The sequence below is a fragment of the Pinus tabuliformis genome, chromosome J (assembly GCF_031772625.1).
Source record: "Pinus tabuliformis cultivar Carrire ecotype Pingquan chromosome J, CPIR1, whole genome shotgun sequence".
Lineage (NCBI taxonomy): Eukaryota > Viridiplantae > Streptophyta > Pinopsida > Pinales > Pinaceae > Pinus > Pinus tabuliformis.
In genome coordinates this window covers 1328220420-1328292508 of record NC_142295.1, presented here as the reverse complement: position 1 = coordinate 1328292508, position 72089 = coordinate 1328220420, and the positions used below count along the sequence as shown (strand labels likewise).

Below are 72089 nucleotides of genomic sequence, written 5' to 3'. Positions count from 1 at the left end.
CATGACGATGGGGCCAAGTAAATCTCCTACTTATAGTACACCCTTGGTTCCACCGGGTTATAAGTCTCTCGACAATGCTTTTTTACAAAATTCTGGTGCCACTTCACTGTTTCACAATCTCATTTGGTCCTCTAGTGTTACTCCTACTACCAGCTCATTTGTTCCAAACATGCCGGTAATTGGACATACCCCTACCAAACCTATAATGTCAGTAAGTGAAACACATGTTCCTCTTAATCTTTCTGCTCCTCCTACTATAGCCACGATAACTGCGGCCCCAATGTGAGTGGACAACCTACAAATTCATCTATTCCAATGTCTAGGGGGCAACTTCCTCCACCCTACATACCTCCTGCGTCTGGTGGAAACTATCCACCCCCTCCTCCCATATAAGGGGAAGTCAACATATTGGTGCTATTTCTAACCCAGGTGGAACGCTAATTCTATCTATATCACATGTAATGTTATAGGGACCGCTTTACAAGGTCATCAAGTCCCTTTGACTCAACCTTACTGCCAGCAGCCTTATATTCCTATGGGCTCTCAACAACTCTAAACTACTTATCAGCAGGAATGTCCTGAAATGAAATATACTTATGGGAGTGGTAATCCTCCTCTAAAGCCACAAATTCCTATTCAACTGCAACAGGGACCCTACCTATAGCCACAACCATAGGTTTCCTATTCACAACCACAACCGTAGGTTTCTTACCCGCAACTACAACTGCAGGTTTCCTACCAATCCCAACAGGGACCTTACCAGCAACCACGATAACAAGTTCCTATTCAATCCCAGCAGGGACCTTACTCACAACCGCAACAAGAGATTTCCTACCAATCTGTTGTAGCGGCTACAACCATCCTCCAAAATTTTTCCTTAGCCTATTTTGGAGCCTCCCTACCAACCTTTCACAACACTTTGTCTTGCTTCGTCAAGTACTCAAGCTTCATTGTTTTCCTCACACAAAGGAAGCCTGTCGATCACAATCGATCCATTCCCCCCACAAGCTGTTCAACTAAACTTGATCAAGCTGCATGCTAAGCAACTTCCCCTTGAAAATTGCACATTTCTGGAGGGAAACCAGCCTTCTCTCCAGAAATTGCACAATCCTCTCTGGCAGCCTGCTGGACTCCAGGATTGCGCAATCCTACCAGCAACACTCCCAGCAGGATTTGCGCAAATTTCCCCAGTAGCGCTGCTTATCCCAGGATTTGTGCAAATTTGGGTAGTATTCAGTTTCTCTATCCATAAATTGCACAATCCTCCTCGGCAGTCAACCCATCTCCCAACCAGGAATGCACATTTTTCCCAAGCAGTCGAGCAACTACATGCATGAACAGTTTGGTTGACTAGTTCCATCCAGGACTGAGGAAACTTGACTTGCATACATGCACAACTTGCTCTTCTCAGAATAGCAAGAGACAACATGCAAAAGGCATCCCATGATTCAGGGAGCTATTTTTAGCTACTGGCAGTTACATGCAAAGTTGTTTTAGAAGTTTCCCTCCAAGTGTCACTTTTTCCTAGATTTGTGGTATGCACGTCATGAGACCAAACTTATTTATTTGATGCATCAGAGCTCATTCATTCACATCGATCTTGGAGCTCTGACATCCCACAGCACATCTAGGAATCTTCAATGCATTTGACTCAGATATTTATGGGTAAGTGGCCTCCACTTGTCTTTTTCAACATTTTTGTCACTTTTTGTGTATTTTCTTATGTGAGTATTGTTTGCTTGATTTCTTTGAACACTTCCTGTCGTTTACATATATACTAGCTTGTCCTAGCTCTGTTTCAGTTTTCGTTGCTATCTCACTGTTGTCGCATGCATGAAACTGTTTTGCACGGACGTTCGCTGAACTGACGAACTGCCTTACCCACATGCATGTTGATATGTTTGCTGAATCTTTCATTCATGTTTTGCATGCACTGTCAATCACTTCTACTATCGCTTAGTGTCGCCATGCATTCACAATCTTATTTTCTTTCAGTTTCCCATCGGCAAGTCGGGTCAACCTTAGCCTAGGCTCTTCCTTCACCAAGACTGTATTGCGCAATCTGTGGAAGGAAGACTCACTTTCCTCTACAAAAATGCACATTCTTGCCCAACACTAGCCTCCAAGACTGTTTTGCACATTTTCGGAGGAAAGTGGTTACTTGGCCCAAGAATTTGGCAAATCTGTCCATGGGCCAGCAGTCCTTCCTAGTTGGAATTGTGCATTGCGCAATCCCAGCAGCCAACTGCCTAACTAGATTGCACATTTCGCAGATCCAGTAGCCAGTCCTACCTCCCAGACAACCCAGACTACCTTTTGCACAGTTCTAGTAGCCATTCACCCAACCTCCTAGTAAAATTTGCGCAATCTTGCTCATCATTTTCCTAGGTATGTGTTGTGTCCTTCCCCAGATTTTCTTTGTTTCCACTGACATATTTCTTGCCATGCATGCTGCTTGTTTCCAAATCTTTCAGGTGTTCATCTGTCTCAATGGCTTCCAAGAGAATAGGATCACAAGACACTGATGGAGTTGCAACTGGAGTAGCTGTTGAGCAAGTGTTCTCTGCCGATCTATGAAGATACAAAGTTGTATCTAGACAAGGACATCAAACTGAAGTGGAAAGAGGTTAATGAAACATTCGCAAGCACTTTTAGGGAAGACCTCGAAGACCGTCAGGTGTACATGAACATTCACAAGTCCATCTGTACCGAATTTCATGTAGATACCTCGCGTTCCCATGTGCGAACATAATTCACTGGATCGTCTCTCACACTGATCCCGAGACAATGACCTTGAGCAGTGTCAGTGGGCCAAAGCTTGCAACCTTATGGGCATAAGATTATGATGATATGTATCAGCTGTCAGAGCCCGTGACTGTCATGAGTCCTCCATTTAGCTTGCCCATTAGTAGAGGGAACTCCAGAGACATTCTGAAGGATTGGGTAAAGGAGCCAACTCGTTTCAGGATGACACCCAACTAGATATGCAAGACATAGATATTGAGGAAGGCGTACCAATACTTGGTCATATTTGCATGTCGACTGAGTGGCCAAAAGATCACTAAAACCTTTCCTCAGAGTTGGGTGATCACATTGGACCAACTGGCTAGAGAAGGAATACCATGCAACTGGTCTGACATATTGGCTCATCAGCTGAAGGAACAAGTCATGAAGGCTCGACAGTCACTCGAGGGTATGCATGCAGAGATTTACATGTCTACCTACATCCTAGATGTAGTTTGTGCCCGACATGAGTTCTGGACTTGGAGTGGGCATGGTCACCAGCGAAGACTGTTGTGAACACATATTTTAAGTTGTTGTCCGAATTCAGCTTCAGGGGAGTAATCATATGGCTATCTGACCATTTTTTCACCATAGAATACATGATGATATTCGAAAAGGATCCACCCTGCATGTCAAAGGAATCAATGGAGGCGTTGTTAGGAATTGCAGATTGGTATGCCTCACTGTCCGACACATTCATTCGAACGTTCAGTGTGGAGAAGCCTCTGCATGTTCTACCAAAGTTTTCCTTGGACGTACTTGTCATGCAGGAAGTAGCATATCACATCTCAACAAGATTGATAGCTAGACTGCAACGGAAGAAGAAGGCACCTTGGCCCACTCTTCCGTTGCAGATTGTGTTATATGAGATCTGGAGGATCAAGCAAGCGGATGTCGAAGCAGAATAGATGAAGTACCCATTCAACCTCTGAAGCTTCAACTCGTATGACCTACATTGCATTGTGAAGGATCACTACATGAAATTTCAGTTCAATTGGATCCATGGGGCATTTCATTGGGCTGAGGAGACTCATGGAGGTATTGCTACAATTCCTCTAGACCCAATGAACAGGTCGACGTCACCGTAGAGTGGTTAGCAAAGTAGCATCACGAAGAGCACTAGCAGTAGCAGCAACAACAAAGGCAGTGGAGCCCAACATACCTTTGCGCGACAAATGGAAGAGGAAGATTGTTGATCGCATGGAGGAGGAGCAAAACTGCAAGTTTTGAGCAGATCCACTTGTAGAACAAGCAACTATGGCTATTCAGGCAAAGAGACAGTAGCGCGACAAGCGAATCATGCGAACGCAGACAGATAAGAAGAGAATGGAAGAAGCAGAGAAGGAGTTTCATGAGCTGAGGGAGAAACTCCGGAAAGAACAAGAGTTGCGCCAACAGGAGAAGGAAGCACAATAGCAATAGATATAGTAGTGGGCACATCATGTGCAGATAGACAAAGTAGCACCCATACAAGTAGTTTATTCATCAGAACAGTTGGCATTAGGCAAACAGGGTGAACCATCGCAGGGGCAAGACTTTGCTCATGAGATAGAACAGGCACTTGAACAGTTGGATGCAGACATGGAGTAGTAGGAGTTGGAACAAGACACCGACCTCATGCCTCACCACAAAGAGGTCGACTCAACCGCTTCATTGCATCTAAAAGATGAGAAAGTCTCAAATGACCAAGGAGACACTGAGATCCTTAACGGTAAGCCAAAAGCAGAGATGCACAACATCTCCTTTGACAAATCTCATCACAGAGTTGTGCAGTCTTAGAGAGTACCAACCCCAGAGGAATAAACATCCCATGTGCAAGTTGAAGAACAAGTGATCGTGATTGATGTGCAAAAGCATCCAGCCACTTTGGCCAATGCAACTAGAGTGTATGACGAAACCAATAGCTCAAATGTTCGTTTCCTCATAGCTGAGAATGAGTGAATGGTGAAGGAACTACAAGTGGCCAAGCAAGGAGGAGACTTAGTGACAATGTCCACCCAAGCTAAACTAAAGAAGGCAATACTAGATGAAGTATTGTCCCTTGACATAGTTATGTGAGCATTATACTCCAAGTTTGGTACTTGCACCAAGCAGTCGTCCATCTCCACAGATGGTAGCAGTGATGTAAGAGAAGAGCACACATCTTGAAGAACATACATGCTGTTGTCAATAACATGTAAGCATGGACAATGAAGTACAAGGGAGCCCCGCTTCACTTGCCAAAGATGATGAGGGCCAATGCAGTCAAGCTGTAAGCATGTATTCGAAGTCAGATACAGAACTATGAAGATCTACTGCAACTCATCACCAGTATACAGGCTTCCCATGCACGAGTATTCAAGAGCATGGATGTTATAGTGCACACACATGCGATCCCATCACTTGGGACTCTCACCCAGGCAAAGACAAAGAAGTAGGTCCGACAAGAGGTTGACTCGTAATTCGACGAGTTGATATGCACCACCACAGCCTAGACTTGCCTATCAGTACAGACATCATACGAAGTATGTCACTGGTTCGGCCACATTGAAGACAATGATGTGCATGATTTCAGACGAGTTGGACAGAGGAGCCCGAGCAGTGTACCCAGATTTTATGGAGGCAAGGTTCAGGTTTCAGACAGATGTCACAGCAGAACACACAGACACTATCAAGGACTACCAATCTTTGCATCAATTTGTTACTGTTGATCGGCATGAGGATGTCAAGCAGTTTGACTTCTATAGTTGTATAAGTCAAAACAATGTCTAGTTTGGCTTGTTCAAGCCATTGTTCACATGGGTACATGTGCATTGTAATGTTGAGTCATGTCAAGTGTAAGTCAAGTCTCAATAGTGGATGTAACAGTCATAGAGTAGGTGAAGAGTCATGAGGGTAGTTGAATGGTCACAAAGGGGAATGTTAAGGGTCACCCCACCCTTTGCTATAAATAGTCCCTCATAACTCATTGTATAGGCTTTTGGTCAGCCAAGATTTTATTAAGACTACCTTGAAGAAAGCTTGGATAGTATTGTAACGCGCCTTGGCTTCTCCACTGCACGGAGCTAGTACATCTCTTTGGAGGAGCAGACGGATGTGGTTGTAACATTTCACTGATGGGGCTAGCAGGTTTACATGGATGTATTGTATGATTGGAACTTACACTTATTTATATAATAAGAGCCAACACATTTTCATGCATATGTTGTTATTGTAGTTGGACTGTTCTGATTGCCTTAATGATATATGTTGTTTAACTTATGTATTTGTGTATGAAATAATTCGTATGCAATTATAAGAATCTTGTTGCAAATGTGTTGTTGCTTTAACCATCACTTTGGATTGTCGACTATTCTGCTTTCCAGCTTGTGATGCATCTTCGTTCGTGTGTTCCCTTCCCAGCTGAGTACTAATACAGGTTGTTAAGGGGCGCACTCATCTCACCCCCTTTGTGTTAGAACCTTTCATGCATATTCCCTGACTCACTGCAACGGTCACACCCTTTCTACTGACAGAGTTATCTTACTTGCCTCTATGCGACATTGCAGTCTAAGCATTACGTTACGACCCACTGTTGGGACTCCTAAACCAAATGATCTAAGCTCTAATTGCGACTTCTTACCGGGGAGATCCCCTTCACATGTTGGTGGGTCCAATGCCGTCAACACAATCCTAACAAGGACCTTACCAGCAACCACAACAACAAGTTCCTATTCAACCCCAGCAAGGACCTTACTCACAACCGAAGCAAACAATTTCCTACCAATCTTAACAGGGACCTTACCAACACCAGTATGGTTAGTTTGCTTCACAAACTTCATACATCAAATATGGTCACCAAACTCAATATAGTCAACCTCTTTATGGTCAACCTCCTTATGGTCAACCTCCATATGGTCAACCTCCATATGGTCAACCTCCTTATGGAAAAAACCCACCATGTTTGGGGTAAAACCAAACTAAACAAGGTTGAAATACTCAGTTTGGTACATACCAGAGACCCTATACCCCATACAATCCACAACTGCCATTTTTGGCAACGTTGGAATTACTGGATGTGTCAAGGCTTACAAATGACCCAATACTTCACTCACTGTATTGGCCTCCGATACCAACTCAAATACCTAGTGATTGCCCCAAATTCGAAGGTAAATCTAGAGAAGACCCCCAAGGGCACGTTATGACTTACCACCTTTGGTGTTTCTCTAACTCTTGCATAGATGATTCTATCTGATTACGTCTTTTCCAACGCACTTTAAAGGGAACTGCCTCTAAATGGTACATCAAGCTCCCTTGTGGTTCTTTTCAATATTTCAATACTTTGGACAAGGCTTTCCTCACCCATTTCCAATTACTTGTTTGGTATGAGACTGGAACCCATCTCTTAACGTCTTTGCAACAAACGAATTCTACTCATATCTCTGATCATATCCATGAATGGAGTGTAGGCATTGTCTCATCAAATTCGATATCCTAGATAAGCTGTTGAATGAATGGTTTACTAAATAATTCATCCCTCCTATCACTAAAGACATAGCCATGGGTGGCTGTGTGACTGAGGAACAAGCCATCGCCCGTGCCCCATATTTGGATTTGGTTTACTCACAATCTGGCACATTATATGAACTCTTACCTGGTGCCCAATGACCTTCCACTGACCCTGCATCTTCCAAATCCACAGATTCACCACCTATTGATGGCATCATTGGATCTATGGCTCACCATTCTAGGAGTACTCCGGCTACTTCTTCGAAACCTAAATCTACTCTGTCTGCTGCAACTTCCAATACTATTAATAATTATAAGAATCTTGATAAAGACTCAGAGGTAAATGTTGTCCAGTCTACCGCAACAGATAAATCCTCAAAAGGAAAGAAGAAGGGTAAAGGAAAAGCTAAACAAGATACCCCTAAATAGGATTCTCGAAAACCATCAGCTGATGATTCATCTAAGCCAACGCCTAAATATCCTTGACTTATCTGTGATGAATATCATTACACTAAGGATTGCCCCTGACATGCCGAAGTAAGTCATCTTCTGAAAGGAACCACAGGGATACCAGTTGTGCTGAAGGAACCTTTCTCATCTCAACAGACGCAATTGGTAGACCAACCCCATGCTCAAACCTCTAGAAGTTCTCAAGTGTTCATGAATGGCTTAGAACAAATTTTCATAGCCACGAGGTCAAAAGATTATCCACCTCTTGAGAAACCTGTGGGGGTGAAAGATACCACTGATGTATCCTCTTCCTCCACTTTACCTAGTTCCGTTCCTCTCCATATTGACAAACCTAACATTGATTCCATAATACGACCACCCCCTAAAAGCATTCTTCAGAAATCGTCCTATAATTTGAATGCGCGAGCTGCCCAACACTACAGCATTGTAGAAGACTTGGCTCAAGAAACCTCAATGATGTCAGCCTTGGAAGTCCTTCAAATGTGTCCATCACAACAGAAGGCTTTGATATCCGCTATTGTAGGAATTTATCCCACAGATTCCAATTTGAATACTTTTGATCTAGAAAACCATGTTCCTCACCTACGACCTCAAATTTATTTTCTCATACAAGTTGTTGTTATTAGCAAGACTATCCACCAGAATTTTGTTGATGAAGGAGCCTCCACATGCATCATGTCCATATCATGTTGGAAAGCCATTGGTTCCCCTCCTCTCAACCAGTCTTTGAACACTCGATGATCGAGGTTTCCGCCCATATGGTATTCTCAACTCCTTACCCATTTAGTTGGGAGGAAAGACTGTCAATTTAGAAGTAGAGGTTGTTGATGCTAATCTCAATTACAACCTTCTACTTGGTTGGAGATGGAATCATGCAATGTTTAGTGTGGTTTCTTCCCTTTTACCTGTGCTTCGTTTTCCCCACCAAGGGAAAATTTTCATAGTTGATTAGTTGGCCTTCTTTTCCTCTGAATCTTCAATGGGTAATGTGCCTTATGTTGGGAAAACCAACATTCGTTATGAAAATGTTGGAACAAGTCTTTTCAAAGACTCTACCTTAATGGGAACTTTTTCCCTTACTCCTCCCTCCAATGTTTCCTCAATTAACATGACCTCATCTATTATTGACCCATACCATCATCCCTCGTCTTGACCAGATCGATAATTTTGGCTACACCATGTCACTTAGCCCAGTTGAGAAAGAATATCAAACTATCATTTTGGCTTCTGTGACTGCATCTACAACTCATGATTGATTGAGATTTGTTCTAGACTCATATCTACAAACTCCTTGGCTTAGTTCTTCTGATTTAGAAGATCCTTTGAATGAGATATTCCTTACTGATGAAAGCATCACTAACGTCATGTCTATTGAAGAAACCCCTTTGAATGATATTCATAATTTTTCCTCTTTTCTTCTTAGACTTGGATGAATTCCTACTTGTCTAGGTACTTTACTTTCACTAGAAACAACTACTCCGTTTCAGATATCCATCTTGGTTCATGAGCTGTTCTATGAAGGCAATTTAGGGAACATTTCAGCAACCATGCCCATTGACATTGTTGGGAAAAATACTGGGGGGGGGTGAATTATTATTTTTCAAAACCACAATAATAATTTTCTTTTCTGAAATGTATACGCGAATTAACTGAACCCAAATAGCGTATATACGCAACTATTGTAAAAGAAACTAGCGTATGCTCAGTAAACTTATAAAACAACTAATTCTTTATCTATTAAACTTTGAACCAAAATGTAGGAGATTTATCAGGCATTTGGTAAGAAGTAAACAGGTGCAGTAAGAATAGAATAAAGTATCACACATAAGTAAACACACATGAACGCCAAGATTTAAGGTGGAAACCCAATGAGGGATAAAACCATTGTTGTTTTCGTCTCAATCTTTGAAACTTATTAATATCAGAAAACTTCTTAAATTATTGTACTATTGTAGACTCATATTAGTACGCAGGGACCCACCTGCTAAAGGCTACAACCTTCACTCGTTCTCTAGCTCCTACTGGAAGGGAGCTCCAACCCCTGATTTGATCACCAGCTACTACTAACAAGAAGCTTCGACTTCCTCACTGAAGGCTCCAACCCTCAGCAACATCCATGGACCACATTTCATCAAATTTTCATATTGGACCCAAAATCAACATTTATGCTCAATCATCATTGAAATACAATCATCAATCTCTGACACATAGAATCAACCAATCACTCAAATCCAAACAAATGATACATAATCAAAACTTAACCAATCAACTTGTGCAATCAGATCATTGTAACCAGTACACAGAACTGGACTCATAATGCTGCACCAACACACAGAATCAACTGTAACTCTGATAATTCATTTGCCAAAATGTATACGTTACTTCACTTAAGACAAGCTGCATGCATACACACTTTTTTGGAGATAAACCTATGTATAGACCTTAATATACTGAAAACCGAAAACTTGACCACTGCAATTTTTGAAAAGAACACTGAATCATACTCAGATCTACTGCAACACTCTGAACCAATCACATAACTGTCTATGATTTTCAATCATAATCAGCAAGTAATATTAACATTCTTCAATCAATTAATACCCAAATTCAACTTCATCATTCAATCAGATCTACTTCAGACATTATCACTCAAACAAGATCAACATGAGGACATCATTGACAGAAAACAGAGAAACTACAACACTGATCAGGTTGATCAATCATTTGTGAACTTAAACTCCTTACTTTATATATGTGACTTTGTAGAAGTGAACTCACGTGTATACGTGCTTTTCCTAAAACCAACCAGCGTATAAATCTGCAAATTTTGACCTAAAATTGCGCATCTCTTCAGAACTTTAGAAAGACCCAGATCATAATAATTAGAGATAAAAACATGCTTCAATACTTAGATCTAGTCAATCCATGAGCAGATCATACAATGAAAAGTCATTTAAGGTCTCATGATCCCGATCCATCATTGTATTCATCGGTGCATAATTATTTCAGATCAATGTGACATTTATGGCCCTTACAATGCTAATATACTTCAGATTGAAGTATCCATAAAAAAACCCTTTCACTTGCACACCTTAACACTTTGATATTCACCTATTTATATAGTTTAGCCCTTATCCAATACCACGGGTCAAACTACATTAGTGTTGGCGGTAATCTTTGACAGGATCAATATTCATTGTCACTCTCATTACTATGGGCCAATACCATGGTAAGGACCCTTGGTATTTAGAATACCATGGTGTAAAAAACATACGCTACTTTTCTTCATTGAACTCACGTGCATATGCGACTTGGATTAACAAAACCCACGTATAGTTCTTGAACTTCCGATTTTACTGAACTGAATATTCTGAACTGTCATGCATTCTGTCACATCTGTATTCATTCTGGTATTCTATTGTATTCATTCAGTCAGCTCTGAAATGATCTTTAAATTCAGGTACAAGTGAGTTGCCATCAAGGACAACACATGCATCACAATGCCAACAAACATCTCGATCAAACCTAGGATTGTCAAAAAATTCACATGGGGGCTTCTTGTTCTCCTAATGAGATTAAGATCTATACAACCCTGTTCAAATAATTTCGTGATGTCTTTGCCTGGACTTATGAAGAGATGCCTAACATTGATCCAAGTATTGTGGTGCATGAGATCACTACCTACCTGGATGCGAAACATATATGACAATGTATTCGTCTGATGCACCCAAGGAAGGCATCTTCCATTAAGGCTGTAGTTGAAAAACTTCTCAAATCTGGCTTTATTTACCCTATACCACTGACAGATTGGGTTTCCAACATCATTCCAGTAACTAAAAAATATGGAATCATACGAGTATGTGTTGACTATCGAGATATTAATCGATCATGTCCTAAGGATAATTACCCTACTCCTTTTATCGACCAGATTATCATTGAATGTGCGGGGAGTGAAATTTTCTCCTTTATGGATGTTTTCTATGGATATACTCATATTAATATCCTTCCTGCTGATCAACAAAAGACTGCCTTTATCTGTCCTTGGGGGACTTTCGCCTACAAAAAGCTTCCTTTTGGCCTGAAAAATGCTGGTGAAACCTTCCAACGGGCCATGTCTTATGCTTTCTATAATATTAAAAATATCTCTCAGCCATATCTTAACCATTTACCCACACACTCGCTTAAATTTCAAGACCATCCAGCTGACCTTCAAGCGATTTTTCTTCATTGCCAACACTGCAATATTCGGTTGAATCCTCATAAGCGTGTCTTTTGCGTTGAATTTGGTCATATCCTAGGCTTCCTAGTATCCAAAGAAGGCCTCCACATTGATTCTCTCAAAGTGGAGGCCTTTGTCAATTTAACACCTCCATCTTCCTTACACCAACTTCAAAGTTTGCAGAAAAAGGAAAAATTTATTTGTCGCTTCGTCCAAAATTATGTCGAGCTTGCTAAGGGTTTTAATCACCTTCTAATGAAAGGAGTCCCATTCATTTGGGATGACATTGCTCAGAAGTCCTTTGATGATTTAAATGCCGCACTCATTAGCACACCTTTGTTGCGTCCTCCGAATTACCATCGCGATTATATGCTAAACTTGGCCGCCGCTAACAATACCATTGGTATGGTGTTGGTTCAGGATGATGATGGCAAAAATGAGCATGTTATATACTGCTTGAACTGTAACCTCTTTGATGTTGAAACTAGGTATGCTCATGTAGAGAAGTTAGCATTGGTAGTAGTTAATGTTGTCCAACATTTTCGCCACTATATTCTTTTACGCAAAACTGTAGTGATATCTAATTACAACCCCATGACTTATATTTTATCTCGTCAGTTTCTTGGGGGGAAATAATCCAAATGGATTGTCAGGATTTTCATCTTGCAGGGGTTTTACTTAGAGTTCACTAAAGCTAAGTCAAAGAAATCACTTGTCTTTTCTGAATTAATTTGTGACCTTCCCTCTACAAACACCACTGTTGTATCTAATGAGCTAATTCCTAATGAATCTCTCTTCCTTATTAGCACCCACGATCCATGGTATGGAGATATCATCATATATCTCCAAACTCAAACCTTTATATTAGAGCTATCTCGCTCTGAGCGACGTTGAATTCAGTTCCAATACCAACCCTATCACATTATTAGGGATACCTTATACCACCTTGGTGTGGATTCAGTGCTTCGACGATGTCTGACACATGATGAAGATGAGAAAGATTTAAATGACTACCACTCTGGAGTTTGTGGCGATCATATGTTAGAATATGCCACCGCTCAAAATATCCTTCGTGCCGGTTATTTTTAGCCCTCTATTTTCAAATATTGCATTCTTGTAGTCCAAAAGTGTCATGCTTGCTAGATATACAACTGGAAACAATGAACCCCACTTGCTCCTTTACACCCAGTTATCGCCGTTGACTGATTTTCCAATGGGACATTGATTTTATGACTTGTAACCCTCACTTGATCGAGATCATAATTGCTATTGATTATTTCACAAAATGGCCAAGGCGATGCCTATCTATAATGCTGATGGTGAAACTGCAGCTTGTTTTTATTCAACCATGTTATACCTTAGTTCGGTGTACTGCAAGCCATAGTCACTGACCATGGCTTCCATTTCCGAAATCACATGATGGTAGAACTCACTGCTAAGTTGGGCTTATGTCACGATAGCTCAACTCCATATTACCCACGGGCCAATGGCCAACTTGAAGCTGTTAACAAAGTTTTGGTCAAAATGCTTCAATGAACCATTGGGATGCACAAAAATAACTGGCATCTCATGATTTTTTTGGAATTTTGGACATATCTAACTTCTGCCAAAACGGAAACGAGATTCACATATTTTCAATCAGTTTATGGTTTGGAAGCCCCCCTACCTATCGAATGCGAAATCTCATCTTTAAAACAAGGTGTCGAATTACTCCCTGGAACTTCAGCCGAGGAAGAACGATTACTCTATTTAGAACATCTTGATGAGACTCATCGAATTTATGCATTGGTAACTGAGTCTTAGAAAGACAAGTTAAAGCTTAGTATGCCAAAACTATGACCCCTCGTGCATATTCAAAAGATAGACATCATCTGGTTACTAGCCAATGATGTAATCCATTAAAAGACGTGAGAGAAACCACCGATGATGTTAATGGCTCTCAAGGTACTCTAGTACAATCTGTATGGTGTGAATAAATGAGTTAATGTCGAACACCACACAAAATCTTTCAGTTGAAGGCAAATGATGTAAAACTATCACTGAGAGCGAGGAAACTTGTCATTGATGTATACAAGAACCAAGGTACCAAGGGGTGTTTCTAAGTCAACTTCCTGGATAATGAGCTAATGTCGATAGGAAGTGACCCATCGCAGGAGGGCCTTAATGTATCCCCCATCAACAACATGAAACATGTATGATGATTTGAGACAGAATGATCATAATGATGCTGATATGGAACTATATCAGGAAAGGTAGACATGGAATGAAGGCTTAAGAGTATTGTAGCAGATATTAACTAAATGACTTCTCTTGAACACAATGGCGACATTGAATGGAGTTGACAACATTGACCCAAAACCAAAAGTAGAGGCTTTGAAATGGTATGATAAACCAAAAGAAAATCAAATTTCCCAACCCAACAACCATGGAGATGAAGTGGAAGAGCGTTGTTTTCAATTGCAACTCGCTGCCATTAGAAAAATGGAGTACCCTGTTTTCCCAATTTCCCAACCATACTGTTCAGTACTTATTTATTTTTTAATAAGATTGAGGAGGATAACATATGCTTGATATGTAATTTCATCCTTTAGATGAATCACTTTGAGAATATTTAACGAACCCAAAGGAGTGGTTCGGTCCCATAATGAACGGCGAGTCCATCAATGTTTTTTGTTTTAACGAGTCCAGTGAAGGTGAAAACTCAACATCTTTTTCATGTTTAGAGAGTTTGAAAAAGAGGCGGAAAAGAAAACTCCAGATGTCCCTTTTCGTAAATAGTCCCTTAGGTCTAAAAAGGTAGAAAATAATACCCAAGAGAACCTCTTAGCCATGTTCAACTAAGGTATTCATTTTTCGTAGTTAGTCTATCTCAATCCGGAAAAGGGTTAAACTTATACTGAGTAGACGTCTTTTCATTTACTTTTACGAGTTCGAAAAGACAAGTGCTTGAAAATATTTTCATATTCGGGGAGTCTGAAAAGAGCTAAAAGAGGAATCCAGGGGGTTCCTTTTTCGTAATTTTACGGAGTCCGAAAAAGTGATAAAAGTATACTCCTTGGTCAAAATGATCTGTTCAAAACATGACAAAATCAGTGAAATAGCCGCCAACCTTCTCAAAACATCACAAAAGTATTAAACATACCTATTTCATGGTAAAAATAGGTTGTTACTAGGTCAAAACATTAAATGTGAATAAAATAATGAAAGAAACAACCATAAATATCCAAAATGACTATTCATATTTATGATTTCACATTTACCTTCAACAGTGAGAGTTCTGAGTAGATTTTTTCCCTCGATCTTATGTAGTTGATTGCGATCAATTCGATGGATCGTTTGAGGTGTCGTCAGTTCCACGTAGGAGATAAGACCTTTCTCTTTCAATTCATGGTCCCATTTTATGACTTCATGCAATTTTTTGGTATTTTTGAGGGCCTTGAGGTTCTAAAAGTTAACTATAGGACCAACACCGGCCTAGGGAGTTGAAAACTACGTTGCACCTAAGTCAAGATACATTGCAGGCAGGGGTGCCACACTTTGTCTCCTTCCTTGGGGGTGCGTTGGGTGTAAATCCCATATTTGTTTGCCAGTTTCCCTTCAAATTTTTTGAGTTTTGTTTCATGGAAAGGATCCTAATGAGTCTCCCTTTGATGTTTCAGGTCTTCATTAGCATAAAATGAATTTCATTTGGAGAGAAAGAGAACAGGAAGAAGAAGATGTAAATGAAACTAATTATCTGATTACCTTCCAGGCAGTAAAGGATTGTGGATTGTTGAAATTATCTTGGCTTCCTGGTATGAGGCAATAGATGGAGCTACTAGAATATCTTGTTCATGCATGGGATGTGCAAGTACAAACATTCTTGTTTGGATAACATCCTCTCGAGATCACAGTAGATGAAATATATTTCCCGACTAGTTTTTTTCAGGAGAGGTGCCCCCATCTCTCTCCTAGGTGGGAGAAGGGGTGGAGAAACAATGAAAGACTATATCATTACTTACTTCATATCTCAATCCAAGCCAACTAGAGATGAAAAGACTAGTATAAAAGATGTAACCATTTTTCCCTTAAGAATGATCTTGTTCATTATTTCTAGATTGGCGGGTAGCTCAAAACTACATGTGGCCAACAGATCATACATGCAGTACGATGTGGAGTGCTTAGAGCCAACTGTCTTCAACTGGAGTGAGGGGGTATTGGTCAATATGAAAGAACAACTTACTAAAGCAAGAGAGGGAAAGTTGAAAAACTTTGGATATAGTTCTATCTTAGTCTCTTTTTCCCTAGAATGGATTCCACTACTTCAACCTCAACAAATTATGCTTGAGCCCATTGATCTGAGGGTACCACAGATGAGGAGGTGGATCGATCATATGTCCCGACATGCAGATTCGTTGATGATCAACTTCTCACCAACCTTCTTTGGGTGGCTGCGCAAACAATTCATTATGGTCAATGATTATCTGTACGCAGGGATGGATTTTCGCGATGACCCTGAGCTCATGCTTCTTGAGGGTGAGCGATGGGATGTTATAGGTAAGATATTTCAACCATTTGAATTTTTTAAAGTTTTACAATTTTTTTTGTGTTTTTTGATGTTTATGAGACTTAAACTATTAATTTTCATGCAGGTATTGGGCCTATTTGACTGATAGGTGCTTCATATATCTTTCGTGCAGGAGAACAACCACAAACAATAGTAGAACCATCATAGCTTGTTGCAGTAGGATGATATGCGATACTATTTCTAAATGTAGTTGAGATCCTAACTGAGGTGGAGTGTCACATGGAGGGGTTGACTCATGGGATATATGATATCACAATTGATTAGGTTCCATTGTGACTTAAACAACACACCATCAGAGTGACTAGCCGTATTGGTCGACTATTTCACAAGATAGTTTGTGTAGTGGCTTGTTACCTGAGCACTTTTATTTGTCTACTTAGATATTTGCATGTAGTTTTGTATATGGGCCATGTGGCCATATGTGTCTTGGGCACAAACTTTGTAAACCCAAACATTATATATATATATATATATATATATATATATATATCTTCAGTGTTTCTGTGTTCCTATTGTAGTTTCAATGATGTGATGGGTATTGAATTTTTTTTACATTCGTTGCAAATGTTTATTTGAAACATGATTAGCAAGTGCATCTATCAATGTATTAAGATTTCTACAAACATGTTCATATTGTATGAAATCGAAATGTCTTTCTAGAAGGCTAACCCTTAAAAACATAAGCAAGATGGTAGGACTTCTAATTGAATAAATATTAGCAAGTTATAGTACCACGAGTTGTGAGTCAAGTTTGAAAACTAAACAACGAATACCATGTGAAATAAAATCAGATAATAGCTCAACCACCACATTATACTCAATGATATTGTTGGTGGAGAAACCAATACAAATTCGTTGTAAACTCATTAATTCACCACTTGGAGAAAAGATAGCCCATGTTGCAGAGTATAGGTTCTGAGTACTATGACTAGCACTATCAACATAACCAAAATACGGTTCAAGGGATGCCAACATATGTAAACCAAACATAAAAGGAACCAACATAAACCTTAGGAAACTCTAAAGAGACACGCCACAAACGCACTCAACACATCTATAGACAATATGTACATAGTGTTACTACGCATGAGATCAAGCATAGTATTTTTTAAGGTACAACCCATTCCTAGTCTGCACAAGTGGAATCCCATTGAAATCGACTAACTCATAGGTCCCTTTTACAAGGACTCGCTTGACAATATATGGACTTGACCACATAGGTTGGAACTTTCCTAAGCCTAACTTATTAGAGTCTCGGTGATATAAAAGAACAAGGTATCCTTTTGAGAAGACATGAGGCTTGACACTTTTGTCATATTACACCTTAATACATCTTTTATGAGCTTTATTAGGTATAGCAGCATCGTGCCATGTCTCATCTAATCGGGTTAGACGTAAAAAATGATCCTCTTCTATAGAAGTGGCTGGAAGAAGTTCGACAACTAGTTTCAGCGATGGAATCTCACATTCCATTGGAATAATTGCTTCCAGACCATAAACAAATTGAAAGGGTGTAAATATGGTAGCAGTCCTTACTGAGGTTCGGTATGCCCATAAGGAAACATAAAGGAGCAGATCCTAGTCTAATTTTATGGACCCCTACCATACATTGAAGCATAGTTTTAAGAACTTTATTGATATCCTCAACTTGTCCATTAGCCTAAGGGTAGTAGGGAGTGGAAATTTCATAGGAAAGTCTTAGCTTAGTAGTTAGTTCGGTCATCATATGATTCCAAAAATGTTGTCCTTGATACATAACTATGGCTTGTGGAACACCAAACCATGCGATAACATGATTGAAAAAGAAGTATGCAACTGTTTCACCAATGTTGTTAAATGTAGTCATCGCTTTGGCCCACTTATTAAAATAATATACTGTTACAATGATATAACCATGCCCCCAAATGAGTGAGGGTTACATGTCATGAAGTTGACACCTCATTTTTCAAATGGTCTGACGACGATAATGAGATGCAATGGAGTGAGTAGAGCATGTGTCCTACGATCATAAATTTGGCACGCAAGACACTTCTAGACAACGAGTATACAATCTCAAGAAATGGTAGGCCACAAGTAACCATCGCATAAGATCTCCTGCGCAGTAGTGTATATAGATAAATGACCTCTACATGACCCCGAGTGGCATTCATTCAATACTTTCTCGTCCTCCTCATTCATTAGGCAACTTCATAAAATTGTATCAATACCATGTCTACAAAGAGTGTCACCAATGATGATGTAATTCTTGACTTGGTATCGAATACGTCGCTGCTCAAAGCGATAGGTATCAGATTGGAAAGTCTGGGTCTGGAGATCAATTAGAATGTCCCCATACCATGGGTCAGATGATGAAATCAGAAACATTGACTTGTCAGGGATAGGATCGTCAAAAGTTGATTCAGAATCAGGGGAAGGAAGTTCGCATATAATCTCAACAAAAACTAAGGATTTCTTCAACTTGGATTTGATGAATTCCAGGTCGAGCTCTTGCAGGATAATGATCCATTTAGAGTATTCCCCCCGTAACAATTGACGTGACAAAATGTATGTCATAGGGTTGCAATCTGAAACTATCGTAGTTTTCTAGAGAAAAATGTAATGACGGAAATTTTATACGTGGATATACCTGATCTTGGTATCATTGAGATTCTGACTCAGATAATAAATGGGGTGTTTAATCCCTACATCGTCTTCTTGGAACAATGCCATTGTTATAGGAAAAATGGCAACATCAAGATATAGGAAGTAGTTACACTAGTAATCAGGGGGATATAATAGAGATGCTCAAATCATAACATATTTCAGGGAATCAAACGCTTTCTGAGTTGCATTATCCCAATGGAAAGGAACCCCTTTCTTAAGAATGTCTTGTAGCAGCTACAACCACCCTCCAAAATTTTTCCTTAGCTTCATTTTGGAGCCTCCCTACCAACCTTTCATAGTAGCATGTCTTGCCTTGTCAAGTACACAAGCTTCAATGATTTTCTTGTAGAATGACATCCTGTCCATGAAAGCTTGTTGCATCCCCCTCACAGGCTATTTCTTTGGACTTGATCCAGTTGTAGGCTGAACAACTCCCTCAAGCAATTGCACAATTTTGGAGGGGAACCAACCTTACCTCTAGAAATTGCGCAATTATGTCTGGTAGCCTACTGGGCTCCAAAATTGTGTAAATCTGCCTGTCACTGTTCACTGGAAAAATTGCTTAATTCCTACCAGCAGGATTACTTAGCGCAAAAATTACGATTTTCTAGGCAACAGTCAACTGCTCTTCCCATAAATTGTGCAATCCCTCTAGGAAACCAGCCTAGCTCCCTCCCAAAAATGCGCATATTTCCCCCTCAGCTCAGCAAACCGATGCATGTGCCTTCAGGTTGACCGGTTCCCTCCAGGACCAAGAAAAACTGATTTGCATGCATGGACTGCTTCTCCCAAGGCAACATGCAAAGGCATCCCTTGTTTCAGGGATCTATTTTTAGCTTATGGAGCTTACATGCAAGGATCATTTCAGAAACCTCCCACAAAGTGTCACTTTTCCTATATCTGTGGCATGTGCATTGCAACCTTGATTTGATCAAACCTCATTCCTCACCCTTGCAGCTCTGACATCCCACATTACATCTAGGAGTTATCGGCACATTCAACCTAGTTGTTTCGGGGTAAGCCCACTTTGCATGTCTTGCACTGCGTTTCTATCGCTTTTTGTGTTTCTCTTTGTGTGCGTGATGTCTGCTTGATTTCAGTGAACGCGTGTTGTCGTTTTAATGTATGTTAGCTTGTAGAAGCATCGTTTCAGTTTTCATTCGCATCTCAGTGCTGTCGCATGCATGACCCAGTTTTGCATAAACGGTCACTGTCGTGGCAACTCACTTCACGCACATGCACGCTTTCTCATTTTCTGAATCCTTCACTTGTTGTTTGCATGTATGATCATTCACGATTTTTTGCACTCATCTCACCATGCATTGAGAATTATCATGTTCTCAATCGCCCGTCGACTGGACTGGGTTGCCTTGGTGCGGACCGTGCCTTGCTCGGCTAGCACTGTGCATTTCCAGAAGCGAAGGCTCTGCCTTCCCTCCAGAAATTGCACAAGTTTGGCCTAGCATGGACCTCCACACTTGCATTACATAATTCTTGGAGGCAATGTCTTGTTGGCCCCAGAAACTACGAAATGCAGTTTGCTGGTTTGCATGTCGTTACTGGCTGAAATTGTGCATTGCGAAAGTTTCAGTCCTCAGTAGGCCAGGCTGGATTGTGCATTGTGAAGTTCCAGCAGTCCGTTAACCTCCTGACAACCTAGACCATGCCTTGTGCAGTTTTGGCAGTCAGTCGCTCGACCTCTCGGAGGAAATTATGCAAGCTTCACGATCAATCGCATAGGTATGTTGCAAGTCAATCCTCTAGTTTTTTTTGGTTTTCAACTGACATATTTCTTGCCATGAGTTTTGATATGTCTCCAAGAATCACAGGGGTTCATATGTCTCTCAGCAACACAAATAAAATGGCCTCAGGAGATTAGAGTCAAAGGACACTGTTGAGAGCACAACGGGCATTGCAGCCAAGCAAGTGTCTATGTGCTTACGTACCTATGAAGACATCAAGTTGTTCATAGACAAGGACATCAAGATGATATGGTAGGAGCATCACAGCAAGCAGCATCATCAGTAGCAGCAAAAGGCAGCACACCTACACGCAACAAATGCAAGAGGAAGGTTGTTGATAGCATAGAGGCGGAACAAAGCTGCAAGCTCAAAGTAGATCCACTCATGACGAAAGCAACTTTGGATAATGAGGCTATGAGGTGACAACGCGACAAGACAACCGCGCGAGGGTATAGAAAGGAACAAAGAAGGAGTTGCATGTGTTGAAGCAACAACTCAAGGAAGAACAAGCGATGTATAAATGAGAGAATGAGTTGCAGCAAGAACATGTACAACAGGGGTCGCAACATGCACAAAAGGATGAAATTGCGCCCATACAAGTTATAGATCCATCCCAGCAGCTAGCACGAAGTAAACAAGGTGAGAAGTGCTATTGATTGCATGCAAGGGAATTCAACAAAATTCATTTCATTGTGCGCATGCATGCAATCCCACCCATTTGGCACACTCATCGAGGTGAAGACAAGAAGCAAGTCCGACTAGAGCTAAACATGTATCATGACAAGTTGATGCACATGGTCACCAGCACACACTCAGAGATCAACATAGACACCATGCATCAGTGCGTTGATGGCCCAGTTGCACTCAAGACAGTGATGTGCATATTATCAGATGAGTTGGACGGAGGAGCCATAGCAGTGTACCCGGATGCAACAAAGGCAAGAGTTTATTTTTAGAAGGATGTCACCATAGAGCACACAGACACCATCACGGATGAACAAGCTTGGCATCTATTCGCCACCATTGACCATCACAAGGATGTCAAAGAGTTGGTCTCACCACAATGGTCCAAGTGTCAGTGATGTCTTACATGGCTCGTTCAAGCCATTTTGTCTCACATGGGTACATGTGCAGATTGTATGTAACGTCTTGCCAAGTGGAAGTTCAAGTGTCGATAGTTGAATTTAACAGTCATAGAGTAGTTGAAGAGTCATGAGTGTAGATGAACGGTCACAAAGGGGAATGTCAAGGGTCACCCAACCCTTTGCTATAAATAGTCCCTCATAACTCATTGTAAAGGCTTTTGGTCAGTCAAGCTTTGATAGGAGTATCTTAGAGAAAGCTTGGACAATATTGTAATGCGCCTTGGCTTCTCCACTGCATAGAGCTAGTATATCTCTTTGGAGGAGTAGGCGGGTGTGGTTGTAACTATCGGAACTAGTAGTTGGAAATGGATGTATTGTATGACTGGAACTTACACTTCTTAATATAATAGAGCCAACATGTTTCATGCATATGTTGTATTGTATTCCAACTATCTTGTTTACTCTAAATGATATATGTATTTGTTTGCTTACGCATGCATGTATGGACTATTTTGTATAAGCATGTATGAATCTTTCTTAAGTGTGTTGTTGGTTTATCGATCACTTTGGATTGCTTGCTAACTTGATTTCCAGCTTGTGATGCATCTTCACTCGTGTGTTCCCTTCCAAGCCACGTACTATTACAGGTTTCCAAGGGGCGCACTCACCTCACCCTCAGTGTATTAGAACCTCTCATGCACCTTCCTTGACTTACTGCTGATGTCACACCCTTGCTACCAACAGGGACATCTTACTTGCCTTTGTGCGAAACCGTGGTCAAGGCATTAACGTACGACACACTACTGGGACTCCTACACCAAACAGTCTGAGTTTTAATTGGGAATTCTTACCTGGGAGATCCCATGACATGTTGGTGGGTCCAGTACTATCAACATTTCTGGCGCTAGAAGGAGGCCCATATGACAAGCTGAGCCCTCATCATCTGTTTTGAATTTTTGCACATATATCATGGAGTTTTTTATAGTTCGCCCTCCAAAATGTCTGTCCAACGGACATATCTTTCACATCGAGAGGGAGTTCTAGGATCACTTGTCACAAATCATGTATGATGGTGAAGGCGAAGTGGCCTAGCCTAAGCACTTAGATGACTTCCATGCTCTCATGGAGGGCATGGAAGATTTTAATGAAACAAAGGTATGTTTTTTGCTTGCACACACACTTCGTGACCACTCATCATAATGGTGTGGCACACTACCTTATAACTCCATGCACTCATTTAAGAAGTTCAGTGATCTAATCGAATTTATTTTCCACCATTTTGATCCTGAACTACTTGATAAAAAATTGTTAAAATAACGGAAGGCCCTGCACGAATCACCTATGGAGTTTTCAGAGTGCTTCCGTCTATTCATGTTTGAAGCCCCGAAAAGTTAGATGAAATTTCAATATTTCATGAACAAATTTGAATATTGGCTTATCCAATTTGTCAATCCCAAGAAGAATTTCAAGCTCAAACCTCGCTCAGCATACTTTGATGATGGAGTTGTGCAATCACAGATAGACACGGTCGCTATTGCAAGTGACTGTCTGTCGTCCCCTCATCAAACAACTCCACAATTGCAGAGTGATGTGGGAGAGCATGAACACACATCTGTTCAACCATCACATCCTCCCGACGTCACTCCTTCCGATTTTCGTACGAAATTGGTTGGGAATCCCATGGGTTATCACATATATTTCGTACCTCAACCTCCATCCTCGTATTCTGATCATCCTCCGGATTGCACTGTCTTGTGTTCTTCCTTTCCAGACTCTACACCGGTTTTGAACAAGGATCGATCTATCGACAGAGTTGGTGTTGCACAACCAACATGCATTGTCATTCACGAAGAGTATGAATAGGAGCTTGAACATCCACCGGCAGCAGAGGACCATCCCTGTCTGTTCGTACCACCTCCATTTTTTTCTTGACCTCATTGGTCATCCTGCCATCCCAGATTTTTCATGTGTATCTTCGTCCACAAAAGCACCCATTGTTGATCATTCGCATGACACACCGAATGTCAGTCCATGTTCTAAAAATGGAGAGGACCAATCATTCTTTGAACATCCGCTTGTATTTTCATCTATATTTTCCGGAAACGTAGAGGAAGAACATTCTTTCTTCTCATCTATCCCTCTGTGTGATTCATCAAATCATGAGGATGCCGACCAACATCCTCAGTTTTCTGATCTTGGTTGTCGTCATCTCTTTACCTCATCATCCGATCACAATGTTGATTCACTCGTTGTTAATCCATCTAATCCACTAGTATACCATGATCCATCTATCAACAAAGTTGAAACCCCGCAAACTGTCGAGGCACTTCAGTCCGAGATGATGGTTATGTTAGGCCCTCGCTGTCCTAATATTGGTTTCACTTCCGATCAGGAAATTGTTAAAATGTGCAAGGCTCCTCATCACTCATATATATGCATTGAAGATCAATATAACACTCAGATTTCACTTCCTCCACTCGAACTACATGATCCCATCGCTCATGCATTGGAGGAATCTTACTCAGCAAGCACACTTACACAATGCAAGTGGTCTACCTTCCTCATGTGTGCTTGCATGTCATAGTCAAGAGTGTGCTTATGCTTAACATCTGCATGTAGTGTCACACAACATCATGGTAAGTCCAGAGAGTGCATGTCATGCGCTTTCACTATATATATATATATATATATTTTTGTGGACACTTGTAAGCTCAGAATGTGTTTGTCTTCATTGTTGTATCTCTCACATTTGTTGGTTAGCACAGCTGTGTTGTTCGTGAACCATGCCTTGATCGACATAGGTCAACCAATGCGCTAGTGGATGCATTGGAAGTATCACTTCACGTGAGACGACCCATGCACTGTTAGCTTAGGAGTAGGAGCAGTGTTTGTTTGCATGCATGTTTACTTCTTTCTTTGTGTGTTGGTTTGTTTTCTTGTTTGTTTGCTTAGTCACTTTGCTTTCACATTTTCTTATGATTCTTGCTTTGCTTTTTGGTTTGTTTGCTTGTTATTGTCCGTAGGTTAGTTTCGCATGGACCGTGTGCGACTCTTGAAACAAGTTGGGTAAAGTACAAGAGGACTTGTACAACTATCAACATTTGGTTATCTTTTGTCGCTCTCTTATGTAAGAACTTGTTGTCCTTAGTCCATGATACATCAATGGAAAATATGTACTCTTCGAAGTGAGCCCTAGTGAAAACACAACACTTGCACGCTAACTAGTATCACCTACTCTAGTCGGTTGTTTTTGGGTTAATCCTTGTCAGCTCAGTCAAGTAGAGTAAGGTGAGGGGGAAAACCTTAATAAGAAAGTCAGAGGTATATATAAACTACTTCTCTGAAGGAACAACCTCTTCTGCTTTCAATAAGTTAGGATCCCTCTTCCATCTCTGAAATGAATAAGTGTTATGCACTATTATGAAAACAAAAAATGAAAAAGTGAAAAGTGAAAAATTTCGAAAAAAATGAAAAATGAATAAGGTGAAAGAAGAGAAAGGCTTCCCGCTCAAAGAGGTGATGCAAGTAACTCCGTCAGGGTACTGACCAGGCTCGCTGGCAGCGGAGCGATGCTTGTGTTCCTGCATGACTTTGTCGGGGTGTTGTCCAGGCCTGCTAACAGCAGAGCAACACCAGAGATGAAACTAAGACTCTGACAACTATACTAGTTGTGCACCAATATACCCTCAACCCCAATCAAAAAATCTGTGTTGAATTTGCTTGAAATGTGTGTCAATTTACCAAGATCTTGGCAGATGCTACATCTTACAATCAAGAAAGTGTGAAAACCAAGACAAACTGAGAACTGAACAATAATTCCGGAGGTGTTAGACTTGCTTTTCACGAACAAGGTCCATTCACAGAGCTGGAATTCTACCAGTGTGTCTCCAAGTGTTGTAGTGGCTATAACCAACATCTAAAATTTTCCCTTATCTTTGTTTTGGATCCTCCCTGCCAACCTTTCACAGCAACATGTCTTGCCTTGTCAACTACACAAGCTTTAGTGATTTTCTTACAGAATGACAGCCTGCCCATCAAAGCTTGTTGCATCCCCCTCATAGGTTGTTTCTCCGGACTTGGTCCAACTGTAGGCTGAACAGATCCCTCAAGAAATTGTGTAATTCTAGAGGGGAACTAGCCTTCCCTCTAGAAATTACGCAATTCTGTCTAGCAGCCTATTAGGCTCCAGAATTGCGCAAATCTGCCTGTCACTATTCACTGGAAAGATTGCTCAATTCCTCCCGGGAGGACTGCTCAGCCCAGAATTTGCGCAATTCTAGGAAATATTCAGCTGTTATGCCCAGAAATTGCACAATCCCTCTAGGCATCCAGCACAACTCCCTCCTAGAAATGCACATTTTTTCCCTCCAGCTAAGTAGACTGATGCATGTGCCTTCAGGTTGACCGGTTCCCTCTGGGACCGAGCAAAACTGATTTGCATGCATGGACTGCTTCTCCCAAGGCAGTATGCAAAGGCATCCCTTGTTTCAGGGATCTATTTTTAGCATCTAGAGGTTACATGCAAGGATCATTTCATAAACCTCCACTAAGTGTTTCTTTTCCTAGATTTGTGGCATGCACGTCGCAACCTCGATTTTTTCAAAAATCATCAACTAGACTCTACAGAGCTCATTCCTCACATCGACCTTACAACTCTGACATCCCACATTTCATCTAGGAATCGTTGGCACATTCAGCTCAACTGTTTCGGGGTAAGCCCGCTTTACATGTCTTACGTCGCGTTTATGTCACTTTTTGTGTTTCGCTTTGTGTGGGTGCTATCTACTTGATTTTAGTGAATGCTTGTTGTCATTTTAATGTATGTTAGCTTGTAGAAGCACTGTTTCAGTTTTCATTCGCATCTCACTATTGTCGCATGCATGACCTGGTTTTGCACAAACGGTCACCGTTGCAGTGACTCGCTTCAAACACATGCATGCTTTCCCGTTTTTTTAATCCTTCACTTGTTGTTCACATGTATGATCATTCACTCTTGTTTGCACTCATCTCACCATGCATTCAGACTTCTCATGTTTTTAGTCGCCTGTCGGCCGGACTGGGTTGCCTTGGCCCGGACCGTGCCTTACCCGGCTAGCACTACGCATTTCCAGAAGCGAAGGCTCTGCCTTCCCTCTAGAAATTGCACAAGTCTGGCCTAGCACTGACCTCCACACTTGCATTTCATAATTCTTGGAGGCAATGTCCTTTTGGCCCCAGAAACTACGCAATGCAGTTTGCTGGTTGCATGTCGTTACTGACTGAAATTGCGCATTGCGACGTTTCAATCCTCAGCAGGCCAAGCTAGACTATGCATTGCACAGTTCCAGCAGTCAGTCAACCTCCTGACAATCCAGACTCTGCCTTGTGTAGTTTTGGCAGTCAGTCTCCCAACCTCTTGGAGGAAATTGCACAACCTTCACGATCAATCACACAGGTATGTTGCAAGTCAGTGCTCTAGTTTGTTTTGGTTTTCGACAGATAGATTTCTTGCCATGAGTGTTGCTATGTCTCTAGGAATCACAAGTGTTCATTTGTCTCTTAGCAACACAAATACAATGGCATTCAAGAGAGCAGAGTCAAAGGACATCGTTGAGAGCACAACAGGGGTTGTAGCCAAGCAAGTGTCTATGAGCTTTCCTACCTATGAAGACATCAAGTTGTTCGTAAACAAGGACATAAAGATGTTATCGCAGCAACATCACAACGAGCAACACCATCTGTAGCAGCAGAAGGAATCACACCTGCACGCAATGAATGCAAGAGGAAGGTTGTTGACAATATAGAGGCAGAACAAAGATGCAAGCTCAAAGTAGATCCACTCATGATGAAAGCAGCTTTAGACAATGAGGCTATGAGGTGACGACACAACAAGATGATCACGTGAGGACAAATAAAGGAACAGATAAGGAGTTTCATGTGCTAAAGCAACAACTCAAGGAAGAACAAGAGCTGCACAGATGAGAGAATGAGTTGCAGCGGGAATAGGTACAATAAGGGGTGAAACATGCACAAAAGGATGAAATTGTGCCCATACAAGTTATATATCTATCCCAACATCTGGCACGGAGCAGATAATGTGAGTAGTGTTGTTGATCGCATGCAAGGGAATTCAGTAACATGCATGTAATTGTGCGGACGCATGCAATCCAACCCATTTGGCACACTCACCAAGGCGAAGACAAGAAGTAAGTCTGACTGGAGCTAAACATGTATCATGACAAGTTGATGAGCATGGTCACTAGCACACACTTGGAGATCAACACAGACACCATGCATCAGTGTGTTGCTAGTCTAGCTGCACTGAAGACAGTGATGCAAATATTGTCAAACGAGTTGGATGGAGGAGCCATAGTAGTGTACCCGAATGCAACGAAGGCAAGAGTTCTATTTCAGCAGGATGTCACCATTGAGTGCACGAACACCATCATGGACGACCAAGATTGGCATCAGTTCGCGACCATCAACCATCACAAGGATGTCAAAGAGTTGGTTTCACCACAACAGTCCAAGTGTCAGTGATGTCTTGCATGGCTTGCTCAAGCCATTTTGTCTCACATGGGTACATGTGCAGATTATATGTAACGTCTTGTCAAGTGGAAGTTCAAGTGTCGATAGTTGAATGTAACAGTCATAGAGTAGTTGAAGAGTCATGAGGGTAGATGAATGGTCACAAAGGGAAATGTCAAGGATCACCCCACCCTTTACTATAAATAGTCCCTCATAACTCATTGTAAAGGATTTAGGTCAGCCAAACTTCAATAGGAGTATCTTAGAGAAAGCTTAGATAGTATTGTCACATGCCTTGGCTTCTCCACTATGCAGATATAGTATATCTCTTTGGAGGAGCAGGCGGTTGTGGTTGTAACGCTCCACTATCGGAACTAGTGGTTGGACATGGATGTATTGTATGACTGGAACTTACACTTGTTAATGTAATAGAGCCATCACGTTTCATGCATATGTTGTATTGTATTCCAACTATCTTGTTTACTGTAAATGATATATGTATTTGTTTGATTACGCATGCATGTATGGACTATCCTGTATAAGCATGTATGAATCTTTCTGAAATGTGTTGTTGATTTAACCATCACTTTGGGTTGCTTGCTAACTTGCTTTCCATCTTGTGATGCATCTTCGCTCATGTGTTCCATTCCAAGCCGCATACTATTACAAGTTTGCAAGGGGTGCACTCACCTCACCCTCAGTGTGTTAGAACATCTCATGCACCTTCCTTGACTTACTACAACTGTCACACCCTTGCTACCAACAGGGAAATCTTACTTGCTTCTGTGTGAAACCGCGGTCAAGGCATTACCGTACGACCCACTGCTGGGACTCCTACACCAAACAGTCTGAGGTCTAATTGGTACTTCGTATTGGGGAGATCTCATGACATGTTGGTGGGTCCAACACCATCAATAGAATGCCAATGAATCCTTTGGTCAACTCAGCATAATGCAGGATGAAACGTCACAGGAAGTTATCTTTACCTTGAAGTTGTTGGAACTGAACAAGTGAAGAAGGTGCAGATAAGTCAATGATTGCATGTGCTTTTAGAGGATCGATACGAATTTTATGTTTTGAAACAACAAAACTGATAATCCGACCATAACTAACGCAAAACACACATTTGTCTGGATTCAGTCGAATATTATAGTGTCTATACGTAGGGGAATAAACCTAACATGCATCAGGCAATGAGCTTGATACTTGGAATGAGCAGGGAAATCATCTAAATAAGGTTGAATGATATGTTTAATATCATGAAAAGCATAATCCATTGCCCATTGAAATGTGGCCCCAACATTCTTCAGACCAAATGGGAGTTTCCGGTAGATGAATGTACCCCAGGGAAAAATAAATGCAGTCTTAGGTTGAGACACTGGGAGAATGTTGATTTCATTATATCTACAAAAACCATCCATGAATGAATATATTTCACAACCAACACATTCATCAACAATTTGGATGATGAATGGGGTCAAGTAATTGTTCTTTGGACAATTGCAATTCACATCTCGATAATTGATGTATACATATATTATCCCTTGTTTCTTCATAACAAGGACAATATTCGATACCCAATCGGTGAGAGGAACGAGGTAGATGAAACCAACACAAAGGATTTTTTTAACTTCACTCTTTATCCCACCAGCCTTCTTCGGATGGAGGTGTTTCTAGACTGTTTTAACATCAATATACGTTTTAATCTCATACACCACGATATTTGGGTCGATAACTGGAATTTCTTCATAAGTCCAAGAAAAGACATCACAAAAATCCTGAAAGAGGCTTTATATGTCTTGATATAGGATGGAGAGCAAGATGAACCAATGTGTATATTTTGAATAATACCCAATTTAACAAAGATATATAGAGGTATCGTCTCTACAATATTTGAGAGATTCTTCTTGAAATTGACTTCATGGATAAAAATGTAACTCGTAAAAGATTCAATGAAATTGGGTAGACACACATCATTGAGATTATCCACGATGGAATATGGTAAGGAGGAACGATGGTGATGATCATAACATGGTGCATCATCTAGTATCATGAACTCCATGATGCTATCATCGGTAGAGAATACGTGAGAGAATGGATCAGAAGGCATGCCATATTCCAATCATCGATCATCCCAATTGACTGAGGAAAGGTATGAGCCGCACAAGCCGAATAGATAGCTTCATAATCTAGTTCAATAGGGTTAAGTGACATTCGGTCGCCAAAACTATGGATGCTAGTTTCATCTGGTACAATCCATGGATCGATCTGGAAAGTAGAAGATGATATCATATTGATGTAAGGAACTGAAGAAGAGATGTCGTGAAGAGGAAGAGGAGGAAGCGAAAAGGTTCTGATGAGCAAGGAATCCTTCAACAATCCAACCCCAACATGCTGATAGGAATGTAGAGTTTCCCCTACAAGCAAGACACTTCCAGTAACATGAGAATCAGAGGCGAAAAAGGTGAGTTGGTTAATGGCCACAATCCCGCCCTTATGAGGAAAGGCAATCATACGGAAATAAGTTGAAATGACTATGAACGTGGCATAAACCCATGTACAACCCAATAGAATGTTATAATCAATAGGTACGTCAATAAATTCCACTTCTATGGATACAGTTTTTCCCCTTAATTCTACTTGTAAGGAATTCCACAAGGCTTATATATTCTCCCATCAAAAGCCTTCAATGTGGTAGGTGGCTAACTTAGTTGAGGTGAACCAATCGCTTTCCAGCAAGACATAGACATAATGCAGGTCAAGGCAATGATTTTTCATACCACGGACGTCAACTTGAATGATAAAAGCCAATTGGGCTGGAAGGCGAGGAGTATATTTTTCATGACTGAAAACAACTAGGTTGGAATTTGATGGATCCAGACATCCGATAGCTGAAAACAAAGCCTTTTTCTGGGTAGGGTAGTTTTGCAACACCTCGAGGGTCGACATAGCTGATGGGGGCTGAGCCAAGTCCTCAACTACAATTTTGAGTGGCTCTGGCATGAGGGTTGAAAGCATACTTATGAACAACGCCATTTGGAGGCTTAATAGTAAACTCCGTAGGAATCAGGGGTGGAGGAGGATTAGACGGAGGTGATGTCGAACTCGCAGGTTGATTAATAGCCTAACCATTCGAGGGATTCACATTACAATAGTCCTTGTTTCGAGTAGCCACCATAACATCAGATTTATGCTTCAAGGAGGAGAGCATTAAAATTGTGTTAGAGGAAGATGGGTCTTGAGAAACCGTATGGGTCTCCTGATTTTGAAACAGGTCAATCATCACAACGGGAGAAGTGGAATATTTCAAGAACTGATTCACTTCAGTGTGGTGAGGACAGTCACAAGTAAAGTGCTCCTCGTTGCAGATCAAGCATGGGTAACAAGGCTTTCTTTTCTCATCAGATGACTGATTTGTTTGTTTATCCTGTGGTGAAGAATTTTTCTTCTTTTTACCTTTTCCTTTGTTCTTTCTTCCTGGTTACTATTGAGATTTTCATTTTTCAGATGAAACCACATTTGTCTCAAAAGAAGAAGCCACAGGAGGATTGGACAAAGAGCTTTGGGTAGAAACAATGAGAGCATTACCAAATGGTTTTTTCACTGTATGCAAACTGGGAGAACCAATGATGCCATCAACAACATGAGGTTCCTTACTAGGAGTGGAAGGAACAATGTTCGAAGGTCTCAGAGCATCTGGTATCTTTTCATAGAGTGTGCCAGATTGGGTATAGATGAGGTCCAAATATTGCGCATGAGAAATTACTTGCTCTTTAGTCATAAATCTACCTTTAGCTACATCCTCTGTGATATATGGAAAAAGGGATTTAATAAACCATTTTGCTAGAAATTGATCTAGAACATAGGTCTTAACCAACCGACGACGACCCCACTAGTCATGAATGTGATTTGAAATGTGAGTGGATTTAGTTTGTTTGAAGTTGGTGAGAAGTTATGTTCCAGTTTTGTATCATATGGGTAACTGGAAATGCATAAAGAAGGTGGTAGCCAATGAACTAAAGCCATGAAACAAATCTTTAGGTAACTTGATGTACCATTTAGCTACGGTACCTATAAGAGTACGTTGGAAAATACGTAATCATATGGAATCATCATTAAGGGAGGTAGAATAACACCACATATGATATGTCATGACATGGGTCGATGAGTCTTCTCTAGGATTCCCATTGAAATTTTAGGATATCAAATGGAATTTGGTGGTAATTATCACACACCAAAGTGAATGAGCGATGGGATCATGGGTAAGCTGAGTCAAATTTGGAAATTTGAGAGCTTCCACAAAGGGTAATTTCCGGTTAAAATCTAGTGGAGGATAGCCTAGATAAGAAGGAATAGCCTGAGAACTAGGTACTTGCATTCCCGAATAAGGAGGGTTCTAATAAAGAGGCACCTGGGTACCAGAATAAGGAGGATTCTGGTAACCAGCATATGCGTAACCTTGTTGACAAGCACCAGGATAACCTTGCAAAGGTTGGAATGGTTGAGTTTGGATATGTTGGCCTTGAAAAGGCACTTGAGGAACACTTTGATAAGGTCTACACTATTTCCCTACGTGATTTTTCATCATCTTGATATAAGGTGGGTTCAATTAGGATTCTGCCATACTATACACATTCTGTTATGTCAGAATTTGAGGAGTACCTTGCCCAAGTGGTTGAGACTATAAGGTACCTTGTAAAGGTTGGGTAAGTGGAACCTGAGGGGTACCAGATACCGATGGAATAGGTTGAGATGCAATGACAACCTGTGAAGGTTGACTTACATGTATTTGAACTTGTTGAGGTACAGATGGATGGGTAGGAATTTGAGATGAAGATGGCACAGGTTGAGGATTTAACAATAGGTCCCAAAATAAATTGGGTTCAATGGAAAAATTAGGTTTCCAAACAATGGTAGCCATTCTAGGATAAGGAGGATTATAACCAACTTGAGGTATGCCAACAACAAGTTTGCCACCTACCATAAGAGGAGGGGATGATGGAGGAAACTGTGATCTAAATGGAGGGTACCCAACATAAGGAGAGTTAGGTTGCTGAAGATAACCTTGCCCACTAACATAAGGTCCAACTTGTTGTTCAAACGTAGGTGTAGTAGAGGAGAAGGAGCAGGATGTGTAGCATTCATAAGAGAAGTACCGAATGGAATTCCGGAAGTGGATGACATGGGAGAGATCCAAGGATTAAAGGCTGCACCAGAGAAGGTAATAGATAAGGACTGATGTGGGACGGGAAAGCCACCGTACATATGTGCCTCTCGTGATGTTGCAAACATGGATGAGGAAGCAACATTTGATGTCTCAACCATATGGGTGGACACAGGTTGGGAGATCAAATCAGATCCAATCATGGTTAACAATCCCAATGAAGATTGTCGCGATAAATCCACGGGTAAGTGCAAAGAATCAGGTAAAGGAGTGTGTGTTGGATTTTGAAGAGGAGGAAGAGGATCAGTCTGACATAAATGAAGTCCACTGCAATGGACATGAGTAGATGGGCACCGCTCTTCTTGTGGGATCTCTTCAATACTCTCAAGTCCGTATGGAAGAGGTTCACTATCGGGTCCGAGATATATAGTTTAAGGTTCTGTCTGAGATAAATGAAGAGAAGGGGAAGGACCTTAACTAACAGGTGAATATGGTCGAGGTTCCTTAGGTTCAACAACCTCAGGAAGTAAAGTATCTGACTCAGGAAAGTCATTCTTAATAACCTCAGGCAATAAGGTTTCAGGGGGTTTCGAGGGCTTCGGTTTCGATTGTGGCAGATTCACCAGCAAGAGTAGAGGTGATCTTAGGCTCAATACTTAAAGGGAAAGATGATTCTAGTTGATCAGATTTAGGAAGAGGACCAGAGGTAGTTCGTGAATTTCCTGATTCGGTAGTTTGCGTCTTCTTATGCTTCTGACGACGGCCAATAGTAGCCTCTAGTGGAAGTGGAGATTTATTTTTCATTCTACACGAACAATGGAGTGGGGGATTTTGTTCTTCCATGTTGGATAATTTATTTTAGAAATTAACACAAAAATAAATCAGAAAGAAGGTAATCTAGGCATAAAGGATTACCAAGCAACCGTGAACTGCACTATACACCTTGGCAAACCAAGGACTTAATGTATGACAACCAATCTCCCTGAATGCTGAGTTCGGTGTATCATGGTATAGAAGGCAGCCGACTCTGTTACCTATGGCGAGGATAGAAATCTATAGGGGATTCACAAAACTACTCGACAATACGTGGGAGCATAGTCCATAGTAGTGTTGTCTAATGTGTAATCGTTCTATGAGAGCGTTCCCATATACTTTAGGTGTGCGGAGCACCATCCAATATACCCAAAGGTACGTGGAGAATGATCCTATACACTCATGTATGTGGAACGAGATTTCACCCTCGGGATACAACACTGGAAAACACCAACAACTCCTACGATTAACGATGCTGGAACATGTCTCTAACCTAGACCTCTAAATGTTTGGAGTTAATGTTACAAATGCTCCTTAGGTTGATTCAATAAATTTTACTGTTTATCTTCAATTAAGTTTCAGTTTTAGGGCTCACTGCGAATGTCACCTGAATATCCTAAAATGAAAACTAGCATGAGAAAATGGAATCTTTCTCATTCAATGAAAATATAATTAAGGCAGGGAAGAGAAAAAGAGTATGCAACAAACAATATGCAAAATGCAATTCCCTTTTCAATGCAACTATTCCAATTTCAATGCACATACAAAACTGTAAATGCCAATGCATATATTTTTCTTTTCAAGTCTCTTAATTATAAAAAATGAAGAAAAAAAAGATGCAAAGTCTAATCATTGATTCAAATAATATTTCAGAATGATGACTATAACACCAATTCATCTAAGCACTCAATGATAAAAAAAAATGAGTTTGCAAAAAACCTAATGATAAGAACAAAGGAAAATACTAAAACAAATCCTTACCAAAGGTATCAAGACAAAAGAAAACCAAATGGAGGCTTTAGAGGGACCACAAGACACTCAGAGACTCAAGGAAGAGCAGCTAGAATCAAGGATGAATCTGAGAGACAATCAAAGCAAATACAAACTTGTGCATGAATATGGGCCAACACAGGTGTAGAGAAGGCACCAATGTTATGAAACATAGGCACAAATAAGTTTGGACTGAGGTGAAATGCTCTGTTAGAGGACCAGAGGGTGTGTTGGTATAGGGATGGAAAGTTCTGACACAAGGATCACAATTGAGACTCAATGAAAGGTCTTCCTAGTTCTGTTGTTGAGTGGATAAGACACTGAAGCTCTATAAAAGAGGTAAGACAAACAAAATGGACAAAGAAACCACCAAGGGAATACACCGATCCCCAATATGGTCACCAATTTGTTATGCCAAATCTGACTACAGACAAAAGTATCTTCTCTAGGCTTGGTGTACTACCTAGAACAACAAAAATACAAAGGCACTAATGTTTTCCTTAAAATAAATAGATAATGGGATGAAGCTTACTTGGGATACGTAGTATGCTTCGTTCCTTCCTTGGCTTGAATGCTCCAATACTAGCTCCAAATGCTATTATTAGAACCTGCACAGCTAGATAACACAAGCCAATGATCCACATAATCTATGTAGCATCATCTAATCACTTTATTCAAACAATCAACATGGTATTGAAATATATGAAACCATATCATCATATATAGGAAAACAAATAACTCTTTGCATTAATAGAAATGGAGTGAATTACAACCAAAAATAGGTGTTGATCCTGTAAAAGAGCTCCTCCAGGTTGATTTGTCCTTTCCTTGTCACAAAGTGCACCTCTAATCACCCTAATGCATGGTAAGATATCTCTCACATCAATAGGATAAGGGTAGAATCACTCTCCAAAATCCAACCCCTTACCTATGGATGGCAGTAAATATATAGGTGAAGGAGTTAGTTCATGAATTCTTATCCTTTTACCAATTAGGGCTTGAGATCCACTCTTGATGGGAGGATGAGATCAAGGATAAGGGATGAAAACTCCAAGGTAGGATATGATAAGATTCAAGAATTTTGTATGAGGTAAATGGTTATAATAGATTCTAGAATCTTCTAGAAGAAGTGGATTTAGGATTCTATCTCTTTTTTCCCGAATTTATAGAACCAACGTAGGTGCATAGTGCAACAACTTATAGGTGATCAATGCAGTCCACAATGGAGGAACCTAGTTGTCAACGCTGTCCAGTAGGAGGTCAAGGAGCGTTGGTCCTTAAAATGACTGAAACAAGGTGGTTTCAGGTAGAAACTCAGGGATAAGAATGAGTCATGCTTAGGGATTTGTGCTATGATGATGAGAAGGAGGTCAAAGGATGTTGATTGATCCAGTTGAAGGCCTATTGACAAGATGTGACAAAATGGCCTATAACAAGGTACATTAAGGGAAAAGAGAAAAAAATTGCAGATGCTATTAACAGAAGAGTACATGTAAATCACATAAAAACTATGAGTTCAGATGGGACAAATTTAAAGGATCAGATCTTACAAGAAGGACAAGAGGATGATAGGTCCAAGGAGCTTAGGCACAGGTTACATCAGCAGGGTATAGGTGAATAACATGTGGACTATCATCTCATGGAAGATGGTTTGGTCAAATTTAGGGACAAGATCTATGTGCCAGACAATAATGAACTCAAGAAGCTTATCTTCAAGGAATTTCATGTTAAGCCATATTTAGGTCATTTAAGATATCAGAAGACTCTAACAATGGTTAAGAAATTATACTACTAGTTGAATCTAAAGAAAGATGCAGCTGAGTTCATCATCATATGTTTGGATTGTCGACAGGTAAAGACAAAGTGTAAGAATCCATGTGGGCTATTATAGCCAATTCCGATTCCAAATTGGAAATGGGAGGTCATTTCCATGGATTTCATTACAGGTTTGTCGAGGACATCTAGAAAACATGATTCCATCATGGTTGTGGTTGACAGGTTGAAAAAGGTAGCTCACTTCATAGCGGTTAAGTCTACTTATTTAGCTAGTGAGGTAGCACATGTCTTCATCAGGGAGATAGTGAGGTTGCATGGTGTTCCGAAGAAGATTGTATCAAACAGAGATGACAAGTTCACTTCTAGATTTTGGAAGGAGTTATTTGTAGGTTTGGTTACAAAGTTGGCCTTCATTACAAATTATCATTCACAGGTAGATGGATAGAAAGAGAGGGTCAAAAGGATTCTAGAGGACATGTTGAGAATGTATGTTATGCACCAACAAAGGAGGTGGGAGGAGTATCTTCCACTCATTTAGTTTACATACAAAATTGGGTATCAAGAGTCATTGAGGATGAGTCTGTTTAAGGCATTTTATCGACGGAGTTGTAATACTCCCATTAGCTAAAGGATCCAGTGAACAGGGTGTTGATAGGATTGGAAATTTTGGCAGAGATGGAATAGGAAATGTAGGTTATAAAGAATAATCTAAAGGCAGAACAAGACATGCAGAAGATTTTTGTAGACCAACACAAGGCATTCAAGGCGTTTCAAGTTGGGGAACATGTGTATTTGCACATCAAGCCCAAGAAGAGCTACCTTGGATCATGTGATAAATTGGCACCTTGGTATTGTGGGCCTTTCAATATGCTTGAGAGGAATGGACTAGTGGCCTACAGACTTGCACTGCCTCTGATAATGAAAGTCCTAATGTTTTCCATGTTTCATTGCTTAAAAGATTTGTGAAAGATGTTGATCATGTGATTTATTGGTTTGTATTGCAAGTGGATCCAGAAGGAGAATTCCAAACGGAACATCAATGAATTTTGTAGCGGAAACAACTCATGCTCTAAAACTGAGCAATCAAGCAAGTTAAAGTGTATTGGAAGTACTTTGGTCCCGCTTATTCTACATGGGAGATGGACAATTATATGTAGGGTATGTATCATTCATTGTTTTCCAATTGAGGCAAAGGAATTTTGGTAAATGTACATATTTAAGTATGGTTTTTATTGTAAATACCGCAATGAGCTGTCTTATAAAGCTCTAATAAGAAGTATGGTTACCATGTTGTTATGTTTGTCATGTTGGTTTTGTTTCTCAATAGGTTGTTCATTGTAAATACTACATCGAGCTAAGTTATAAAACTCCATGGGCAGTTTGCTTTAGTTTTCAGTTGTCTTGCTAGTTATAGGTGTCATTGAACACCAAGGGCAATGTTCCCCTAAGGGGGAGGGGTTTATAACAACCCTGGGTTAAAAGTTCATGTAATAAAGTTAATAAAGGAAAAATATTCAAAGCTGAATGTTGCAAAAAACATCCTAGTGTGTGTTCATGTGGTTTTTTATGACTAAGGAAATTTGCAAAGGCAATGGCAAAGGATTTGAAAAGTCAAAAAGGCATTAATTGGTATTTGTTTATGAAAATAAAGGAAAATATTAGAAAAGGAAGGTGAAAGGCCATAGGTTTCATGTGAGGAGGAAATTGAAGGAAAATAGAGGAAACTGAAGAAAGTAGAGGCATCAATGATAAAAAGGCTTCTGAGTATCAATTCATGGCTTTTTGTCAGTTTAGTTTTGGAGCTCTCTCTCTATTCTCTCTCCCATACTCTTTCACACTCAAAGCATTCTTGGAGCACTCTAGCATTGGATAAAGGAAGGCAAAGGAAGGACAAAAAAGTAAATGAAAGTAAAGATCAAGCAAGGAATATCTGGATCAAGCGACTACAGTGGGTTTACTTGTAGGTATTGAGTTGCATGTATGATTTCCTTGCTAGTATTAACATGAATGGTACATGCATGTGTGTATTTAGTTCTCTTGCTATAATTGGCATGGGTTTTTCCAGGTGTGACAGTGGTTTCAGCCTTGTCTTTCCATTCCCAGATAACCATGGTGTGATGGGGTTCTTTCATTGGTTGAGCTTTGGATTGCCAGATGGTTTTGGAACTGAATGAGGTGGTCTCAAGAAAATTGCCAAGGTCCTAGGAATCCCTTTACTGGTAATGGTAGGATTGCGATAAAGCCTGAGGGTGGAGATGGTAAAATTCCTCAAGCTATTGGTGAAGCAATCTAGAGGAATCCAAGCTTGTTTAGGGCCTAGTGATTCATAAATGGGTAATTACAAGATTGTGGTAAATACTGGTAGTGTATGTTTGTTGTTTGGGCTTAGGAATCTCTTGACTGGTAATTAGCGAGATTGTGATAAAGCCTAGTTGTGTAGATGCTTGTTTCGGGCCTAAGAATCCCTTGACCGATTTTGGTGGGATTGCGGTAAAGCCCAAGGAATCCTGGTTGTTTTGGTGTGAATCCCACATTCATGCTTAGAATATGGCATGGGGGTGATTGGTTGAAAGAAGAATTGGTTCAGCCCAATCTGTGGTCAGGTGGTACATGGAAGTCCCTAACTTGGTTGGATTTTGCAAATGTTAATAAGAGCTCTTTTCCTCTTATTTTTCATGAGTATTTATACTTTTTATTATGTGGCTTTGATGGTTTTTCTATCATTGTTATTATTTTGGTTATTTGTTGGTTATAAACATGGTTTCATGACAAATTCTAGTTATGGCTCTTAACATGTTTGATTGGTAAATGAATGATTATTAAATGCATGACATAATAGATGTTAATGCAGCTATTATGATAGGGCATCAAACCTTATTTATGATTTCCAGATAAGTATGAGACCCCTATGTTCAAACATGCATTTATAACCTGTAGTTTACATGTTCACAATGTGTTTGACAAAATGTTTGTCATGGTTATGTCTGCTTAGTTCAATTTCTTGACTATGTTTTGCATTAATGCATTTGTCCTTGTGTCATTCATCATTCTAGAAAGTTATATCAAGTTTTGGGTAGAGGTTTGGATACTTGCCCTGAAAAAGTGGCTCAAATTTCGGGGTCGCATGCTCAGAACTGAGAAATCTAGACTGCATTCACTAGGAGGTAGGGTTATCCATGCAATTGGAGGGTTACAGTCGTTGGCCTACTATAACAGTCCAAAAAATAAATATCTAATTTAACATTAATTTAAATGGGAGTGCCACTTACCTAGCCCAATAACCATGATTTTAATTAACTAAATGCAAATTGAATGAATAGTGCTTACCTGTTTACCTGTGGTCGAAGTAGGCTTACCGCAACAAGGTTTTGGGGACGACTCTCCACCCAACCAATTGTGCAACGTCTTGCTACAACTGGCCACCCCCGAGCCCTCAATCAACGTTTTACTGTCAGGGACTCCTAGGTCTTAGTATACCATTCTCCCAAGAGAATGAAAGACAGAATCTCGGAAAGATGGAATGCCGGAATGCCTCTCATCTTCCTCACCATCTATTAAATAGAGCAAAACATTGGAAGGGGAACCACATGCACACACTCCATGTGTCTGCATGCAACTTTTTTTCTTGTTTTATTTCTTTACTTTTCTTTTGATTTTTAGCTTTCTTGTTTTATTTCCTTCTTTTTGATAGTTTTCTTGTTTTATTTCTATTTATTTAATATGGTTATTACTATTTTTATTTTTATTATTTATTTCTTTTTATATAATTTTTAATATTATTTATTATTTAACACTTATGATTTATTATTTTTATTATTTATTATTAAGTGATTTATTTATTATTTTTCATTATTTTTATTGTTAATTATTATTTTTGTATTATTTATTATTTATTATTTATCATTTTTATTATTTATTATTTATTATTAAGGGGAGGGATATTACATACTCTCCCACTTTAAGGAACTTCGTCCCGAAGTTAAGTTGAATTATTTATTACTTATTATTTTTATTATTTATTATTTATTATTTATTATTTATTATTTATTAACTTCATGTTGCCAACACCCTCTGCTGAATTAGTATAACCAGCAGGCATCGAAAGTCCCCAACACCCCGGGAAATCTCAAGGAATCTCTGTCCTTTTTCCCACTTTCGGCACCAAGCTAAGCCTGACTCGGTCTGTATCCTAGTCCAAGGCTGGCGCCAAGGCTCGCGCCTGACTCAGACCTCATCTGCCCCAAGGCAGGCATCCGATCTGGTACTCAATGACCCCGGGCATCTGGCAAGGCTGGCCCACTCCCTCCACAACTACTAAGGCGCACAGCCCCAGGCATCGAAGTCCTTTACATCCCTTCCAGACTTCGGCATCCCAATCCAATAACAGGCACCAAGCCTAGAACATCAGGCACTTGGCCTCCTCAAGATGGTCCCATAGCTCTTCTAGAGCTATCCATCAAGAGCTATACACAAGACAAAGGAACCACTGGCATATTTAGTGTTGATTGAGTTTGTCCCCAGCCCATATGGTGTTACTTATTCTCCCTCGTGCGTATGGGCTCGCACAAGATCATCAAATAAACCGGCCCTCTCAGCCCATTTGTGGAGTCCTGTGAATCATCACACCTCAACATGCAACCAATGCATTAGCTATACCATCATAGTATCATAGAAAATAATCCACATGCCAAGTCTTGCATGTCATCATGTAACATTCATCATTGTTAATCGTAACATTAAGAATAATAACGAACTACATGCTCATGCATGTCATAAATTTTTACGGAACTATCACATGCTTCACCTCATGAAATACCATCATAAGTTATAACATCAACATATTTGCAATAAAAATATATCATGACTTCACATAATAAATGAACCACATGTCAATAAACCTCATATTATAGCATCATAATTCCTATGCCACGTTATGCATATCATATCCATCATGAGTTTTCAACATTAAATACCTATCATCACGTAGTAAATGAATATGTCAATATACCTTGACATAACATCATAATGCCTCATCATAAGTATACATCATCACTATTGTAACCACTATATAAATATGAACCACGTGGGCATGATCACCCTCATACCATCATATTATGAAACATCATCAATATGAGAAACATCTCAATACTTATCAAATATAGAATAATACTCTATAAGCATTCTTATCATGATTCATTAGAAAAATGAATTTCATTTACTTTACAAACATTCAACTATGAACTAAGATTATTCAATATCCATCTAGGATTTATGTTATCTCATCAATGTTATTAGTGTGATGTTTTCATCAAGACACCAATTAGTTTTTCAATAATCATTTCCACTTCTTTCAACTAAGAAGTTGACCATTTACACCATAGGTATAATTATCTAAATACATTGTTAAATTTCACATGAGCCTCATCATCTTGAGTCTTAATCTCTCGTCATATTTTCTTCCTTCCCCAAGGAAATTCTGGTGAAATTCATTGTTAAGATATTACTAGTTATACAATCATTATTTAAATCATCTATCTCAAAATTAAAATCCCTTGGTTTTACATCCATTTACCCTTTGTTTTACCGATTCCAATATCGCTATATGCAATTGCATATAAACACTAGGTCATCATGATTTAATTTTATATCATGCTTAATTTACTTGCATGAGGGTTTGTTGATCCATGTTGACTTCTACATACATCACTTAACAATTATCATTTTCATTCACAAAAAAAAAAAAAAAAAAATCTCTTATCTTGTCAAGTTACTATCTCAATACCATTTGATTGCTTTATCGAAAATTCACCCTTCTTCAAGTTCGACAAGAGATTCTTGCTCATTAAATAGTATCTTTATTTTAGATTTTGAAACAGTTGGAAACACTACTACCATCATTGTCCATGAAACATTTAAATGTGTGGTGTTCTATGGAAACAACCTCTTTTAACGCTATGGGAACAAAACTTGATAAGTTTCTCTATGTGAAGTCTTATTCATGAAACAATGAGTGTAGATTAGTAAAGTAAAACCTCTATTAGTTGACTCTCACTTGTCAGTATGCACACAATACTTCTCACAGTCTACTTATAAAATTTCCAACAACATTCCTTCTTATACTTAAACTGTTATTTTTCCTAGTTTATCATTGGTCATTCCTCAATTACGAGCATTCTCAACTTCCTATCTTGGCACTTTTAAACTAGATAGATCATCACTATGTCCTTTACTAATCATGTTGCTCGGTTCAATCATCAATATCATTAAGAGAATTTTCTTCTTGACATAAACATCCCTTACTTCCTCCTACCATATATTCATAGATACAATTTATTTTTCCCTTAGTCTCAATTTAAAACATGTTACACTTGAAATGTTGCTACTATTCTTCCAATATAATAACTTATCTTCCTTGAATTGCTCATTTTTATTATGGATTCTCTTCTTTAATCTAATGTTATCATACCCTTTAGGGCCATTGAAATGATCTTCTTTATTATTCAACTTTATTAGTTGTTACACAAAGCAGTTGTATAGCAGTGTAGAGAGGTCATATCCTCCTACGATTATATCACGAAACCTCATGTAACATTATACTCAACATCATAACAATTAACTAAACTAAAATCATAGTGTACGATTTAGATGTATCATAAAGTTTAAACAATAAAACATGATTTAGATGCTCCATAAAAGTAACTGTCTTAGCTAAGTAAGCACTCCTAATTAGTTCATCACACAATTTGTATGCTACAATTCTGATGTAGTCTATTTATTTGCAAGTTTCAACATCTAGAGCCTTAACCTTTAATTAAGCTATTACTAGCCTTACCAACGTTCTATAAAACATTGTTTCACTCCCAATACTTTGACTTATCCAATTACATAACTCATCAATGATACATCTACTAAGGAAATTTCAATATTTTCCTACGTTATTTATGAAAATTGACTTTTTATAGAGAGCTTAACAAAAGTTGATCGATTATTTCATACTTTTAATTGCATCTCATGATTTTTCCTTATCATTGTTAATAATGTGGAGCATAAAATAAAACAAATGCAATAGCACAATATTTACATTATTTAGTGCATTAATTATCCATATAAACACAACTTTCTTATGCTAGTTACCACTGAGCAGATGTAGAAACTAAACATCAATGGATATAGAGTAATCAAAGATCAAGGAAATCATTTGCTTCAAGTCAACCAATATATTATTTTACCTTTTTCTCTTCTTGAGAATTTTGTATAGTCGACAAAGAAAAGCAGTGACTCCTAAATAAAGCGCCAGTCATTTGAATTCTTCAGTAGTTACCCATAAATCACTAAACCACCCACTAGAATATATTTTAGACTATGAAAATATTAGCATAAAATAAATCAATTCAGGCAACCATCCGAAGAAAAACATCTCCTTCAAATTTTAAAACCAAATGTCACATATGTATGGTTGTAATTTCCGACGCGAAACAATAGTATTAAGAGAATTATGCCCTAAAACGAAATTTGAGATGATCTTCTAAACGAAGAAAGGAAAAAGAAAATTCCCAAACGGAATTCAATATGACGTGTGGGAGTTCAGAGCTGTTGAGGACAGCACTCTGTCACACAAACTTCACAAATAAAGAATGAACTCATGAAAGTTAATTCAATCGCAATTTTGCGGGCTGGAAGTTGAATATAATTCCATAATTGTCACACCCTAAATTTACATTTTAACGTCATCATCAATGGCAGAATTTTCTTTTTGCAATTTGAAACACCACAGATAGAAAAAACAGGGTTTGATCCGTTTCTTCGAAAATGGTATCTGGCGGAGTACAAACAGTGCATCAACTCACCATAATCATGCACTGTTTATCTCAGATGCTCAGCAGAAAACATGGTGAGAGGACAGCAGTTCATTATGTCAAATTTGACCGATTAAAAGGGATTGAAATCTATACCGTAACTCTTGTACAGCTCTAGGCACAAGTCTGGAACTCTGTTTTTCTAAACTCTGAGCTTTTGATTCACACATCAATGATATCCGAAGTTATATTTGACTATCACAAATGAAGAAGAGTAAATTAAGCAAAAATTTCGTCGTTTATTTATTCGATTTGTTATGAGGAATGAGAAACCTGTAAATAATACTTTTGCTGTGTCAAAACAAAAACCCAGTTCTGACGCTAACAAACAGGTATATTGTGTATCAAATTGCCACTCCTTTGAATAAACAATCCAGCTATAAGTAAAATTTAACCAGCCATAAATTTCGATCTGCTACAAAAATTTTAAATTCCGGAATTTATCCCAACATTCAGTTTGGTGAACTGTTCAAGATGATTTCAAACGCTGAAGCGATTGTGCCAGCAGTTAGTGAATGAGATGGTTAATACTTAAAAATGTATCCCTTAGATGTGCATTAGTTATGCCCAAGTGTCTTACAAATGATTATAGTTCGCTCAAAATCCATGTTTCAAATTACAAATGGAGGAAGGTGAATTGTCCCCAACTCCCATAATGACATATCTTCTACACAGTTCTAGACTTCTAGTGCCATATCTGAACTGTGGATATCTGTACCATACTAGCCATGTCAGAAATGCTGATATCTGTACCATATTTCAAGCAAATATCCTGATGCAGTGACGCTACTACCCCAACCAAAAAAATTGTCATGTACAATCATAATGAAAAAATATGATCATTTTTCAAACACTCTCTCAACTTCAAATTTAGAAACAGGACAACTCAACTGATTCAACTTTTTTAAATACAAAATATGGAGAAGAATTACGCTTTTTCTCAAAGTTGTCACACTCAGACTTAGCAAAGACTTGGCTGGCCTGGGACTCAACAAAACTTGGCAACTCGGGCAAGACTTGGCACAGAGACAGAAAATACAAAAAAACTCAAAATATAGTAAGGGCGAGTCTTAGTGAGTAGGGATGAATCTTGGTCAATTATGAGGCAAGTCTTGGTGAGTCTGGCGTGTTTGGTAAGTGATACTCTTGGCAAGTGTTGACTTCGTGGCCAAATATGAGGCAAGTACTTGGTCCACAAGAAGGAAAGATGAAAGTGGGTCTATGGAAAAGAAATCCTTTATTCCTAGGTGTCGGCTGAAGAACGCACATCCTTGCCATCATATGTCTTAAGCTAACCATCACCTTTGACTTAGAAAGCCAAAAGCATGAATACCTGAAGTGGTTGGTAACGGAAAGTCAACTTCATGTAAATAAAGGGTACATCGAAAGAAAAAATAAAATCATTTTAAGGAATGTAAAAGTCTCTCATTCCTTCCTCCTGATTCCTACCTCATGGTGTTACATTCATTCTCTATTTTATGCTGCATTCTCATATGGTATTTTTTCCAACCCAGATCTATGGTTACCCGAACTGATGGAAAGACATGGACTGGTATGCCTCACCTTCCTTCCCTATCTTTGACGGTATTAGTGTTTTGGTCTAAACTGAATGGTTGAGGAAGATAGGGGTTGCTATCTTTTGCTTAATCCCTCGCTACCTTTAGTTGCTATCTATTGCTTTAATCGCTCACTACCTTGAGTTTTCCTTACTTGATTCGGAAGAACAATTTGAGATTTATTCCTCATTTACCTGTCATATATATAATTAGATAGCTGAATTAAAATGCCAGGGTTGTCAAATGAAGAAATTTGCACTCTGTATTGGCCAAGGTAATTGGATGCTTTTTCCTCGCACTGTTTACCTCATTTCCAAGAGCCATCTTCTACCAAAGCATGTCTTCTCCTCTTTAGTCTGTCTCAGCCTGGCTGTTGTCACCAACCGGATTGGGGGTCTATCTTCACCAATAATCACCATCATTGAGTGGGACTGGGATTCCCTCTGGTCAAGTTGCGAACGTGACAATGGCACCAAATGTTAATAACGCTAAATGAATCCATCCGATGTGTGAGTTTGGAATGACAATAAGACAGGTAATCAGGAAATCATGTCGGCAGACCATAAATAAATAAGAGAGAAGAAAAACAATCACCACGTCATTCATAGGAACACAGGAATTGTCAGGGATCTCCTTTTTAACTCTATATACACAAATATGTGCACCTAATCAACGGAGATAGTGGTTTCACGGTGTGATACACAATAAATAGTGGGAATGCTTTACACATGATAAATCAATTGAAGATGGGTGGCATGGTTCTTGTCTTAGTAACAGGGAAAATAACCTAACGAATAGAGAGATGATAGATGAAATATTTCCTTTACAGTTTGCAATATCTGATTGATATAGTTTCTACAACTTCAGGCATCATTAAGAACTTCCAGCATTTGATTTGTGGAAAGTTGGAAACATGTTTTTTCTTGTAAAGATCAAAATTTATCTTTCTCCAATGTCTGTCAATTAGTGCAAATTTTGAATAAGAAATTAGTTTATGACAGACGAGTGTGTCCATGTGTGATTTGTCTTATAGTAGACATGGGTTTGCGGAGGAGGCATTGTATCACCAGATGCTCTCTACAGGTATGGAGAAGGCACGTGACGAGTTTTCCAGAGTGTGGCAGCCAAATGCTGTCTCTTGGACTGCGATGATTGGAGGCTATGCAGAGAATGGGCTCGTTGATCAGGCCGTTGAGTTCTTTCGGAAGATGCAAGCTGCAGGTGTGAAGCCGGACTCAAAGACATTTGCCAGCGTCCTCCCTGCTTGCTCTAGCTTGGCATATGTTAAACATGGAAAGGAAATGGTCGAGAGGCATTCAATCCATAACAGGAGAGTATCACAGAAACCTTTCAAATTTTATCAAAAATGTAATAACTAGAATTTGCCTAATAACACAGAAACAACCAAAAACGTCTGATAATTAAACTCGGTCCACCATCCATTCATCCCCAGATCTAGCTACGGTCCAATGAACAGTTCAACAAAAACAGATCGAAATTAAGACCGCTTACCATGCACGCCATTCGAACATCTGCTTGGGGCCATATGGTTGATTCATCCCCAGATCTACCTACCCTCTGATGGACAGGACTATAAAAAAAATTGTAAGTAAACATTTAACTTAGATCCCTGATTTTTAAATTAGTGAAGTATTTGAACCTCATTATTTTGACCCTACTGATATCTGCTAAAATCAAGCTTTCCTTTCAAAGGTCGTTCTGTATCCAAGAAGGAAATAATTCAGGAGCATAAATTTCTCTGTTTCACCAAACGAGGATGAGCACAGTAGTGTTGGACGGCAGTACAGTTCGAAAATTTGTTGAAGACAATCAAAACAATGGATGAGAAGTTCGTGGGGTTGGACGCGAACCAGGATGGGGTCCTGTCACGCTCTGAGCTCCGGAAGGCCTTGGAGAGCTTCCGCCTGCTGGAGTCCGAAATGGGCATGGAAGTCAGCACCACCCCGCAAGAGCTCAACGCCCTTTACGACTCTGTCTTCGATGGATTCGACACAGACCACAACAACAAAGTTGACCTTAACGAGTTTAGGTCTGAGATGAAGAACATCATGCTCGCCCTATGCCAAGGTGATGGTGAAGTTTCTGGTGAGCTCTGAAGTCCTGACTGATTACATGAAGGGTAGACACAGGTGTTTTCAGGGAAAAATCAAAGTCAAGGCCAATCATTAAACCCCATGGAAAAAACGGATTATTGAGTCAACCTAACAGAGTCTCTGCTGCAATACCGCTTCCACAAGGACATTCTAGATACTTTATTGTGAAGAGCAGCAATTTCATGAAGATAAGATATGGAAAAAAAAACACTGATATAGGACACAAAATCGATGGCAGGTTATACTCGTATCAGCGCGTGAACCCAAAAAAATTAATGAAAATAGCCAGCAAGTCGTTACTTCAAATCCTAGTGATAGAGGTAAACAGGATATAAGCCACCCTTCCTAAGAAAAATACGGTTACCTGCCGCAAACTCACGAGGAAGTGGACAGTTCTCTGCCTATGCTTTTCGGAAGTAGCCTTGTTCATGTGAGAAAGAAGTGTTACTAACTAAAATTTTAAAGCCATAAGGTCCCGAAGGGTTTGAACTTGCTCTGATACCATATGTAACAGTCCAAAAAATAAATATCTAATTTAACATTAATTTAAATGAGAGTGCCACTTACCTAGCCCAATAACCATGATTTTAATTAACTAAATGCAAATTGAATGAATAGTGCTTACCTGTTTACCTGTGGTCGAAGTAGGCTTACCGCAACAAGGTTTTGGGGACGACTCTCCACCCAACCGTAGGCTCAATTGTGCAACGTCTTGCTACAACTGGCCACCCCCGAGCCCTCAATCAACGTTCTATTGCCAGTGACTCCTAGGTCTTAGTATACCATTCTCCCAAGAGAATGAAAGACAGAATCTCGGAAAGATGGAATGCCGGAATGCCTCTCATCTTCCTCACCATCTATTAAATAGAACAAAACATTGGAAGGGGAACCACATGCACACACTCCATGTGTCTGCATGCAACCTTTTTTCTTGTTTTATTTCTTTACTTTTCTTTTGATTTTTAGCTTTCTTGTTTTATTTCCTTCTTTTTGATAGTTTTCTTGTTTTATTTCTATTTATTTAATATGGTTATTACTATTTTTATTTTTATTATTTATTTCTTTTTATATAATTTTTAATATTATTTATTATTTAACACTTATGATTTATTATTTTTATTATTTATTATTAAGTGATTTATTTATTATTTTTCATTATTTTTTATTGTTAATTATTATTTTTGTATTATTTATTATTATTTATTATTTATCATTTTTATTATTTATTATTAAGGGGAGGGTTATTATTTATTATTTATTATTTATCATTTTTATTATTTTTTATTTATTATTAAGGGGAGGGATATTACACCTACCTTGTCATGCAAGTGAATCAAAGTTCAGATCACCGAAAAGGCAAGTTAAGTTAGGGTTTAGACACCTGGACTGGTTTTTTTAGCTCATGTGGGTCATGTAACCCCGGAGGAAGGTCAGTAAGGTTTCTTTTTGTCGACTCCATTTCCCTAATGTGATCTAGGAGGTCGAGTCATGTGATAGTAGCCCTCATCTCATGTTTACCCCGATAGGTCGATGAAAGTGGGTAAATGTGGGAGGGGTTGTTACAACTCATGTTCATCATATTTTTAAAGTATTATGGAATATACGTTAGAATTAAGGATGACCAACCATGACTTAGATGATGGACATCTCTCGAATTGAAATATATCTCTAGTAAGTTTTGGAGGATATTGGTTGGTGGGTAGAAGGCTTCTATCATTTATCGTTGAGGCAAGTTCATTCTTTTTAGGATATGGAAATTTTCCACTTCTTCAGCAAATTTGCATGCCAACAATAATAAAATCTAAGCCATCCGTGTCATAAGATTCAACCTATATACCAATGAAACTCACTAAAACATCTATAAGTAAAGAGTTTCTAGAAATATCTTAGATAAATACAAGATTTACATTCCATATAAACTTGTTTCAGATGTTGGGGCCTTTAGTTGCAGAGTCTAGGTCCTTTGCTTGACTAGCAGACTCATTGATGTTTGGGAGTACTATGTTCTCCATATTCAGTGCGCTGATAGAGTGAGAAGGTGCTTGGTGCCCTTGTGTAATCTACAATTGAATTTCTTCCACTTGGTTTCTGATTAACCTCAATTCATCTCCCATTGTATTTTTTTTTCTTTTCTTTTCAATAATTAGCTCCATTGCTATATTTGAGGTAGATTCCAATTGATTGTAATGAATCTTGAGTAGTATAATGTATTTAGAACTCTCTTCTTCTCCTTCTTGCATATTGAAGTGACCAACACACAGCCTGTTGAGGAGCTCCAACAATAACCTTGTAAGCACACATAGTAGAACACTTGCAAATTCAAGGTTTTGTCCTAGTAAATACACCCTCCAACAAGACTGGAGATTAAGGATGGAACTTTTGATTTCTTTTACAAAATTATATACTCCTTCAAAATCCCATGTAATACAAACCACCTAGAAGAACTCAAAAAAGGCACACGAGCAAGACAATTTTGATCAAGTGACACTTGAAGTCACTTACACCCATATAAGTATGATTGATGCCATACTGGAAAAAGAAAATTGATCATTGTTGTTGGCACCCTGCATTTAAGAACAAAAAGTGATATCATCTCCCTTAGTGGAGTTAATTCACTGAAGTGACTTCCCATGATCCACATCTTAATCACCTCCTGTATATTCATATGAGAAGCAGGAGAGAATTCAATTTTCATTCACTAGTTAACTCTATAATTGTAGGCTCAAAATCACCATAAATTATAGTATTGGCTGAAGACATCTTCTTTGTCACTCATATTGGTGGATCGTGTGATAAAAAATAATCCTTCTTTAAGAATATCGTACCCATATCTTCTAGCTTAAATTTCAATTTCATGTGAAAGATTCCATCAACAAGCTTTGAAGCAACAGAGTACCTTGCCCTTGACATAAAACGATCCCACCATTTCAAAATTCCCTCATTATCCCAAACACCTAGCCAAGAGGCAAGTGCCTAAGAGGGTTGATTAAATATGAGACTTGTCATTAAGGGATTGGGACATAATTTAGGCTCATGTTAATCAAGATCTCTCCTTGTTTAAACATTCACCATGGGATAGCATTGGTTAACCATGGCAAGCCTACCACACACCCCGTAGAAGCATATTTAAGAAATATACATGCCCAAACATTCATTAATTCGGCATTGGCCTTGAGTTTTACAATAAAAATCCATACAAACATATTTACATCATTTACACATGGGATCATTTATTTAAGCTCAAAAGGATCAATTCCTACCTTTACAACTACATATTTAAAATGTACACATAATTGAACTCGTTATATCCTAGATGTCAAAATCGAGGTATACACCCAACCATGTAGGGGATGACAATGTGCATGAGTGTTCAATTTTTAAAAAATACATAAACACTACAAGCACATTGATGTACATTGTCATCTCCCACCACCCACCCTCTTGAGGGGTGATGATGTGCATGTTTGTCAACCTAGTAAAAAGTATAAGTGTTACAAACACAAACATGTGCTCACCTTCATTCCCCACAACCCTTCTAAAGGTAAATAATGTGCATGAATATGCACCTAATAAAAATATATAAAATACTCTAAATTTCCATTGCTCAAACTCCAAAGGAAACATTTCCGAAAATTCCAATTTTATGAAGTATTGAGTTTGTCATTTTGACTAGTGAGGATATTTATCACCCTTGACAGGTATTAGCTAGGCTCAAAACTTGGTGATTCTCATTGTGGCACCCCATCAACTTATGCAAGAATGCTAACAAGCAAAAAATTCTTGACATTGTTTTATTTTGCATGTAGGTGCAAACAAGTTGTAGGTTTTAGCATTAAATTGGTATGTCCCTTTAGTTCCTTATAGAGCATTGTGTCGAATTGAATGCAAGTAATGAGTTGGGATCTCAAATGATTGTCAATGATGTTAAAATTTCTTCATACTTGTGAGTAACATGGTTGTGAATTTTGAATGAAGGCTCAATTGCAAGAGAATAGTAGTGTAGGAGAAATGCACCACAAATCAGAGTAATTAATTATCCTCTAATCTATATTTCATGTGATTTTCATTTCAAATGCTCTATAATTTTAGTTGTTCAACATTTCACCTATGTGTTGTAAAGTAATGTTATATGTGTATAATAAGCTTTGCTTAACCAAGAATAAGCTATTGTGTTCAATTTGACTTCATTGTATTTCAACTTTGCTTGAATTATGTGCAATTAAGATTCATTTTTTTTTTCTCTATTTTCTAGTTTTTACATGACATATAGGACTAGCCTATGGCTAATAAACCATGACCCAAGGACATCTAAGTTCTCAAAATCACTCAAGGATCACACCTAGCACGGGCCACACTAACCTTTTACATGGTTGGATCTATGTCCACGGGGTTTTGAAGTTGGGACCTTAACATAAAGAGTACCTTAACAGTGCACCCTATCACCTTCTGTTCTATGCCTCATCCGAGATGTGCAATTAGGCTTCATTTCATTTTAGATTTTCTTGAATTATGTGCAATTAGGCTTCATTTTATTGCATGAAATCTAGTTTGTCTAACCATGTTTGTTTTGACTTTTCTTGAACTTGCCTTTTTATATTGTTGCTACACTAGTATTTTGGATTTGCTTATATTTTGGCTCTATATTTAAACTCTATATAAAAAAATAGTGTGATGCATATGCAACAAACTCTATGCATCTAACCATGATTATGATTTTCATTTCAACTATGTGTAGTGAAATAACATTATGTGTGTGCTTGCAAAAATACCAATGGCGAGACAATGTCAACCACCCAAAATGATCAATAGGATTATCCCACACTAACTCTTGAATGGTTCTTTTTATTTCATAGAATTGACATGGGAGTTATCCAATGTAGGCACGCTCAAGTTAAAACTATTGTTACTTCCTTTTAAGATCTTGAAAACTTCAAAACAAGAGAATTGAATTATCCAAACCATGAAATGGAGATATTTAATGTGACAAAGTAAAACTAAGGGATTTATAAATGATGACATAAATCCAAAGAATCCATGGAGTGCACAACCCTTGCATTTTGTTACAATATTTCAATTATTCTTAAGATATTTTTGTGTAATATGCACATCATGATTATAAAAACCCTATTTTTTTTCCAATATTATTTGATTCCACCCCAGTTTCGAGATCTCTTAATAATTTTATTTTTTTATTTTTTATTTTTTATTTTTTTCAAACAATATTTTCCATAATAGTTTATTTATTTATTTATATATATATATATATATATATTTGTATTTAAACAATATTTCTTTAAGCTCGAAACCCATAAATTGTGTTAATTTATTGTGGTGAATACCTAGAATTGTGTTTTTTTTTGTTATTCATTTTCCTTTTTATCCGATGCGTAATTTACATCATACAAATATCATATATAGATATATGTCATATTTGTTAATTATCATTCTAAGCATTTTTTAAGGAACTTATGTTATATGATGTTATTATCATGTCTTTTTAACTTTGTTTGTCATGGTGATCATGTTAGATTTACAAAGAGATATATGTTGGGAAGGTTTGACGTGCACACCCATAGATCTAATGTATGCACATCATGCTAACATTATAAGCCAAATCTGGTATGTATTGTTCTCATCATTATGTATGAACCAACATTTTATGTTGTGTTATTACAATGCCATGACTTGAAAAGTACTTTTATGCTTCCTAAAAGTGGAATTCTTACAACTTGAGGATTATAGATGCAATATGAAATATCAATATTGTTTTCTACCAAATAACACCACATTATTTTCTACATGTGTTATATAGCTTTCTTTGGGCTTATATTGAAAGTGTAAATTTTCATGAAGTTAATTGGATTTTGTGTTGTACTCCTAGGGATTGGCTCATATGAGCATTGTTAAAATCTATTACATGCTCGAGTATTGTGCATTAATTGAGAAATTTGGGCCTTGGGAAGGAATGAACTGTGGAAGGTACTTTAAGATACTTTGTTTTCTCTATAGTCCTTTTCGGAAAAAGTGATGGTGAGGCTTCAATTTTCAAACTCTCATTATTGTGCTGATCCAAGTGATAGTAAAAGAGATTTTTGTTTTCCAATGTATTAGGAAAGTACAGGAGGTTGTAGTTAAATTTGACCTTAATGAGAAAGGCCAAACATTGAGATTCAAGCTATTATTTAATGATTAGTTATTGTGGTGGTCTTCAATCTTGTTGCACGAAGGAAAGGTGTTCATGGAAATGCATGTTACTCGATTTAGATTTTCTAAAGGAGTTATCAACTCCATTCATGACATTTTTCATTTTCCTACTAAACAAGGTGCCTTGGATAAAATTGAAAGTAAGGTTTATGGTGCTAACCCATTCTAATTAATGATATTATTCCTAACTCTTTATTGATGACCTTTGGCTTCTAGGCCCATAAAATTTGGTGGAAACATTAATGGAACAAGACTGAAGCTTTTAAAAAAATTCAACCTATTGATGGCTATAGATTGCGATCCCTTGGCCAATTGAATAAGGTCTAAAGATGAAGTTTAAGTAAGACTTACTTGTTTAATCTTTGTATTGTTTGGAAGATAATTGTTGGATCCGAGAAGATTTTTTTACATGGCTCTTATTTTGGGTGGTTTAGTTATTGGTAGTGCTTTGATGTACATGGATATTCTTTTGCGTAAATGTCCTCATTATGGTAGCCCTAAAAATCATGAACACCTCTTTTAGTATAACCTTTATGCTAAGTCTCCATAATGATGGCTTACTAAGTTTTGTACCCATCTCCTCCTTTTCTCCACTATATAGAAGGTCACCCTTTTAGGAGATATACATCCTTGACATACCGAGTTATGTGCAATATAATAACATATTAGAATTGAAGTTTTTTTACCCATTGACAAAGGTATATGAAAATATCTTTAATTTAAGTACACCTTGCTAAGAGTTTTTCATTGTATTATAGCTTACTAGTTTTAGTTAATTGAGATGTGCTAATTATTTTTCAACTCTATATGCTTGAATTGGGTTTGATGCCCTTGTGCAAACTCTTGTATCACTAATGACACCTTGCACCATAAGAAGGGAACCATGTATTACCTTTCCATCTCACTTGACCCATTCTAGGGAGTCCCAACAATCAGAGAGTAAGGTTGTTTGTAAGTAAGGGGAGAGTCACCACAATTAGACCCCTCCTTCCAAGCAGTGAATTGATAAATTGTAATGCTTATCTTAACAAATTTAAGAGTAAGAAACCTAAGAAGCCTACACAAGGGAATGATGGATGATCCTTGTTCTTCCTTATCCTAGAACACAATTCTTTCGAAGTAAAATGAAAATCACTACAATTAGCCCTCCTCCTCCCTAGCGCTAAACTAATAAATTTGTAATACTTACCCTAACAAATTCAAGAATAAAGAAAACTTCAAAACCTACTTAAGGGAACGATGGATGGGTATTGATCTTCTCTATCTAACGTTGAGCAAAGATGGATGGCCATCACCTTATGAAACCCAGAGCCCACGATCAATGGAAAGCATATTACACGAGTGGCTCAATTTATGCCTATTAATGATGAAATTAAGAGATGCTTTGTTAAAAAAACGAGTTTAATGATGAAATCCATTTGGAGGTGTTTGTCGAAAAAGAAATGAAAACATTAGAATATCCCACATCTAAGGGGCAAAAACTAAAAGGTACGACGAAGACTACTAGGACGAGGAACAAAGGGTTACGAAGCATCTTTGCGCTTGGGGCAATGACGCAGCTAGGGAGGCAAAACCGAGGCGCGTCAATTGCTGGTTGAAAACTATTTCCAACCCCCCCTCATCGGCCTGGGCCACGCCCTGGCCTTCGAGAATTTTTGGAGGGCCCTCCTTTGGCTCGGGCCCTAACAAATAAAAAATTCACACTTCTTGGTTCGCTGTTTCAAACCTACGTACTCCTGGACCTTACAGAATTTTTTCGAGGTCTCAGCTTTGCCTCGGGCACTGAATAAGCATTTGAGGTTCTCACCCCTTCTTGTCACATTTGAGCTTCAGTCTTGCGATGGCTGAAAACAGAAGTTCCCGAAAATAGAATTCCAATATGATAAGCATCGTGGGTAAGCCTTGGCAGATCGGAGCCAGCAACTTCAGCTGTGAAGATCTTGCCGTATAACCCAACTTGGCTGGGCACGGAAATAAGCTCTGCGTAAACCACTGCATAGGTACAGGTAGCCCCTAGAAATTCGGTAGCAGTGCATGGATACAGTAGATCAGCGGATCAGCGGTACTGTTGACCGTATATTGATTTATTTAGCTATATTTCTATGTTACATTGCCACTGTTTAAACGACCATATTAAAATGGTTCTAAAATTACATGGAATTCATTTGCATTAGGTAGCGGGTCATATATATATATCTATCTAGCGGGTACTAGCGGGGTCAAATATATATCTATCTAGCGGGTACTAGCGGGTACTGTTGACCGTATATTGATTTTATTTAGCTATATTTCTATGTTACATTGCCACTGTTTTTTTTTTTAACAAAGTCGTCTACTCGTATATTAAAAAACCAACAGTCCAGTATTCTGGTACAAAAGAGGGAGATTTTGGGAGCTGAGGTTCAAAATTGGGTTCGCAGACCCATAATCCTCGTAGCTTCTATTGATTAAACCCAGAAATAGAAATAAACGGCTATATTGCCTGACAAAAGAGCCTCCTAGCCAACGAAATTTACAATGCATAAGTCTTAAGGGGAGTGCTGGGTAACAGAGTCATCCGGGAGAGGCCCTCTCTTGCTTGCTCTAGTTGAGGCTTCAGCCTGCTGGCTTTCGGTGAGGGAACGAAGATGGTCTATGGCAGCTTCCATGTGAATGCAGCGGTCTTTTAAATCTTCGATTTCTTTCTTCCTTTTCTCCAATTTTTTGCGCTTGGAATTTCTATCAGCATGATAATCCTCGGTCAGCTCCTTCACCTGTTTGTTCAATGCATTTATCATGATTACATGAGCTTTACACATGCTACAATCCTTATTGTTGAAGATGTTTCCCATAGAATTCCTGGGCTGAGCCTGATTAGCAGGTTGATTTTGCTGATCCGCCATTCTGAATTGGGATTCTAAATCAGCAGTCCCCCGGGGAGTTTCTGAAGTGGCAGTGTGCGTGAGAACGATACCACTGATCTGCTTGCTCGCTGGATATGTTGCCAAGGGCCTCAGAACGAAGCTAGAGACAAAAACCAGACTGTTAGCAATGATAAAAGCACTATAGTGGAAAAAAACGTTTACCCAGGATGGTGGATGAGCAGCTGAGTTCCGAATCGAGTTGAGCGCCTTCAGACGATGCCTGGGATTTGGAAGGGCACTGTAGACTCTGAGAAACTGAAAGTCTTGACTGCAAACCGAGAGGGGCTCGGTGTTGTCTTTGAGCAAGAAACTGCCCTTATGATCCTGAGATGACCCTTCTAACTGAAGCTCCCGCCTGTAGAGAACCCTTCGCCTCTGATTCTGATCACCATGAGTTGTGAAAGTCCTGAGGGAATCGCTGACTTTTATAGGAACGTAGAGGGCTCGCTCATGCTTGAATCGAGCGGTGGTGAATCTATTTTTGAAGTCCGGAAGATCTTTGGGGTTGCTTTTCCCCTGTCCTTGAAGTCTGTCTTCAGTATGGGCGTGATCACGTCCTGAGATATTGTCTGGGTTGATTTTTGTGAGGATCCCCGTCTTGCCTGCACTCCTCGAATCCGGAGACCGATGCACTGTCCCGTAACGCCTGTTTTGACAGTCGAGGAGGATATGGTATGATGAGGATAAGATGATCTCAATCCAGCAGCTTTGAAACGGATGCCTGAGGTGACCAATTGTCCGATGCGAAGGGAGTACGTCTTTACTATGGAATATCCCTGTCATATATTTCATTGTTTTCCTTAACCTGGCCCTTGAGTCTTCCCGTGGCTTTGTTTGCCTGCTCGTCAGCTTCCGCATTGTTGTTTCTTAAAACGTGCTTGTAAGTCACTTTGCTGATGCCCTTGATCTGATCCATAATTCGGCCTTTGATTCTGTTTAAGGCGATTTGACTGAAATCTTTTCCGGAGTTCATTGCTGCAATGATGATCGCTGAGTCTCCAATGACTAAGAGATTTTGAATGCCTAACTTCAGGGCGATGGAGATCCCCAACAAAAGGCTATAAGCCTCAGCCTTATTATTCGTCATGATGCCCAAACCCCACTCGTAAGTAACAATTATTTTCCCTTGAGGATCTCTTATTATTCCCCCGGCTCTAGCTCTGCCTGGGTTATTTTTCGAAGCCCCGTCAAAGTAAAGCGTGAACCGCTTTTGGTTTTGGACCCAACTGTGGATTTCCTCCTTTGTCCCTCTGAGTTTCCAATCATTCTGCCCTGCTCCTATTCTTGACATATTTTTTGTTCTTGTTTTGCAATTGAATCTCCCGATCCATTCCTTTACCCTATCCTCTTTGTATTCCGGGTCTGCATGAGAAATCCCATTAGCTTCAATTGTTTCAGCGATAATAGCAGTTGTTTTAGCCAGAATGCTAGCTATACTAGGTTTCTTGTTTTTGAATATACATTCGTTCCTGGCTAACCATAACTGCCAGCAGAGATTTGAGGGGATGCTGGTCCATATCCTCTTAGCTAGATTCATGTTCTTGGTGGCGTAAGGGAAGAGTTTCCCCCAACCTTTCTGGAGGAGGGAAGTCTGGTTGGGAAGATCTCCAGTGTTTAGAGGACTGGTTATGAGTTTCCAGCAGGATCTTGCTAATGGGCAATCAATGAATAGGTGGTTGATGGTTTCTTCCGCCTCCCTACACATGAAACAAAGAGATGGACCCTGAATTCCTTTCTTCCTAAGATTTTCTGCTGTCAAGATTTTGCCATGAAGCAAGGTCCAATTGAAAATTTTTATCTTAGGAAGGCTTTCAATTCTCCATGCTGCTTTGTGGAGTTGCCAATTGTTGATTGCCGTTGAATTTTGGAGTGCCTTGTAACCTTCTTTCACTGTGTAATTGCCTTCAGTTGGATACCAAACATAGTTATCCTCTATCACTCTGTTTGTAGGAGCTGAACCTGTGAGAGAGAGCTTGAGGTCTTTCCATAGATTCTCCAAACCTGTAGGTAGTTGCAAAGTTCTCCATCCTTTCCAACTGTTTTGATCCCAGAGTGAGATATCGAAAAGAGTTTTAAGGTTGGCTTCTGACATCCACTGCTACAGAGGTCTGAAATTGATGAAATTTTCCCTAGCTTCAGTACCCATAATTCTATCCTTCCACACATTGATATGCTTACCATTACCTGGGACTGTGGAGATGTGAGACTTGAGGAGGGGAAGAGTTTTTTTGATTAATTTCCAAACAGGGGTACATTGTCTGTCAGTGATTGCTTCGGAGAGGATGTTGCTGTTGATCCCATTCAGATATTTCCTTTTGATGACCTCTGTCCACCAGGTTCCTTTCTCTTTTAAGATTCTCCATATTAACTTGAAGCCCATTGCCATATTTGCCAGCCTAGGAATTCTGATTCCTAGCCCTCCATTTTCTATCGGAAGGATGACCTTTTCCCATTTCACCAAGCTGAATTTTTTGGTGTTTTGCTTTCCCCCCTTCCATAGGAAGCTTCTAAGAATCAGTTCCATATGTTTATGGATGCTTGAAGGGGCGAGGGTGATGGCAAATTGATAGATAGGGAGGGCTGAAAGAATGGCTTTAATGAGAATTGATCTGCCCGCCAAGTTAAGCCAATACATCCCCCAGCTCTGCAGTTTCCCTCTTAGCTTCTCAATAAGCTTGATCCAAACTTCATTTTTGAGTACCTCTTTGGCCAGAGGCAGTCCTAAGTACATGAAGTGAGACCAATTAGATTGGGCCGGGATTTCCATTATTAGTGAGATTCTTTGGGTTATGTATCTTGGTACATTCCAAGTGTAAATCATGCACTTATTATTGTTTAATTTGCCCCCCGAGGCTTGAAGGAAAAGGTCCAGGATGGTCTTGAATCTCCTGGCCATGAGGCTTGATGCACCTCCGATTAATAGAGTGTCATCTGCAAATAAGGAGTGATTGATCCCTTTCGCTCCTCAGATGATTTCCACTCCTGTTATTTCCTTCAGCTTTCGCTTGTTTTCCAGGTGCAAACTCAAAGTTTCTGCCATGATGATGTAGAGGAAAGGAGAAAGAGGGCATCCTTGCCTCAGGCCTCTTGAGCTCTTGAAAGCGTTGCAAGGCCTACCATTGATTAAGGGGGCTGTCCAATTTTGTGAGATGCTTTCCATAATCCTGCTGATAAAGAGCTCTGAGACACCGAACTTCTCAAGGACATTCCGCAGAAATGTGTGATTTACCCTGTCAAAGGCATTCGCCATGTCCAACTTGATTATCATACCCTTCTCCTTTCTAGCAACGCTACTGTGTATCGCCTCCTGAACCAGGATTACATTGTCTGTTATATGCCTCTTGGGGAGAAATCCTTCTTAGTTATCGGAGATAAGAGAGGGAAGAATTTTTTTGAGCCTATTTGCCAGAATCTTAGTGATAATTTTGTAAGAGACATTGCATAATGAAATCGGTCTGAACCTGTCAAAGGATTTGGGATTGGGTTCTTTTGGAATTAGCGCCAGATGCTAAGACTTGATACTGCTGCCCATTTTACATTTTGAGTGGAAGTTTTTCACCATTCTTATGTAATCTTTCTTGATGATATCCCAGTGGGTTTTGTAGAAGCTCACCGTGAAGCCATCCGGCCCGGGGGCTTTATCTAGAGGCATACTATTGACTGACCATTCTATCTCCTCTATAGATATTTCTTTGTCCAGCTCACGATTTTGTGCTTCTGAGACCTTTCTCTCTATAATGTTGGCGAATTCTGGATTGTCTTGGTAGAGAGGATCAGCTGTGAGAAGAGATTGGAAGTGTTTAGAAGCAGCCTCCTTGATTTCCTCTTGGTCCGTAAGTTCTTTGCCTTCGACCATTATCCTTTCTATGTTATTTCCAGCTCTCCTTACTTTGAGATTGTTGTGGAAAAACTTGGTGTTTTTATCCCCAGAATTGAGCCATAAACATCTCGACTTCTGTCTAATTTCTTCCTCTTCTTTACGATGCTGATTGTAAAGTGCTTTGTACAACTCGCTTTCTTTCCTCTGGTCTTCCTCCGTTTCTTGGACTGCTTCCTTTTCCTGATTCCACTGCTCTAAGTTCCTTTGCAATTCATTTTTTCCCTTCTTTTCCTCGATCACGTGGTTCCTCGCCCACTTCTTTATGGCAATCCGCAACAGTTTGATCTTTGTTTCCCAAACGAAGTGGGGAGAGCCTGTTATCTCTGTTTTCCATGCTTCTTTTATCGTGGTTTTGAAGTCTTCACTGGAATCCCATGCTCTGTTATATTTGAAAGGCAGCGGACCCATGTCTTCTCCTTTGTCTAAGTACAACGCTACTGGTTTGTGATCTGAGTTGAAGCCCTGTATTATTGTGCTGCGGATCCTCTGGAAGCTGGTGACTGTTCTCTCCTGTACTAAAATTCTATCAAGTCTCTCTTTGATGTTATTCCTACCTGTTCTTTTGTTTGACCAAGTGTAGCGGCCATTTTGGGGAGGTATGTCTATGAGGTTATGTGTTTGTATAATGTCCTCCAATTTTTCTCTATAGGGATCCATAATAAATTTCCCTCCTAGTTTCTCCTCTGCATTCCTTATTAGGTTGAGATCCCCGCCTAGGAAAATATTCCTCCCCTGTGCTGTCTCAAGATCTTCAATTAGGGAGTCCCAACAAGAAGCTTTGTCCCTGAAGTGTGGGGGAGCATATACGTTGTATATTGTATATTCCTCCTTCTTGTCTGTGCTTTGCATATCCATTCTGATCCACCATCTGCTTTGCCTGTTGTCTATGAGTCTCCAATTACTTTTGTTCCATATTGTCCCTATGCCTCCTGATGCTCCTATTGCACTCGTGGCTATTCCTTCATATTTTCTATTTCTTATCAGGTTGTTTTGGAATTCTTATTCACTGATTTTGGTCTCCTGGAGTAGGAGGAAGTCTGGGTGTTCTGCTTTAATAAGGTCTCGGACTGCATTTTCTTTTAGGGAGGAGCCCATCCCCCTACAGTTCCAAGAGACCAAAATCATCATTTACCTGATTTGTTGTGGATCCCACTTTTCTCCTTCAATTTCTCCCCGCTTCCTTTGGTCTTATCAAGATAAGTGTCCATTGGTTGCTGGGTCCCTGTGGCCATTTCTTTTGCCGCATTCTCATCTCTTATTTCTTTGTTTGATTTCCTTCCTACTTTTCTCGGAGGATCCGTGGCTGAGTTGTTTTCCTTTGTTTTATTTCTAGTTAGAATTCGCTCCACTGTTGGAGGGGGGGAGGCCGGGCGGGGAGAAGAGGGGGAGGTTCTGGGGCCCTTGGGGGACGGAGGTGGGGATAGAGGTTCCTCTGAAGCCAGGGATTCAAAGGGATTAGAGGAGGAGGGGATGGGAGGCCCAGAACTAGATGGGTGCATGGAAGGGAGTGGGGTTTCAGATGAGGGCTCAGATGATTCCAGGGGAGGGTTTGTCTTTTTTTTTTTTTCCTGACTATTTCCCATGCTTCCTCAGGGGTTTCATTATTGCTAATATCTTCTGTTCTAGATTTACTGCATCTGTTAGCAAAATGACCGTATTCATGACATACCTTACACTTGAAGGGGAGCTGCTCGTAGTCCACTTGCTGAATGTGCGTCCACTGGTCTACTTTGAGTTTGATTGCCTCTAGTAAGCCTTTGCCCAGATCTACTTCTACGCATATCCTTGCACAAGCATGCATATTCTCCTTTGGCTCCGATCTGTCTACATATTTCCCTACTGCGTTCCCGATAGCATGTACAGATTCGTCTCCCCAACAGTGCAGCGGTAGGTGCGGCAGACGAACCCAGACAGGGACCGCATTGGGAACGTCCATTTCTGGGTCGAAATCAGGAGTCCAGCGATTGAGATAAAGTCCTCTGGTGTCCATAAAATAGGGTCCGTTTCTGAAGATGAGGTTTCGATCCTCCACTGATTCAAAGAGGAAGGTGAAGAACCCCCTTCCGCAAAACCTTATTGCGATTTTCCCTTGGACCATCGCATTCCAGTTTCTTTCCACCCAGCGTTGGACCGTGCGGGGGGAAGGCCATAACCCCGTGAACTGTCCAACCAGGCCACGTTCTGCAAGAGCCACAGCAGCTCTTCTTGGAAGTGCTGGGGGAAGAGAGACTTCCGGGATTTCATCCAACTTTTTGACAAACTTTGAGGCTGAAGGGCGGATCCTTTCCTTGTTGTTCTCTGGAATAAGAGATGCGAAGGCTTTCTCCATTTCTGCTTGCTCATGAGAGGGCGATTCCATTGATCCTCGCAGGGGTGCGCAGGCAGCTTGCTAGGAGGCCAGGAGGCCCGAAGAAATAGAAGGCAGAGGGCTTTGAAAAGGAGGAAAGGCAGCAGGAGGCAGCAGCCAGCCTCAGGGCTGCCGCGGAAAAGGGCAGAAGGCCCAAGAGCGGAGAGGGCAGGAGGCCCGAACAGGCGAGAAGAGGCCAGGAGGCCCGGATGCAGAGAGGGCAGGAGGCCCTGGGCGAAGGGGATCAGAATCAGAGAGCTACGGCCCAGCAGCAGAGCTGCCAGGCGCGGGCGTGCTCAGAGGGTCAGGGGCGCAACAGGGAGCAGGGGCTCTCCATCCATCCCGCGCATTTCCTTACTCACAGGTACATTGCCACTGTTTAAACGACCTTAAACAACCATATTAAAATGGTTCTAAAATTACTTCATATTAAAATGGTTCTAAAATTACATGGAAGTCATTTGCATTAGGTAGCGGGTCATATATATATATATATATTTATCTATATATATATCTATCTATCGTTGGTCCTTGTGCACATTTCATATATATCTATCTATCGTTGGTCCTTGTGCACATTTCATATATATCTATCTATCTATCGATTGTCCTTATGCACATTTCATTTTTAATTGTTAGGTTAATGAGGTTGTCGAAATTTAGTAATGCATTATCAGTAAATATGTTTTGTTTTTTTGTGCTGTTTTTTATTGAATATTTCTTAATAGGTCGGTGTTTTTATTTAGAAATAGATAAATAATTATTAGATAGATGATAGAGATTATATTTCCAATGAATATTCTTATTCTATTTAGAAATAGATAAATAATTATTAGATAGATGATAGAGATTATATTTCCAATGAATATTCTTATTCTATTTAGAAATAGATAAATAATTCTGAGATGGATGGTAGAGATTATATCTCCAATGAATATTCTTAGTAATAGTCATATATTGCAGATTGATATTTCTCTCAAAAGTAGTTATGTCTTTTTGGTTCTTTTAATTACACTTGTAAAATACAAAAATTGTCATATGAACTTGACATATGGGTTTTTTTGAGCATGTGGTATTAATAAGTCATGATATTGGGACAAAACTTATTTACAGGTTAAAAATTTCAATCGTAAAGTGAGAGTGATCTCCATGGTTAAGAATCTTGTTACACTTTTATTTTTCAATGTATATATGTTTAACTCATTTTTTTTTCTCGAAAAAAAATATCGCAATTTTATTGGACCTATAAACAAGGAACACAATCACATTTTGTAGATGTCTTTAGGGATTCGATCATGTTAGTCTTTCAACTAATGCACATAATAATAAAAAACTGTAAAAATTACATAATTTCGTCAGAGCTAAGTGTGATAATAATCACTTAACTTCCCCCTTTTGCCTTTTTTTTTTTTTTTTTTTCTGAACTTTTTGCGAAACCCCATGATTGGGATTAGTTGTTACTATTTCCAATTGATTTCTAACTTTCTGCAAGGGGACTTCTTTATCTAAATCTGAGCTCTTGGATACATGGGTTTTCCTTATATCCTTGGTCCCTTTTTAATGAGTGTTTCCTCTTTTTCTGCGCTGATGCTTTGATTTCTGCTATTTTTGTACCATTTGGATATGAGTAATGGTTCTTGATTGATCCACAACTCCTTTGTCTGCTTGGTTTCCATGTTCTGCCTGTGCATCCATATTTTGAGTATTTTCCATGGTCTTTTCTTCTTGTTCTTCAGAATTGTCAGGTACCTGCCATCCCTTTGGCTTACAGACCTGCCTCTTTTTATTTTTTGGGATCTTTTTAGCTTGTGGGAAAGTGTTCTGCAAGTATCTTGTTTCAAAATAGATTCAGGATCTAAATGTTGTATTCTCATAATCTAAGACCTGGGTCCACTAAAAATTTTCATGTTTTAAGTGGATGCAATTAAGTAGGCCTTTGCTAAGGTCTATCTCCACAACTTCTAGCAAATGTAAATATGCTTTTTTCTATTCATTCATAGTCCATTTTCTTGAATTTTCCAAGAGTATTTCCAATATCTTCTAAGACCTTATGGTGCCGAAAAGGGAGAGAGAGATTTGGTAATCTCACCCATACCAACATTGTAGTGACCACTGTGCTTGTAGCATCAAATTATGGGAACCATGGGGTACTAAAAAGCTTAGCTCTACCCCAAAGCCATGACCCATCATTTAGGAAGTCTTGCTCCATATTTTTTTGCGTGTCAATTATACTATGAAGAAACCCTTGGTACATAAGGAGAGATCACAGAAATCTTCAGATCTTTGCCAAAAACCATTAAACCTGCATATTAACGCCTTAGATTGTAGATGAGAGAAAAACAATTTTACCTTTGGGGGTTTCAAATCCATAGCTAGTGCTTTTTTTTGCTTGTTCGATTATGTAAGGTCCTGACATATTTTAGATCTGATCAGTGGGAGAAGAAACCTTCCCTTTCACTACATCCTTGAACGACGCTGGTCCATTGGGGTTTTTAATTCCTAGAGCTCCACCCCTCATCCTCAGATTTAATATTATGGTGGAGTTCCTTTCAATGCTATAATCATTTATTTGAATCACATATTGCAACAATTTCCCCTCAAAAATCAATTTTTTTAAAAACACTTGTATACCTAGGTTGTTTTCTATGGTTTGCTTCAAATTTTCCACTAGATCTGAACCCAAATCCAACATATGGAAGTCTTCTCATTGAAGTTTTTAAAGAAAATCTGGAGTTTTTCTTCTCTTCATGTCTCTCGACTAGATCTGGGATGAAGAGACAAAAGGGTATCCTTATACCCAAAACTTATGAATTAAACATGTATGAGAAGGAATCATGCCATAACCTTGACAGGGATGTACTCCCCTTCCTTCTCAATCTTGGCAAGCCGCTACCACCAATGTAGATTTGAGAAGACTCCCGCAACCATAGATCCATAACAATGCATCCCCACCGTATTCCAAGAGAAACCTTTGATCAAAGTCATCCCATATACATGGAGGCCTTGGTCGTTTTGCACCAGTCAAATGGACAATCCATAGCCAAACTCCCTATCGCATCCAACTACTTTGCAACCACATGTCAACCAAATGTAGGTTTTAACCCCATACAGAAATTACTCGCATACAAATTCTAAAACACATAAAATAAACAATGTGAGAGCATAACATATAACAACATATACACAAAGATTTTCCCCTGGATCCTAAAACCGGGACTACTAACTTGATTTTTCATTATGTTCCTTTCAATGTTACAATACATATTTATACATGCCGAAGCATCCAATACCATGGATCGAAAACCATCACATCCAAAACCATATGCGAAAATCATGCACAAAACCATAGGTAGGTCCGCCCAACCTAATATAGGGTCCAAAAAAAATAAATTTTCTGGGGCGCTGCTTCGGACCCCGTAGAATGGGGCTACCTGCCCCCCTCAAAGCCCCCGGACAGGGCGGGGCCACCACCCCCCTTGTGACCCCCCCGCTGCGTAATCGGTGCAATGAAGGGGGGGCTATGCCCCCCCTCTAACATGGAAAGAATATAACACAACCCAACATTCTCCCACTTGTTGTTTTCTTTCCATAGGGGGCCATAGGGGAGCTTAGTCATTTATCCAACCCTGCAACACCCATTGTTTCTCTACACCAAGAGAACTTCTCAAAGCTCACAGATTTTGTCAATGCATCTGCAATATTCTTCAAAGTGTCCACCTTTACCAGCAACACCTTTTTGTCTTCTATCATATCTCTCACAAAGTGATACTGAACATTAATGTGCTTTGTCTTTGAATGATATGCAGAGTTCTTTGCCAAGAAAATTGCACTTTGGCTGTCACAGTCTATCCCTATAGCTCCCTGTACTAACCCCATACTTAAACACAATCTCTGCAACCAAACTGCTTCCTTGCTTGCATGAGTGGTTGCCATGTATTCTGCCTCTGTAGTTGATAGTGCCACTACATATTGTTTCTTACTCATCCGACTAACTGCACCTCCAAATAGGTTAAACACATACCCACTTGTAGATCTTCTTTGATCCAGATCTATAGCCCAATCTGCATCAACAAAGCCACGAATCTCCAACACTCTGTCCAATCCTGGTCTTCCTTGGTAGCACAAATCATAATCACTAGTGCCACACAAATACCTGAAAACCCACTTCACTGTTGTCCAATGCTCCTTCCCTGGTTTTGACATAAACCTGCTCAATACTCCCACTGCATGTGCAATGTCTGGTCTAGTACAGACCATCGCATACATCAGGTTACCGACTGCACTTGCATATGGAACACGAGACATGCCCTCTTCTTCTTCTTGTGTCTTGGGACACTGTTCAGCGGATAACTTTATACCTACAGGAATAGGAACCTTCACCAGTTTACTATCCTTCATATTAAAACTCTGCAATATTGTCTCGACATACTTCCTTTGGTTTAGCTAGAGCTTCCTCTTTGTCCGATCTCTTTTAATTTCCATGCCCAAAATATAGTTTGCAACACCAAGATCTTTCATGTCGAATTTGGAGGACAAATGGGTTTTCAAATCCTGGATAATTTCTTTGTCATTTCCAACCATCAACATATCATCCACATACAAAACCAGATAAATAACATGGTCACCAATTAATTTAAAATACACACAATGATCTACTTTGTTTTTGGTGAAGCCAAGTCCCCGTATAAATGTATCAAATTTCTGATACCACATCCTTGGTGACTGTCTTAACCCATTTCTTTCTTACCCTTCACCACAAAACCTTCAGGTTGCTTCATGTAGATCTCCTCTTCCAAATCCCCGTGAAGAAATGTTGTCTTCACATCCATCTGTTCTACCTCAAAATCAAAAGCAACAACAAAAGATAAAAGTAATCTAATAGAAGTTACCTTGGCAACATGAGAAATATATCACCAAAATCAATTCCCGACACTTGGGAATAACCTTTTGCTACCAACCAAGCTTTGTATTTCTCCACCTTTCCTTTTGCATTTGTCTTCTTCTTGAACACCCATTTTCTACCAATGGGTTTCCTTCTAGCCGACAACTCCACCAGATCACAAGCCTCATTTTATGCAAAGATGTCATTTCATCAACCATGGCCTCTTTCCAGAGTTTACCATCCTCTGAATCTACTGCTTCCTTCACAGTTCTGGGATAATCATTAGTAATAGATAAAGAAAAATTTGAACAAAATGTAGATGGATTGTACCTTTCTGGCTGCCTTTTTTTTTCGAACTGATCTTCTCACACTCGGAGTTTGTGGCTCTTCATCTTCTGATTCCTCTTCTATTGTAGAGTCTGATTCTTCCTCCTTAAGCTCAAACTCTATCTCTTAGGATCCTTTGGTTGGACTTCATGTTTAATAACATCTTTCACCTCTCTAAACACCACATCTCATTTGTACACAACCTTCCTTGTTACTAGGTTCCAAAGCTTATAACCCTTTAAACTATCCTTATACCCAATAAAGATGCACTTTTCAGATTTACTATCCAACTTGGCTCTTTTCTCCTTTGGAACATGTACATATGCATCACATCCAAATACCCTCAGATGTGAAAGAGAAGGTTTCTTACCAGTCCATACCTCTTGTGGAGTCTTATCTTCCAATTCCAATGAAGGTGATCTGTTGACCAGGTAACATGCAGTCTCCACCGCCTCTGCCCAAAATTCTTGTCCTAAACCAACACCACTGAGCATGCTTCTTACCCTTTCCATCAATGTCTTGTTCATTCTTTCTGCAACTCCATTTTGTTGAGGTGTATATGGAGTAGTCTTATGTCGTGCTATACCACACTTCTTACAGAATTCTTCAAATTCCTTACTGCAAAACTCTCCACCGTTATTTGTTCTCAACACCTTTATCTTCTTCTCCGTTTGGTTTTCCACCAGAGCATTAAATTTTTTAAACCTGTCAAAGACTTCATATTTCTTCTTAAGGAAATATATCCATTTATTCCTTGAGAAGTCATCTATAAATGATACATAGTACACAAACTTACCCAGTGATGGAACCTTCACAGGTCCAAACACATCACTGTGCACAATCTCTAATATATGTTTCACCCTCTTACCACCAGAGGGGAAACTCACCCAATTCTGCTTCCCATATACACAATTTTCACAGAAATCAAAATCCAAAGAGCTATTACTCATACCTTCTACCATACCTTTACCATGAAGTATTTGAAGGCCCTTCTCTCCAATATGTCCAAGCATTCGATGCCACAACATGGTCTTCTCTCCAGAGGCTACTAGATTTTCTACTCCACTTTTAGGAACCACAAAACTGTTGCACCCATCAACAACAGTTCTACCTTGTAGCTAGTACAGAGTTCCAATCCGAACTCCCCGCATCAATACAAGTGCTCCCCGGACTATTTTGCAGGTATCCTTCTCGAACACTGTTTTTACACCTGCATCATCCAGCTTGCTTACAGAAATCAGATTTCTGGTCAATGTAGGAATATGCAGAACACCCATAAGTGTTCTAACCTTTCCACCTTGCAACTTCAACTTTACTTTTCCGTGACCAATGATTCTAGCCTTTCTATCATCCCCTAAGAAGACATCACCACTATTTTATTTTTCATACTCGCAGAACCACTCTTTATGGGGAGTGAAGTGAAAGGATGCACCTGAGTCAATCAACCATGCCTCATGATCTACATGTGTACTTGAAGAAGCCAAGTGCACATCCCCACCTTCATCTAAGGTGGTTTTTGCCTCTACAAAAGGAGCATCATCAGATCCTTTTCCTTCATCAGGAGCTTTAGATTTACAATCCCTTTTGTAGTGCCCTTCCTTTCCGCATTTCCAACAAACCACCTTTACAGGTTTTCCTGGAGATTTAGATCTCCCACTCGATGACTTATTTTTGTTTCTGTTCTGGGACCGTCCTCGTAAAAACAAGGCATCACCATTTTGGTTCTCCATATTTTTCCATCTCATCTCCTCCGTTAGCAAGGATGAGACTATTTCATCAAACTACAAGGTAGTTTCATTGCTACTTATTGCAACAACCAGAGTATCCCACGAATCTGGTAGAGAACACAACAAACTGATGCATTTATCTTCATCTGAAATTTTAATATCAACAAATAATAACTGACTTACCACAGTATTAAATGCATTCAGATGCTCTGTCATCGAGTCTCCATCTTTCATCCTCAGGTTATACAACTTTTTCCGTAGGAACGGTTTATTCACCAGAGACTTAGATTGGTACAAAGTCCCTAACTTGTCCCACAAATCCCTCGATGTAGCTTCCCCTGATACATTCAACAATACTGAATCTGAGACACACAATCGTATTGTGCTCTTTGCCTTCCGATCCAACTTATTCCATTCTTCATTGGACACTCTCGTTGGTTTAGTACTCGGATCTATTATGATCCAATGATCTTTATCCACCAACAGATCCTCCATCTTGAGTTCCACAACTCAAAACTCTGACCATTAAATTTCTCGATCTCTATCTTTCTACTGCTTTCCATCTTCTTTCACTCCCAGAATCGATCTCGTAAATCTCCCACTGAACAGGGTCTACCACAGGCCTGAGTGAAACCCCTCAGAAACAAAGGCGTCCCCTTGAAGCCAAAAAAACTCTAATACCAAATGTAGGTTTTAACCCCATATAGAAATTACCTGCATACGAATTCTAAAACACAGAAAATAAACAATGTGAAAGCATAACACATAAAACACATATACATAGAGATTTTCCTGTGGATCCCAAAACCGCGACTACTAGCTTGATTTTTCATTATGTTCCTTTCAATGTTACAATACATATTTATACATGCCAAAGCATCCAATACCATGGACTGAAAACCATCGCATCCAAAACCATGGACTGAAAACTATGCACAAAACCATAGGTAGGTCCGCCCAACCTAATATAGGGTCAAAAAAAAAAAAAACCGGGGCGCTGCCCTGGACCCCATAGAGTGGGGCTACCTACCCCCCTCAAAGTCCCTGGACAGGGGGGGTTGCCGC

At 39.4% G+C, this 72089-nt stretch overlaps 1 non-coding gene across 1 annotated transcript; it reads left to right on the top strand.

Annotated features, from left to right (window-relative positions):
- Positions 1 to 56490: 56490 nt before the first annotated feature.
- Positions 56491 to 56639, top strand: LOC149232199 (U4 spliceosomal RNA). The gene has a single exon (XR_016248538.1). It is a non-coding gene; the product is annotated as a U4 spliceosomal RNA (small nuclear RNA).
- Positions 56640 to 72089: the final 15450 nt, after the last annotated feature.